General features: G+C 36.2%; 2 protein-coding genes, 1 non-coding gene and 3 pseudogenes across 3 annotated transcripts; 1 reads left to right on the top strand and 5 right to left on the bottom strand.

The window, feature by feature from the left end:
• Window positions 1-5,315: 5,315 nt before the first annotated feature.
• LOC122424958 lies at window positions 5,316-6,238 on the bottom strand (annotated as a pseudogene).
• A 14,212-nt stretch (window positions 6,239-20,450) lies between these two features.
• LOC122424921 (olfactory receptor 4A47-like) lies at window positions 20,451-21,380 on the bottom strand. Its single transcript, XM_043443179.1, has one exon. The coding sequence runs from the start codon at window positions 21,378-21,380 to the stop codon at window positions 20,451-20,453; it is 930 nt and encodes a 309-aa protein (XP_043299114.1).
• A 4,294-nt stretch (window positions 21,381-25,674) lies between these two features.
• LOC122424405 lies at window positions 25,675-26,636 on the bottom strand (annotated as a pseudogene).
• Window positions 26,637-35,003: 8,367 nt separating this feature from the next.
• Window positions 35,004-35,110, bottom strand: LOC122425256. The gene has a single exon (XR_006264791.1). It is a non-coding gene; the product is annotated as a U6 spliceosomal RNA (small nuclear RNA).
• A 1,899-nt stretch (window positions 35,111-37,009) lies between these two features.
• Window positions 37,010-37,731, bottom strand: LOC122424404 (annotated as a pseudogene).
• Window positions 37,732-49,022: 11,291 nt separating this feature from the next.
• On the top strand, window positions 49,023-54,686 carry LOC122424403 (olfactory receptor 4C13-like). Its single transcript, XM_043442145.1, has 2 exons — window positions 49,023-49,920; window positions 54,646-54,686. Exons 1-2 carry the CDS (start codon window positions 49,023-49,025, stop codon window positions 54,684-54,686), a joined length of 939 nt encoding a protein of 312 aa, XP_043298080.1.
• The last annotated feature ends 4,578 nt before the right edge of the window (window positions 54,687-59,264 follow it).

The raw sequence follows: 59,264 nt of genomic DNA, 5'->3' as shown, positions 1-59,264 counted from the left end.
TCAATTGTCTTAAAGTCATAGGTAGGGGATGATTTAATATAGGTTTAATTCTCTCAGGGCCTATGGCCCTAGTCTCTCCTGATATGATTAGTCCCAGATATCTAACAGATTTTTGACAAAGCTGAGCATTTTCTCTTGATGCCTTGTAACCGCAGCCTGCCAGAAAGTTTAAGAAATCTCCTGAGGCTTGTGAACAAGCTTCCTCTGTCTCAGCACAGAGCAATATATCATCTACATATTGTAACACTACCGCTTCAGAGCTATTAAAGTTTTGTAGATCCCGTAACAAACTTTGCCCAAATAAGTGAGGACTGTCATGAAATCCCTGGGGCAAAACTGTCCAGGTTAACTGAGAAGCTGGCTGCACAGGGTCTTCAAAGACAAATAGAAATTGACTTTCCTCCACCAAAGGCACTGAATAGAAGGCATCTTTCAAGTCAATTACTGAGAAATATTTGGCTCATTAAGGAATTTCAGACAATAGAGTAAAAAGATTAGGCACCACGGGGTGTAAAGTAACTACAGCCTCATTTATTATTCATAAATCTTGAACTAGTCTCCATTTACCATTTGATTTCTTTATACCCCAAATAGGAGTGTTGCATGGACTATTACAGGGAACTAATAGTCCCTGCTCCTTTAAATTTTTGATGATGGGTTTTAACCCTTCCTTAAGCTCAGGTTTCAGTGGATACTGCTTATGTGGGAATCAGTGCGGGTCTTTGAGCTTGACAACCACAGGAATAGCATTTTGTGCTCGACCTACAGGTTTCCCATCAGCCCATACTCTAGGATTCACATTTTGTTCAACTAAAGGGAGAGAAAGGGAAGGCTCCATATTCATGAAAACAGAAGCATGGACCTTGGTCAGTATATCCCTCCCTGAAACGGGTGAGGGTGATTCTGGCACGATCAGAAACTCGTGTGAAAATAGCACAGAATCCCAGTTGCAAGAGAAAGAATAACTGAAATAATACCTCTTGGCTCATCTAGACAGTCCCATTATGGAAGCGGATGGGGAAGAAAGTGGGCTAGAGGCTTCTGTAATCACAGAGCAAGTTGCCTCAGTATCTAAAAGGAAATTGACGGATTGCCCTCCCACCGTTATCAATACCTAGGGTTCCTCAGGTGTAATTAGGACGGGAGCTTGTGTGGGGACCCCCAGGCACCTTAAGTCCTGATTGTCTTGAGAGTCAGACCCCTGAGACCTACGCCTCTGGGGGCAGTCTCTCCTCCAGTGTGGTCCTCTGCAGACCAGACGTGGAGCCGGGGGCGGCTTTGATGCCTGAGGGCAATTCCACTTGAGGTGCCCCTCAGTAATAGCAAGCCCATCCCTTTTCACGTGGATCCCTCTGGGTATTTTTCTCAGGCTGTTTAAGAATGGTTTTCATAGCCATTGCAAAGGCTTCCGCCTGTTCCTTTGTCTTTCTCTGCCTTTCTTTCTTTTCCTCATATTCCCTACCATAATAGACTGTCTGAGCCAGTTGTAACAGATTATCTAAAGACTGATTTGGTCCATAAGCCTGTTTTGATAACTTACGGTGAATATCTGGAGCTGACTGAGTGAGAAATTTATCTTTTAAGATCACTTTTCTATCTTCACTTTCAGGATCAATCTCAGTGAATCTGCGAAGGGCTTCTCTCAGTCTGTCTAGGAATTTACCAGGGGCTTCCTTCTCCTCCTGTTCTATGTCTGCCAGTTTGCCATAATCTAAAGGCTTAGAACGCACCTGCCTGAGTCCTTCAAGAATACATCTGACAAAATGACTCTGATCCCATCTTCCTTCGTCTAATTGGAAAACAGTATTGTACTTAAGAGACCCTCCAACTGGCCACCGTTCGCCATCCCTCAGTGGGTACCGTGTCCATGCAGTATCACAGAGGATGGCCAGGTGTGTCTTCTTTAAGCCCTGGGGATCAAACCTATCCCAGTTTTTCAGGATACAGTTCAAAGGAATGAGGTTGGAATTGTTAGCTCCCATCTGTAAGAGAGAAAAAAAGTGACCAGCACCAATTTTTTTTTCTACCGGAGGCGTCCCTCCCTTCTCTAGATGGGGATGTAGACAGACTTTAAACCAAAAGCTTTTCCTTCCTGGTTGGACCTATTCTGACCCTTACCGACACTGGCGTCACACTCATCCCTTCTGGTTCTACCACTAGATGGGGTGGGGATGCACCAGGGGTAGACTTCATGGCATCCCTGACTGACGTCCAGCTCTTCACCATTAAAACCTTGCTTGCCTCTGATGCCATCTGGAGTGCAATCAGAGTAACCTTCCGGAATGCCTCCCAAGCTAAGACCGCTGGGGGAAACATTCGTTACCTGAGTCCCCGTGCACGACCCTGAGTTTATTCCTAACCACAATAAGACCTGTACGAACTTAAAACTGATATGCTCCTTCCAAGTGTCACCACACCAGTGTAAGAGCCTCCTCTGGCCCACTAAGAGCCAGTGTTACCAAAGGGGGGGGGGGGTGGGGAACCATAGCAGTTGCAATTTGAGTAACCTTTAACCTCAGAGATGCTCTTGGAGTTAGAGCTCCATCTAGCTTCCGAACTTTTGATTCCTAGTGAGGCTAGGCACTTCCTGACTACCAATCCAAGTCTGGGACCTAGGCCACAGGACACAGTAGCAACATAGATCACAAGCCCCTTGAAAGCCTATGATCCGATAGATTAGGTTAGTACTTCTAATTCCCAAAGAGTTATGAAACGGTCAAAGAGACTGAAAAATTTGATCAAGAAAGGAGAGCTCGGTCCACACGCTTTGCCCATTTCTGGTCGGTTCCCGAAGGAGACATTGGTTGCCTTTTGGCATTGGCAGGTTGGTATAAACCCCCGACAGGTTTCTGCCATAAGCCATATGAGGTCACCGTGGAACCGCAGAGCAGGGCCCCTCACTTACTTCGCACAGGGCATTTCATTCATTCACACAAGCACACCGTAGAGTTAGTAAAGTACAGCGGAAAACATGTTCACTAGGAGAACAAAGAACTAGAGCTCCAAGCATCCTTACCTTGTCCTGAAGGATCCCAGGTGAGCCCCCAAGATGAAAGGTTGTTGCTGAACAATAAGACGTGGGATTCTTGGCTTCCGGAGGAGACAAATTCAATCGGGGCCAGAGACGAGGCTGGATCGCTCAGAGCTTTTGTGTAATAAAGTTTTATTAAAGTATAAAGGAGATAGAGAAAGCTTCTGACGTAGGTATCAGAAGGGGGCAGAAAGAGTACCCCCCTGGTAGTCTTCAGCTGGATGTTAAATAGTCACTGCTACTGCTGCTAAGTCACTTCAGTCATGTCCGACTCTGTGCGACCCCATCCCTGGGATTCTCCAGGCAAGAACACTGGAGTGGGTTGCCCTTTCCTCCTCCAATGCATAAAAGTGAAAAGTGAAAGTGAAGTCGCTCAGTCATGTCTGACTTTTCGCAACCCCATGGACTGCAGCCCACCAGGCTCCTCCGTCCATGGGATTTTCCAGGCAAGAGTACTGGAGTGGGGTGCCATTGCCTTCTCCGTATATAGTCACTAGCAGTCTGTTAATGAAAAGAAAGGAATGTCTTAAAACTCAGAATGGTGCCAGGCCCCTCATCCATAAATTGCATTTTGTGATAATCCTGGCACCAGAGGACTCACCCCAGGCCATAAAACGATTGACTTGAATCTTGTAGAAGGGCAGATTACCATTCAAATAGTTTCGTTTACATAGATTAGGGGAACAATATCTGAGTATAACATACTGGTTTGTCAAGTAGGTTCTGAGCCATTTGGTGGAACTTGAAGACAGAGTCTGGGGTACATTAACATAGCTTAAGACAAACATTTCCATAAGAAAAAATGTATTGGTTAACTCAAGGTTTGAGAATAGTTAGCTTCAGGTGAAACCAGGTGTCACGGCAACACAGCATTTTAAGAGAAACCTCCTTTTAAATTTGTATAGAGAAGGAAAAAATACCGGGAGTTTGTTTCCTCCTGCCGCTTAAGAGAGATAAAATTGTCTGGCACTTGCAGGCTATTTCCTCCATTTGGAGACCCCTGGCCTTCCTGCCTGTTACCCTCTCAACAGGGACTATTCTACAGCACAGGGAACTATTATAGAGTACAGGGACCTCTACCCAATATTCTGTGATAACCTATATGAGAAAAAATCTAAAAGATAATGACTATATATAACTCAATCACTTTACTGTGCACCTGAAACTATCACTATATTGCAAATCAACTATATGCCAATAAAACGAAAATTTCAAAGTACACAAATGAAACAATTTCTTAATCAGACTTTCATATACTACAAATGCTTATCAAGCACTGGTTGTTCAGAATGTGATCAAAAAAATTTTCCACTGACAGTGGTATCAATTTTGGTCATGAGTTGCATTTTGGCAATAACCATAAATATCAGCCTTTTAAATACACATACCAATTGACTCAACTGTTCCACTTTGAGGAACTCAAACTTAGAAAATTTCAAAAAGATTTCACTGCATAATTATTTCTCATAGATAAAGACCAAGGAAAACATGAACAGGATTTAATATATCAGTGTCAGTGTATCTTCAAACCACAGTTAAGCAGAATGAGGAAAGAGAATGAGTTAAGTCTATATAAACAGATATGTAAAGACCTTCAGGAGGCTCAGGAGTAAAATTCAAAATTCATAAATGGAAACACAGTTACAAACAGTTATTTCTGCAAAGATTATTGTTTGAGTGACTCCATCTGGAGGAAATGGGAGGGGCTCTGGTTTGGGGTGGATTTGGAAGCTTTATTCTGCAGTACTGAATTTTGCTTAAATATATTTTATATGTACTAATATCTAGCATATATTCAATAATTTATTTAAAATTAAATATTACCCTAAAATGTCATATGTAATGCAAATAACATTGAACAAAAAGGATAATCTGTGTAGCATTAAATATTTTAACTATTATAATAAAAAAGATACAATAAAAGAATATCACTAAAATAAAACTAAGAATGGGATTGTATTGAAAGTAAATCAGAAATTAAATAAAAATTAGTAAAAAAAAAAAATAGTGCAACTGTAAAAATTTCATTGAATAATATTATCTTTGATTCCCTACTGCATTTCAGCTTTCTAGATGCAATAATAAAACAGACATTAAAAGGTTATATTTTAGCATATAAACTATTATTAATACACAGACAAGTAGTTATGTTTTTAGTTATAATTATCATAAATCATTTATAGAAATGGAAAGTTCACATCAGATTTATGAAAACTTTAACATTCCAAGGAGACTGGCCCTAACACTGCATTACGTTCTTCACTATGAATAATGCAATTATTTGCTACTTGATAAGACTTATTTTTCTCCAGAGTTTCTTCATAGCACTGGTCAACTCAGAGTTTCTTAGACTGTAAATTAATGGATTCAACATGGGGCTTCTGACTGTATAAAACACGCTCAATGATTTGTCAATGGGGAAGGTCTTAGCAGGTCTTGCATACATGAAAATGCAGGGAAAAAAGAAACAGACAACCACAGTGATGTGGGAACCACAGGTCTGGAGGGCTTTCCGCTTCCCTTCCTGACTCAGGTTCTTCAGAGAGTGCAGGATGACTCCATAGGAGATGAGTAAGAGCAGAAAAAAAATAATGCACATCAGTCCTCCATTAGCCAACACTAAGACACTGATGACATAGGTGTCAGTACAGACGAGTTTCAATAATGGGTGCATGTCACACATGAAGTGATCAATGACATTGGGGCCCAAAATGGGAGCCCATAAACAGTGCTAAGTTGAATAATTGAGTGCAGAAAACCTCCAAAACAGGACACAATCAGCAGCACAACACACACTCTCTGCCTCATGATCACCAAATAGTGCAGGGGCTTGCAGATGGCCACGTAGCGGTCATAGGCCATCACCAGCAGAATAGATATCTCGGATCCACCAAAAAAATGTTCTGTAAATAGCTGGGTCATGCAAGATTCAAAGGATATGGTATTTTTTCCAAGGAGCAAGTCTGAAATCAATCTAGGGGTAATAGAAGAGGAATAAATTAGATCTATAAATGATAAGCAGGCAAGAAAAAAGTACATTGGTGAGTTCAGGGTCTTACTGACAGTTATAGTCAGGACAATGAGCAGATTGCCCACCATAGTAAAAATGTAGAAGAAGAGGAACAGAACAAAAAGGACTTTCTGCTCCTTTGGATTCTGTGTGAGGCCCAGCAAGACAAAGTAAGTTACATTGTTCCTTGGCTCCATTTAGTCTGTACAGGAGCTGACTTCACATATTAGCAGTTCACCTATGAAACAAAAGGAAAACTTATAATGTACTAGGATCTCAACCTTTTATAATCTATTCAATTAAAAGAGTATTGTGGAGTATTTGCATGCAATGTGTCATAAATATTCAGATTACCAAGTTGAATGAGGTATAGTTCCCTACTCTCCATGGTATGATACATAATGAGGATTCAGACAATTTCATGCCCATGTAATAAGAGCCATCTTAAAGGTATTCACACAAAGCCAAGCTTCAGTGTAAAAACATATCAATCAAGTCAGAATCAAGAAAGAAGTTTCAGAGGAGAGAAAGCTTTAGCTGAGTTTTAAAAGAAAAGTGAAAGCCCAAGAGAAGATGAGAAGAAAATTCCTTAAAAGTGTGCATCATTTATGACCTCACAAAGGTGCAATACTTGATATCAATCAAGCTAATTTCCATAGTCAGTATAAGTGGATCAAACTATGACTTGAAGGTCACTGTCCTGAACTGTCTCAAATTACATTGAGAATCCTTAGGACCTTAACCTGAATATTCCTCCTTTTCCTGCACAATAAATGCTGAAGCACTTTAATTTTGTGTCAAGACCCTATCTCTCTACTTATTTTTTAACCCTTATAGGCAACATACAACTATATCTATATTTATATCTACATATCTATATCTATAACTAGATATCAATTTAATACAAATAAAAATAAATTTTAAGGTTTCCACAATATAAAAGGAGTTCCCTGTCTCATTAAATGGTACCCACCTTCCATGTAATTGCTCAGGCAAAATGCTTTAGAATTTTCTTCACTGCTTTATTGCTCTAATTTTATTTATTGGCACACTTGACAAATTCTGCTGTCTCTACTTTCAAAATATAACAAGCTTTATTTCCTTCCTGGCCAACTTCAGTATCTTCCTGCTGTGTCTTTCCACTTTTATTCCTTCCAGGAACAACTTGCTGTCCTCAAGTGGCTTGTATGATTGTGTTTGAATCTTGTTCTGATTATCTTACTTCACTTCTTAAAACTTCTGTAGTGAATTCCAATCATACACTCACAGTTTAATATGTCACACTTAAATTCTTCAGTAAGTACTATAATCCTCATTTCATAGTTGAGAAAACTAAAGCTTAAAGCATCTAATTAATTATCCAAGATCACATATTTTTCAATGGCAAAACCAGAACTAAATCTAAGCTTGACTTATTTCAAAGGAATTTAATTTCTTACATAACAAAAGTCAGACAGTTGTGAAGCCTGGCCCCCACTCTTCACTGTTGGTCTTACCTTGTGGAGTCTTGGTCACAATCTGAAGGAAGACTTCTTAAGTTACTCATAAAAACTTCAAATTCTTTATTCATTTAGTATGACAAAAAAGGCAAAAAGATGCAGTATTCCTCCAGGATATATTTTATTTCATTCAGCTGTCTGTCCACTTTCTTCATGAAGTTTTTTGGTTATTCAGAAGATTGTCTTAATTGCAGTATAGATTATTTAAAAGAAATTTCATGGGACACACACATAGACACATGCATATGCACAAAAACAAATATTTACCATGTTAGGACAATTGACTAAAATTATAAAAAAATTCTATGTTGTGAAGGAAGATAATATCCATCTTTTCCCAAGAAAATGTGTATCTAGTAATTTCTTTTCCTACCAACTTCAAAATATAAAAATACCATTTAGTTGTTTAGTCCCTCTCATTATATCATGGTGTAGAACAGACTAGTCAACTTGAGATTTTGACAGACATTCTTGCATTGTTTTTCTTTTTTTAATGCAATGTTTTCAGCCTAAGAAAGGACCACCTGACAATTTTATATCAGTTCTTAAAATAATGTCACTTCTTTTCCCCAAAAGGGGCAAAGATCACTGGGCATTTTGCCCCTTCTAATGACATTTATCATTGAGTTTTGGAACTGGACTGTGTCCAAGACTGATTCTTTCTTAATTAAATTCACTGGGATTTTCCAGAAAGTTTCAAAAGTACATCTGTATGTGAAGATGCTATTGGGTCAAATCACATAATTAGGGTCTGAAAGTGTAACATGGAGAAAAAAAAATTGTTTTAGAACTGTCATGATGTTATTATGAGCCAAAAATAATCAGCTCAGTCATTTTGTTCCAGTTAGACTAACTAGGCACACATTTCCCAGCCTGCAACAGCAATTTTTCTTTCCTTTTATTTAATACTAAATTTATTCTCCCTTGAACTTAGGTTAAGTACACAATAATTTTCTCACCAAAATTTAGATGTAATACTTAATTATTTATCTGATTTTTTTTTTTAAGTTACCTATTTAAAGCCAGGAACTATACTCTGAGTGAGAACACAGCAATTAATAAAGCAAGGGGAAAATCATGTAAAAATTCCTTCCTGCATGGGTCTCATGTTCTTACGAGTCAAACAATAAAGGAGAAAATTTAATAAAGCAAGAATTGCCTTATTCACTGCTTATAAGAAAGCAAATATGGTACTATGGCAGAAATAAAAGGAAAAAAATATACTGAAAGTTTGCTGCTTCGAGCCTAGTGTTATGCCAGGATTCATGACCTCTGCAGGAGAGAATTTCGATCCGGGGTCAGACACCAGGCTTGATTACTTGGAGCTTTTGTGTAGCAAAGTTTTATTAAAATATAATAGAGATAGGGGAAGCTTCTGACATAGACATCAGAAGGGGGCAGAAAGAGTGCCCCCTTGCTGGTTTATAGCAACGTGTTTTATATCTGATAGAAAGCATTCATCAGATTAAGAGAGACACCCCAAGGCTGAGGGGGTTTCACCAGGCCCCTCTCCCACAATATGCACTTTTGAGATAGGATGGCATGAGGTATGTCATACCCCGGCCATGAAACAATTGACAGGAATACTGGTTTGATGAGTCATTATCAGCCAAAGGTTTGAGAAAAGAAAAAAGTTAGTATTAGGCAGACCCATTTTGAAGAAAGGCAAATTCCAAAGGAAATATGTAGTTTCATTAACATAAGAAAAACTCATTGGTTAACTCAAGGCAGAAACAGGTGTCTTTAATTTTGTGTAGAGAAGGAAAAAAAAAAAAAAGCCTACCACTTGTAGTTTATTTCCTCCTGCCCCTTGGGGACCTCTGGCCTTCCCGCCTGTGACCCTCTCAATACTATGATAATGTAATTAGAGTAAATATTTTCTAAAAGGTGATGTTTAAGCTGAGATTCAAACACTAGAAAGTGACTACCATTGGAATCACCGTTACAGACAGTGAAATTTAATTAATTATAAAATTATTTCACTTCAGAGATGATATGATCTATATGTAGAAAACTCAAAAAAAAAATTTCAAAGGAAATTTTTTACAGTAATTTGTTTTTGTTTTCTTTAAGTGATGAGTGGTTACACTTTTATGTTGTTCCTGATTTTTAACAAGAAAGATTTCAGTCTTCCAGTGCTGAGACTAATGTGAGCTATGGAGCTGTTCTATACAGCCTTTATTATGTTGAGGTACACTCTATCTATATCCCGTTTCTTGAGAACGTTTTTTATTGTGAATGAATGTTGAATTTCTATACTATCAATGAACAATCCAAAGATCAAATCAAGAAAACAATTCCATTTACAACAATGTCAAGGAGTAAACTACCTCAGAACAAACAAAGTAGGAAAAGGTTTGTATGCTAAAAACTACAAAATGTTGCTGAAAGATATTACAGAAGACACAAATAAATGGAAAACATTTATTTTCTGGACTGGTGATCTGGACTATTTAATATTATTAAGATGTCAATGCTATCTAAAGTGATCTACAGATTCAATTCAATCCCTAATAAATCCCCAATATTTTTTGTACAAATAGAAATCTTCATCTTAAAGTTCATATGAAATCTCAAGGGAATCTAAATCAGCAGAACAATCTTGAGAAAAGAACAGATTGGTGGATTTCCTATTCCTGGTTCTATAACGTGCAACAAAACACTGGTAATCACAGCAGTGTGGCTTTGGCATAAAGACAGACATACAGGAGACAGTAGTCAACATGCAGGACAGGAAAACCCTGAGATCACTTTCTTCCATGGGAATACAAAATTATAACTATTTACCGAGCACTTTTCAAGTGGCAGAGTGGAAAAGAATCCACCTGTCAAAGCAGGAAACACAGATGCAGGTTCTATCCCTGAGTCAAGAAGAACCCTAGAGTAGGAAATGGCAACCTGCTCCAGTATTCTTACCTGGAAAATACCATGGACAGAGGAGCCTGGGGGGCTATCATCCATGGGGTCACAAAGAGTCAGCTATGACTGAGCACACACTCATAATAATAATACAGAACAATTACTAAAGAGACTGAAGTAAAGACTAGCAGGATAATCCCCTACAGCAAAAGATGTGATATAAAGAAGGAACCACAGCAAACAAGTAGCAAGAGTGAAGACACAATATAGTCAAGACCATGTCCCCGAGTGGTGAACCACACAGGATGGTCATAACAGTTGCAGAGTTTCTCCTCCAGAAATCAGGAATCTGAGCCTCACTTCAAGCTCTACAGCCAAGAGTCCTGAACCAGGAAGAGGGACCCTCAAAATATCCTGGCTTTGAGGACCAGTGGGGCTTACTTTGGGGAGAGCTGGAAGATACCTGTAAGAAGCAGAAACTCCAACCCAAAAGAGCACACATGCTTTTAAATTACACAGGCTCTGGCACCCAGAGGATAAACAGTATTTTGAAAAGAGCTCAGGTAGACTAAGGTGACAGTGATGATGATAAAAAGTAATCTAGGTTTGGTGAACAGAGGCCTGAATTGAAACACCAGAATTTGGTTCAGGAAAATCATGGCCCCTTATCTAATTACCAGGCTTCCCTGGTGACTCAGATGGTAAAGAATCTGCCTGCACTGTGGGAGACCTGGGTTTGATCCCTAGTTGGGAAGGTCCCCTGGAGGAGGGCATGGTAATCCACTCAAATGGAGTGGAGAATCCCATGGACAGAGGAGTCTAGAGGGCTACAGTCCATGGGGTCACAAAGAGTTGGACTGACTGAGCGACTAAGCACATCTAATTACCAGGTGTAAAGACTTTTTGGACCCCTCAGGTGGTGCAGTGGTAAAGAATCCATCTGCCAATGCAGGAGACAAAAGAGATGATGACTTGATCCCTGAGACAGATAGATTATCTGGAGTAGGAAATGGCAACTTGTTCCAGTATTCTTGCCTGGAAATCTCATGGGCAGAGGAGCCACAGTCCATGGGGCTGCAAAGAGCCAGACATGACTGAGCATAAACACACTTCCCCCCCACCCCCAAATCCAGAGATTTTTGAATGAATGAATCTCCTTGTATTATGGAATAAGATGCTCGCAATATGACCACACATAGGTGATATAAGTCTTCATTCCAAGCTTTCTATGAAGGATCTGAAAAAGAAATATTTAATTCACCGTACTACACACTTCCAAATTATGAATAAGGGGAGTTCACACCTGGATACTGCAGTGAACATGATTGGGATCTAGGATTAACCACCTATTCTATTATGTAGGAATATGAAACTAGATTCAGGATGAAAGTTCTCTGCATGTTACTTCTCGAAGTCCTTCCCTGCCACAAGTTTATAAAGATAATTATCTTTAAGCATTTTAAAGTTGTTTATTTAACATTTACATATATAACCCACAGAGACTATACTCTTCAAAGTATAGAGTGAAATGAAAATACATTTTCCTATCATAAGGATGAATAGGGACTTCCCTGGCAGTGTGGTGGTTAAGACTCTGTGCTTCCAATGCAAGGGTGCAGGTTCAAAACCTGGGTGAGGAACTAAAACCCCATGTGCCTTGTGGCACAGCCAATAAAAAAGTAAATAAATAAATCATTATTGTTTTAAAAAAATAAATTTTCCCAGTACATATAGTGAATAACCATTCTGTCTCCCATACCCTAAAACACCATTACTACCAGATACAATAATCTGCATATTTACCATTTTATTTCTTAGTTTTCTCTTTTGTTCAGTCAGTGTACATATCCATGAGCCAATACCATAGGGTCTAAATTACTACAGTGTTTCAGATACAATTGTGATATCTGAAAAAAATAAAAACTATTTGAAACACCAACATTCACTTTATTATATTAGATTATTTCAGTGGGTCAAGAATTTGATCCATTCAGCTGAATACTTCTGGCTCCACCTCTCTCAAGATGGAAGTTAGAAATTATCAGACTAAGGTCATCTGAAAAGTTTATTCACTCCATCTAGTACCGAGGCTTGGAAACCTTGAAATCGGGACTGAAATAGCTGGTACTCCTTGATATCATAAGGGTCAGTCCCAATCTGATAGAACCGGCATCCTTATAAGAAGTGGAGGAGACAAAGAGCTTTCTCTTGAACAACTGCACAGAAGCAAGGCCATGCAAGGACAGAGTAAGAAGGTGCCCCACGCAAGGTAGGAAGAGAGGATTCACCAGAAACCAACCTAGCAATCACCTGGATCTTGGATATCAGCCTGCAGAACTATGGGAAAATAAATGTCTGCTGTCTAAGCTCCGCAGTCTGTAGTATTTTGTGATAGCAACCCATGCAGACTAAGGTGACAATGATAATGATAAATAATAATAATCTAGGTCTGGTGAACAGAGGCCTGAACTGAACCACCAAAATTCAACTCAGGAAAATCTTGTTCCCTCATCCAATTACCAGATGTAAATATTTTTCAAATCTGGAGATTTTTGAACGCACATATTCTTGAATAAGGCGTATGCAATATGACCACAAACGGGTGTCATAAATCTTTGTTTTAACCTTTCTCTGATGGATCTGATACCATTAAGCTTGTGGGTATGAATTCTCAATTCTCTGAAGATGCAAATGCTTTTTCAATCAAATTTTACTCAAAATACTAACTCAATGTAGTTTTTACCAGACTAGCTTATTGAAATTTAATTTTAAAATACAAATATGCAAAAATATACATAGTTCTGATAAAAAGTTAGCCATGAAGGAATGCTAGACTTTTCAGATAGTAAAATATATCCTAAATCAAATGTACACAATTAAATTGTGTGTTAAATGGCCCAGGAATAAAGACATCAAAGGAAGCTAGTGGAGGAATGAATTTGATGCAAACACATGCCATATTTTGGAATACAAAGTTAGGATATCAAAACCATGGGGAAAAATAATTATGCATCCATAATAATCACAATCTAGAAAAATAATTAAAATGTAATCCCTACTTATCTTTTTATATCAAAGGAAAATGTAAACATAAAATCTAAAACAACAGAAAGAATTAAAAATTAAATATTGAAAACTGAAGAATATTTTGGTAACAATGAGATAGAAAAATTCAAGACAAAGTGGCAAAAAAATTGCTAGAATCAATTATGTAAATGTAAAATTATTTATACAGCCCCAGAAATATTCTGCACAGTATTAAAAAAATTAAAAAAGAAATCACAAACAGGAAAAATAATAACCAAACACAGGACTACAAATCATTTAAACATGGGTGATACTCAAATTCAATTATGTTTATTGAATATCAATAAAAGCATACAAATAAAACAGTTTCTTTCATCAGATTTTCATATAAATAAATGTTTATCAAGCACTAGTGGTTCAGCATGTTGTCAAATGTGTTTTCCAAAGTGAGGGGAGTAGTAAGTTTGTTCAAGGTCATAATGGCATTTTTGCATATCTATGAATATCAACATTTTCAATATATATACCCATTAAGTCAACAATTTCACTTCTAGAAACTCATGCTTAGAAAATTTTAAAAAGACTTCATTGCAGAATTATTTATTGTAGAAAAATATGAGAAAAAACTTGAAGAAAACTGGATACCTAAATTTTAGAGACTTTTAAAGAAGCTGAGCAGTATGAGGAAATTATAATGAGTTACATCTGTGAAGACTGTATGGACAGATCTTCAGAAAACTGAGTTGCAAAATGCAAAATGTATAAACAGAGACATACAGGAAAACACACATGAAAATATGCTTCTTTTGCAACAATTATTATTTGAGGAATCTTAGAAACCATATGGAGAAGGCAATGGCACCCCACTCCAGTACTGTTGCCTGGAAAATCCCATGGACGAAGGAGCCTGGTGGGCTACAGTCCACCGGGTCATGAAGAGTCAGACACCACTGAGCGACTTCACTTTCACTTTTCACTTTCATGCACTGGAGAAGGAAATGGCAGACCACCCCAGTATTCTTACCTGGAGAATCCCAGGGACGGGAGCCTGGTGGGCTGCCATCTATGGGGTCACACAGAGTTGGACATGACTGACATGACTTAGCAGCAGCAGCAGCAGAAACAGCATAGTGACTGCATCTGGAAAAACTGGGCAACTCTGATATTGGGCGAACAGGAGGTATATTTTACATGATTCTATTTTGTAGGGATTCTATTTTTTAACATTTATTATTATACATCATACTTTTCAATTTTCTATACAAAGGAAATATTATGGTAAATTTTCATATATAACAAAAGAGAAAGAAGAGGATAGAATATAGTATTAAATATTTTAATTAGTACAATAAAAAGTGACTATAAAAGATAAGAATCTGGTTACAAAAAATGAGAAGCAATAAAGTAATGCATATTAGTTAATTATTTTTGTAATACTGACAAACACATTACATATTACTTATTGACTCTATTTTAAATAAATTTCACCTTTCCAGTTTCAGTGATAAACTAGACATTAATGTTTACATTCAAGAAGGGAAACTATCATTAATAACAAACATAAATTTTATTCTTTAATAAAACTTATGATAAATTATTCTGAGAAAAGGAAAGTTTACATCAGAGCAATAGATTTTTGAACTAGTGTTAAACTACTTTCTCTCTAATGCATAATGCACTTGTTTGCAACCTGATCTCACTTTTTCTGTCCAGAGCTTCTTTATAGCATTCATGATCTCAGAACTTCTTAGACTGTAGATTAATGCGTTCAACATGGGACTTATGACTGTATAAAACATGCTCAATGATTTGTCAATGGGGAAGGTCTTAGCAGGTCTTGCATACATGAAAATATAGGAAACAAAGAAATAGACAACCACAGTGATGTGGGAACCACAGGTCTGGAGGGCTTTCGCCTCCCTTCCTGACTCAGGTTCTTCAGAGAGTGCAGGATGACTCCACAGGAGACGAGTAAGAGCAGAAACACAATAGTGCAGGTCAGTCCGCCATTTGCCACAACTGAGATACCAGTGACAAAGGCGTCAGTACAGATGAGTCTCAATAAGGGGAAGATGTCACACATAACGTGATCAGTGATATTGAGACCACAAAAAGGTAGCCCATAAACAGGGCTAACTTGAATAATTGAGTGCAGAAAACCTCCAACACAGGATACCAGCAGCAGTATAACACATATCCTTTTCCTCATAATCACCAAATAATGCAATGGTCACATCACCAGCAGAAGAGATATCTCAGATCCACCAAAAAAGTGCTCTGTAAACAGTTGGGTTATACAGGATTCAAAGGATATGATATTTCCCCCCAAAAAACAAGTCTGAAATCAATCTGCAGGAAGCAGAAGAGAACTAAACTAGATTTAAAAATCATAAACTAGCAAGAAAAAGTACATTGGTGAGTTCAATGTCTTACTGACAGCTACAGTCACAACGATAGGCAGGTTTCCCACTACAGTCAAAATGCGGAAGAATAAGAAAATAACAAAAAGGAGTTTCTGCTTCTTTGGGTTATGTGTAAGGCCCAAGAGGATGAAATAAGTTACATTGTTCCTAGGTTCCATTTAGTATGTATAGGTGCTGTCTTCACATGTTAGAAGCAGTGTACCTACAAAACTTTAGGAAAACTTTTAAATGAATTATAATTTTCATCCTTTGTTATAAATTCAATTAAAAGAATGTGTGTGGAGAATTTTTTTTATGACCATTGTGTTTTTGACATTGTAAGTGCCAAGTTAAATAGAGTTACTTGCCCTCATGAATAGGACTAGGGAACAGATAATTCCCGATCCATGTATTAAATTATAAGAATAATCACAGAAGTTAAGAGCTACAGTACAGGGATATATCCATTAAAATGGAATCAGAGAAGAATTTCCAGAAGAATTATTTTAGCTGATTTTTTTTTTAACTTGAAAGCAATCTTGAGAAAGAAGATTGGAAATGGAGGAATAAACCTGACTGACTTCAGACTATACTACAAAGCTGCAGTCATCAAGACAGTATGGTACTGACACAAAGAGAGAAACAGATCAATGGAACAAAATAGGAAGCCCAGAGATAAATCCACACACCTATGGACACCTTATTTTTGACAAAGGAGGCAAGAATATACAATGGAGAAAGGACAATCACTTTAACAAGTGGTGCTGGGAAAACAGGTCAACCACTTGTAAAAGAATGAAACTAGAACACTTTCTAACACCATACACAAAAATAAACTCAAAATGGATTAAAGATCTAAATGTAAGACCAGGAACTATAAAACTCCTAGAGGAAAACATAGGAAAAACACTCTCTGATGTAAACCACGGCAGGGTCCTCTATGACCCACCTCCCAGAGCTATGGAAATAAAAGCAAAAATAAACAAATGGGACCTAATTAAACTTAAAAGCTTTTGCACAATGAAGGGAACTATAAGCAAGGTGAAAAGACAGCCTTCAGAGACACAGATATAAAGAACAGATTTTGGACTCTGTGAGAGAAGATGAGGGTGGGATGATTTGAGAGAATAGCATTGAAACATGTATATTATCATATGTGAAACAGATTGCCAGTCTAAGATTTGATGCATGAGACAGGGCACTCAGGGCTGGCGCACTGGGATGACCCTGAGGGATGGGATGGCACGGGATGTGGGAGGGGGGTTCAGGATGGGGAACACATGTACACCCATGGCTTATTCATGCCAATGTATGGCAAAAACCACTACAATATTGTAAAGTAATTAGCTATCGATTAAAATAAATTAATTAATTAAAATGAAAATAAAAATTGTATTTTATCTTTTCCATTTTAAAGACAAACTCACTTTTTTTGTTGTTGTTATGATTATTTCCCAAAGTCAATTTTCCATCCCAGAACTTACTCAGCATTTTCACATCTAAATTTCTGAGCATGAAGTTTAAGAAGTTTAACAAAGGCCTTATCATGATATAAAATGTACCCAAGTCTTGGGTACAAATACACAAATAAGCAGGGCACAAATCTAAGATGACCACAGTGATGTGAGAGACACAGGTGGAGAGGACTTTGCATCTTCCTCCAAGCTATGTCTCTAGGGAGGATGAGATGACCACATAGGAGACCAACAAGTGAAAATATTTTAATGGGTAAATGAACCAATGATTGGCAGCAACAGCGACCAAGGATGTGAATTCCATGCAGACAAGTTTCAATAAAGTGTTCAAGGCACACAAGAATGGTCTATGACATTGAACCACACACAGGCAGCCACACTATGGGTGGGAAGATCTCAGCAGCAAAAGATGCTCAGCAAAGAAGTGAGTCCCGGACTTCCTGAAAGAGATGATTGTTTTCTTACAGCAAGTGTCAGTTGGTATTTCAGGGGTCACAGATGAAGAACAACAGATGTCCACAAGGGACAGAAATACAGCAGGAACTGTAATTCCTGCTTTACCCAAATTTACAAAAGGTGACTTTTAACTGAAGACATCTTTTCATACCTGGGTCACAGTTTTATACTGTAGAGATATCAACTCCCCTAAAATGAACCTTCTTAAAGTGAATCTTATTGAAAATAATAATTGAATACTATTTTGTGACTAAACTATTTTAAATTTAACTTCATTTTAAAGTATACTATTTATCTTATTTATATTCAATTTATTATTTTTTGTAATAATCTGGAACAGAAATATACAAGCCTAGGCATATCTCAGAAAAAGAATAGTAATGAGGGTCTGTCTCTTTACTTATCAAAATGTGTTATATACCATAGCAATTATATTATGTGCCAATCTGCACATGAATAAAGAGATCAATGAAAAAGAATAGTCTTGAATTGGATCCAAATACATTGGACTTCAGCATACAATAGTCAGGATTTCAGATCAATGACAAAAAGATATTTACATGACCATTTAAAAAAAAAAACCCTAAAATTTAGAGAAACAACTAAAAATTCAATCCATATTTGTCTCCTATAGCAAAATTAATTCAAGACAAATCAAAAGTTTCCATATGATACTGAGAGAGTCATTCCCTAGGCTGGTGATAAGAAGTCTAGGGGTCCCCATGGAGAGAGGGGTCTGGAATTCTCAAGGAGGAAGAGAGGACAAACCTTTTTTCCCCTCTACATTCCTTAGGATTATATAACAATAATGTATCCTGCTTGAGGACAGTCTCTGGAAAAAACCCTCTGGCTAATTCTGTTATCTCAAAATGTAAATTATGGGAGTAGGTCTGGTGAGGTCTTTACAACCTCCAGACATTCTTTTGATTCACTGTAATAACTAATTTGAGAGTATATAATTCCATTGCTAAGACTAGCAAGGGGGTACTCTTTCTATCTCCTTCTGATGTCTATTACAGGAGCTTTCTCTACCACTTTTATATAAATTCTATTGCACAAAAGCTCTGAGCGATCAAGCCTCATCTCTGGCCCCAGATTGAATTCTTCTCCTCCGGAGGCCAAGAATCCTGGCATCTTTTTCGTGGGTTCAGCAACAACCTTTCAATACCAAAAATGTTTTAAAAATTAAATACTAAAAAAAATTGAAGAATTGTCACAAGTGAAATGAGAAAATTCTTCATAAGGAATATATTTAAAAAATTGAATATAAAGTACAAAAATATTATGTGCAAAAAACACTCTACATATTATAAAAAGTTAAGAACATATAACCAGAAAATAGTAATTCTATATACAATATAAAAGAGATCTTTTATTTAATATATAATCTCAGAAATATCAAAAATTGAATGAAATAAAGACATATATATATAATACAGAAAAAAATAAAAGCAAATCAAGTTAAACATATGGAATGATGCCCAGATAAATTATATGGGCATCATATATTATATGCCCAGATAAATTATATCAAAAGGGTAGCAAAGTATAAAAATAACTTTAATCAGTTGTCATAAATATTTATCAGGTACTGGTCTTGAAAATGTGGGCAAAAGAATTCTCACTGACAGTGGACAAGACTGCAGTTGTCATACAACCTTAAGAACAATAATTTGTCAATAATTATCCATATCAACATTTTAAATGCATATGTTAACTGATAATTGATTCAAATATCAAATCAACAATTCTACGCCTAGGAAATCATATCTGCACATTTTCAAAGACATATATTTATTTGAAAATTGTCATAAAAAAGTTTAAAACCACGTGAAAAGGAATGAGCATATGAATTTTAATATGAATTAATAAGAAGTATTGTGAAACGTGAAAAGTTAAGGGATATGTTTGAGCTGGCATTGAAATATCTTTAAGATGTAACATAGTAAAAGCAAGTGTGATATATATAGAAAAAGCAAATATATATATTGGCAAATACACTGGCATTTGCAAAGATTTTTACTAGATTAAAATTAAGAATAAAAATTAGATTCTACCTCTTAGAATGAAGATTGAAAAATATTGAGAGAAAAGGGGGAAATTTGTTTGACACTTCACTCCATATTATTTGGTTTTATTTATGTTGTTATTATTATCTATTTTACTTCAATTTTCTTGTGAACACTAATAGAATTAAAGTAAAAAATTTGTGTATAATGCAACTGAAATATACTAACAGAGATACCTATATAGAACTAAATATTTTAAATTGTAAAAATTAAAAGTAAAGTACACTTAAATTACAAGAATCTAAATAAAAATTACCCTGTCTCTGAAAAAGAGTGAAAAAGACAAATGTGCAAATTGATTAAAAATCAGTGTCACTATATAGTACTTTTCTCATTCATCATTATTTATTATTAACTCCTTACCATACAGGCATTATACATTTCTAGGTACAGTGATAAAGATAATGATGTACCTTACATTCTAGAATAGAGGAAACTGTTATTAATAGCACAGCTGCATAATTGCAATCTTTAATCGAAATTACCATAAAGTCTTTGAAGAAAGAGAATTTTTTCATTTTAAGGAAAAAAATTAAAATTGTAATCAAATTTTAAAATGACTCTGCATTCTAAGGAAATGGAACCTGATGTCAAATGACTCCCTTCATGTTGGGTGATGCACTTATTTAATATGAGATATGATGTTTCCTCTCGAGAGCTTCTTCATAGCATTAGTCAGCTCAGAATTTCGTAGACTGTAGATTAATGGGTTTAGCATGGGGGTTATAATTGTATAAAACACACTCAATAATTTGTCATTGGGGAATGTTTTAGCAGGCCTTGCATACATGAAAATACAGGGAACAAAAAAGCAGACAACAACAGTGATGTGGGAACCACAGGTCTGGAGGGCTTTCCGCTTCCCTTCCTGACTCAGGTTCTTCAGAGAGTGCAGGATGACTCCATAGGAGATGAGTAAGAGCAGAAACACAATAGTGCAGATCAGTCCTCCATTGGCCACAACTAAGATGCCAATGACATAGGTGTCAGAACAGACGAGTTCCAATAAAGGGTACATGTCACACATGTAGTGATCAGTGACATTGGGGCCACAGAATGGGAGCCCATAAACAGTGCTAAGTTGAATTACTGAGTGCAGAAAACCACCAACAAATGACAACAGCAGCAACACAACACACACCCTCTGCCTCATGATCACCAAATAATGCAAGGGCTTACAGATGGCCACATAGCGGTCATAGGCCATCACCAGCAGAAGGAAGACCCCTGATCCAGCAAAAAGGTGTTCTGCAAACAGCTGAGTCATGCAAGATTCAAAGGATAAGTGTTTTTCCCCGAATAACAACTCTGAAATCAATTTGGGGGTGATAGAAGTGGAGTAAGTGACATCCATACATGATAAGCTAGCAAGAAAAAAGTACATTGGTGAGTTCAGGGTCTTACTGACAGCTATAGTCACTATAATAAGAAGGTTGCCCACCAGAGTCAAAAGGTAGATGAACAGGAACAAAACAAAAAGGACTTTCTGCTCCTTTGGATTCTGTGTGAGACCCAGAAGGACAAAGTAGGTTACATTATTTCTTGATCCCATCTAATCTGGACAGGCGCTGACTTCACATATTAAAGCAGTTTACTTAAAAAAAACAAGGAGGATAACACTTAAAGGGGAAAAATGCTCAAACGTATAAGAATATATTTTTATTTATCCATTCTTTGGAAGACCATCAATAGAGCATCCAGTTGTGTCTAATGTGTCATAGACATTTTGATTACCAAATTGAATAAGGCATAGTTGCAGTTTTTGTTTGTTTAACTTCAGTGATATGATACAGAACAAAAAACCAAACAATTCCTGACACATGTATGAAGTTCCATTAAATCCACACAGTGCTGAAGAGTCAGGATATAGGAGTATATCAAGTGGACATCACAGAAGACATTCAAGAGGAAGCAATGGTTTAGCTGAGTGTAAAAAATAAATGAAAGTATAAAGAAATAAAAAGAGAAAGCCATGAAAAGGTGCAGCATTTATAAAGACACAAAGTATAATGCATGAAACACACTCAAGGTAATACACATAATCAGTGTGGGTAGATGAATGTGTGAAGAGAAGATCCTTGTCCTGAATTGTCTGAAACCTCACTGACACTTCGGTCTTTACGTGGTTATTTCCCGTTTTGGACCAGTCAGTTAGACTGCAGCAGTCTAATTTTGTATCTCCAGTCCTTTCCTTTTCCCTAAATTTCAAATGTTTATTTGCAACATCTCTAATTTTGAAATCCAACTGAATAGCAATTTACTATTTTTAAAACATAACTTCTAAAATTTCCACAATAAACATGAGCATTTTCTAAATAAAATTTAAAGAGACATTCCTTATTCATCTCATTAAAAACTATAATTTTCATGTTATTGTTCAGAAACAAAATTTCAGTGCTCTCTACTCATTTGTCACTCTCATAAAACTTAAATAAATCCTACTGACTCTAGTTTCAGAATATATCACAAATTTGCTCATTCCCTACTTCTTAATTTTTTCCTGGTCCACCATAACCACCGCCTGCTAAGTCTCTCCACATTTACACTGGCCTCAAAAGCTGTCCAAACTGTCTTTTTTAGCCTTCTTCTGATAACATCACTCCACTTCTCCAAATTCCTGCAGTATATTCCAATCACTCACTCAGTTTTTAATGTAACACATTTAATATTTACGATAGCAAGAACTGCAATCCTTATTTCATAAGTGAAGAAATAAAGGTTCAGAATATCTAATTCATTTTCTCAAGTACACATTTTTAAGTCACATACCTAGAATTGAATTTGTTTGATTGATTTCAAAGTAATTTATTTTCTTATATAATAAAGAGGGTCTCACAACTGTGAGCTTGGTTCCCACTATTTAATGTTAGTCTTACCTACTGGAGGTTTGCTCATAACCTGAAGAATAACTTGAAGTTACTCATAAACACTTGGAATTATTTTTCATCCAGTTTGACAACAGAGGACAAAAGGCCACCTTATTACTTGAGCATATAATTTATTTGACTGTCCGTCCACTTACTTCATGGAGTCTTCTGATTATTCAGGTCATTTTTAAGTTCAGTGTAGATTACTTGAAAGCAATTCCATGGTGTACACACAGAAAAACAAGTTTATTGCATTAGGAAATTATCAAAATTACCAGTAAATACTACAAACACATAGAAGAAATCAACTAGTTATTTGGCAGGGAAAATTTTCACAAGTAACTTCTTTCCTACTAACTTCAAAAATTAAAATAGCATTTGACAGTTCAATTCTTTTCACTCTGTCATTTTAACATGGCCAGACTAACTGACTGAGATTTTGAAAGACATTCCCACGATTCTTTTTAAGTCATGCTATAAGTCTAAGAAAGGACCTCCTGAAATTTTTATGCCATTTACTAAGCAAATAGCATCTTCTTCCTATTAGGGTTGAAAATCACAGGCTATTTCATCCCTTCCAGTTGCAGTTATCACTGAGTCTTGGAAGGTGTTCAAGGCTGATTCTTGTTTAATTAATTCACTGGGATTTTACACAAAGGTATAAAAGAACATCTTTAGGGCCTTTCCTGATGGCTCAGTGGTGAAGAATTCGCTTGCCAATGCATAAGATGCAGGTTTGATCCCTGGGTTGGGAAGATCCCCTAGAGAAGGAAATAGCAACCCATTCTATTATCCCTGCCTTTGAAATCTCATGGATAGAGGAGCCTGGCAGGCTACAGTCCATGGGGTGGCAAAAGAATTGGACATGGCCTAGGAACTAAACAACAACGAAAAATATGTGAAGATATTACTAGAGTAAATCACATAGTTAATATCAGTAAGGTATAACATACAAAAAAAGTAGCTTTAGAAACGTTATGAGGTTGCTGCCAATGAGGATAAAATATAGACTCACTCATTTTGATCTAGTGGACTTATTAATATATTCTCCCCTGACATGGAAAGAATATCTTTCCTTTTATTCAATACTATATTTAATCACCTTAAAACTTGGTTAAATAAATAAAAATTATACTAAAAATAAATTTAATGTTTTTAAAGTTTTACATGCAACAACTAATAATTTATCCAATTATTAATTGCTTTTAAGAGTTAGGGCACATTTCTTATTCCAGCAACTGTGCTATAAGCTAGGACTCAGCACTTAACAAAATCAGAGGGAAAATCATGTAAAAAAATTTTTTTTTCCTGCATGGATATTATAATAAGTCAGACAATAAAGAAGGAGACATTTAATAAAGTAGTTATAGTCTTATTTGGGCTTATAATGTAAGAAATAGAATAAAGTGAAAGAAAAGAAAAGGGAAAATTCTACTGTGGATAATGTAATCAGAGAAGACCCTTCTTAAAATGTTATATTTAAGCTGTGATTGAAAGGTAAGAAGTGACTGTCATTAGAAGCACTGTTCCAGAAAGTAATGCTAAATGAAAAGTAATAAACCTATATTAATAAAAAGTAATAAACCCAGATTAATAAAAATTAATAAACCTATATTAAATAAAAACCTATAAACCTATAAAATTATAAACATATATTAATAAAAATAACAAACCTATATTTTTAAAAAGTAATAAACCTACATTTAGAAAATTATAAACTTTTCACAGGAATTTTTATGGTAGTACTATGTTATAAAAGGACTTGTGAGAGTGTGCCCTATTGTCTTATTCTAGATTTTAATGAGGAAGATTTCAACCTTTCTATGTTGAGGATGATGTTAGCTATAAATCTGTTTTATATGGAACTTCTTATGCCAAGGTACATTCCTTCTACTTCCAATTTGTTGAGAGTTTCTAACGAAATGATGTTGAATTTCTTTATGTCATTAACAACTCAAGGAAAAATTAAGAAAATAATTCCACACACAAAAGCATCAAAAAAGAATAAAATATTTAAATAAACTTAACCAAAGAGACAAGTCCTATAAACCGAAAACTACAAAAGGTTACTGAGAGATATTATGGAACACACACAAATATGAAAAGACATTTATGATCTGGGACATTTAAAAATATTAAGCTGTCACTACTTACTATCTCAAGTGATCTACAGATCAAAATAGCAAAACTGATTTTGCAGAAACAGAAAAATCCATGTTAAAATTCATATTAAATCTCAAGACCTCCAAATTGCCAAAACAATCTTGAAAAGAAGAAATCTGGGGGTCTCATACTTCCAGACTCTAAAACACATTATACAAAGTAATGGTAGTCATAGCACCAGTATTTGAATAAAGATGGGCAGCGGACTAATAGAATAAAATAGAAAGCCTAGAAATAAACCTTGGTATGTGTCTTTAGATAATTTTCAACAAGGGTGCCAAGAGTATTTAGTGGGGAAATTTCTATCATTTTGTATGATTTGCATTTTTACTATTTATTATTATCTATTTCACTTCAATTGTTTACAAAAATTAAGATTACATGAAAAGTTTTGTGTATAATGCAACTGAAATTTTATAAAGAACACAGAGTATATAGCATTAAATACTTTAAATAGCATAATAAAAAGAATAACTTAAAAGACAAGAATCTAACTAAAAATAAATACTGTCTGGAAAAAATTTAAAAAGAAATGCATAAATTGATTAAAAATTAATGTAACTATATAAACTTTTCTTCACTAATCTGTTACATGATATTGGCTCCTTCAATATAAGCCTTCCATCTTGTTAGGTACAGTGATAAGCAAAATATTACAGATCTTACATTCTACCATGGAGAAGAACTATCCATGTTATTAACAGCACAGTTGCATAGTTATATCATATTTTTTTATATTATAATTACAAATAAAGAAAAAGAAATCAACATCAGATTTGAGAAAGCTACTGAATTCCAAGGAAGTGGTCTGTGATGTCAAATGACCCCCTTCATGGTGAATGATGCATTTTTTCTACCATAAACTACCTTGTTCCTTCTCCAAAACTTATTCATGGCATTTGTCATCTCTGAGTTTCTCAGAGTGTAGATTGATGGGTTCAGCATGGGCGTTATGACTGTATAAAACACACTTAATGATTTGTCAATAGGGAAGGTCTTAGCAGGTCTCCCATACATGAAAATGCAGGGAACAAAAAAGCAGACAGCAACAGTGATGTGGGAACCACAGGTCTGGAAGGCTTTCCGCCTCCCTTCCTGACTCAGGTTCTTCAGAGAGTGCAGAATGACTCCACAGGAGATGAGTAAGAGCAGAAACATAATAATGCAGATCAGTCCTCCACTTGCTGCTACTAAGAGGCCAACGACATAGTGTCAGTACAGACCAATTTCAATACAGGGTACATGTCACAGAAACAATGATCAATGATATTGGGGCCACAGAATGGAAGCCTAAAAATAGTACTAAATTGAATTACTGAGTGCAGAAAACCTCCAACCCAGGACACCACCAGCAGCACAGCACACAGCCTCTGCCTCATGATCACCAAATAATGCAGGGGCTTACAGATGGCCACACAGCGGTCATAGGCCATCACCAGCAGAAGGAAGACCTCCAACCCACCAAAAAAATGCTCTGTAAAGAGCTGAGTTATACAGGATTGGAAGGATATGGTATTTTTCCCTATGAACAAGCTTGAAATCAGTTTGGGAGAAATAGATGAGGAATAAATGACATCCATAAATGATAAGCTGGCAAGAAAGAAGTACATCGGTGAATTCAGGGTCTTACTAAATGTTACAGTCACCACAATAAGCATGTTGCCCAACATGGTCAAAATGTAGAAGAACAAGAACATAACAAAAAGGACTTTCTGCTCCTTTGGATTCTGTGTGAGGCCCAGGAGGACAAAGTGAGTCACATTGCTTCTTGGCTCCATTTCCTTGGTTCCATCTCTTCCTTAAAAGTGCTGACTTCAGACATGAGGAACAGTTTACCTATAAATCAAATCAAAAAGTTAAAAACACCTTCACATAGATTATAAGCTTAACATATTTTGTTCACTCAATGTGTTAAACCTGACGTTAGGATCACAAAGTCAGATAAGAATGTTTCACTAGGAAGCAACCTAGATGCCCATCAGCAGACGAATGGATAAGGAAGCTGTGGTACGTATACACCATGGAATATTACTCAGCCATTAAAAATAATTCATTTGAATCAGTTCTAATGAGATGGATGAAACTGGAGCCCATTATACAGAGTGAAGTAAGCCAGAAAGATAAAGATCATTACAGCATACTAACACATATATATGGAATTTAGAAAGATGGTAATGATAACCCTATATGCAAAACAGAAAAAGAGACACAGATGTACAGAACAGACTTTTGGACTCTGTGGGAGAAGGCGAGGGTGGGATGTTTCGAGAGAACAGCATGTATATTATCTATGGTGAAACAGACCACCGGCCCAGGTGGGATGCATGAGACACGTGCTTGGGCCTGGTGCACTGGGAGGACCCAGGGGAATCGGGTGGGGGGTTAGGTGGGAGGGGGGATCAGGATGGGGAATACATGTAACTCCATGGCTGATTCATGTCAGTGTATGACAAAACCCACTGCAATGTTGCGAACTAATTAGCCTCCAACTAATAAAAATAATTGAAAAAAAAAAAAAAAAAAGAATGTTTCACTATTCTCAGTGATTAGATGTATAATGAGGGGTCAGACCATAACAACCAATTTTATAAGTGTCACTATAAATATATTCATATGGATAAGAGTTCACATTTCCAGAATATCTAAATCAACTTTGGATCTGGGAAGGTTTCTCAAAGAAAACAATACTTCAGCTGAGTTTTATAGGAAAAGTGAGATAATAAGAGTGGATAAATAGGGAATTCCGTGAAAAGATGAACCAGGTATAAAATTACAAAAGTGAAATATTTAAGTAAAGAATCACTTAAGGTAACTAACACATTCAAAGTGGGGAGAACAAATTTAGGAATAAATATGTGTATGCAACTATCTAGTTGAAATATCCAAACAGATATCAATTTGATATTTATTAAAATAAAATTTAATCATATTTATTAAATTTATTAAATCCATTTTCAATATTCCACAATTAACCTATTCCTTCCTAAATGTTCTCCATCTCATTGTGTTGTAGAGAATAGTTTAATAAAAGGAAATATTAACATTGTAAGGATGTCTATCATTTTTTATGCCAAACTACATGTCAGACGTTATCTCTGTGCTTGGACTCCTCAGACGGCTCAGTGGTAAGGACTCTCCCTCCAAGCAGGAGACAGGGGTTCAACTCCTGGGTTGGGAAGATCCCTTGGAGAAGGAAAGGGCAACCCACCCCAATATTCTTGCCTGGGAAATCCAATGGACAGAGGAGCCTGGTGGGCTACAGTCCATGGGGTGGCAAAGCTTTGGATATGACTTAGGGATAAACAAATCTCCATGCTTACACTCATATTTTATATTTCCATATGTATATGTATAAGTGCATATACTCTGTGCATTTATAAAATCACATTTAATGTACAAAATTTAGTCTTCACAGTAATACTGTTGACTTCATTGTTTTAAAGAAACAGGCTTATGATATTTAATTTTTGCAAAATCATACATTTTTCATTGAGAAAAATTGAATTTTAAACTAGTTCACTTCAAAAATCTTGTGATTCCAGAAAAAAGGTTTTCAACCTTTCAATTCTTATAAGTCCAAGTTTGCAATTCCCTACATAGTAAATTAATTTACACAACTGAAAAATCTGGCATCTACTATTAACTGTTATAAATTTACCTTTTGGATTCCTGTTCACAGTTAGCAAGGAGCTTTTTCAACTATCTCATAAAGACATAGAAATGTCTTCAATCCAGTGTGACCACCAAGGACAAAAATTTGCATTATTCCTAAAAATATATTTGATTTCACGTGATTATGTCAGCCCATTTTCTTTACAAAATAGTCTAAATATTTCAGAAAATTATTATTACTCACATTGTAGAAATGTTTTAAAAGAATTCCCCCAAAATTCCATATTGCTGCTGCTGCTAAGTCGCTTCAGTCGTGTCCGACTCTGTGCAACCGCATAGACGTCAGCCCACCAGGCTCCCCCGTCCCTGCGATTCTCCAGGCAAGAACACTGGAGTGGGTTGCCATTTCCTTTTCCAATGCACGAAAGTGAAAAGTGAAAGTCAAGTCGCTCAGTGGTGTCCGACTTTTAGCGACCCCATGAACTGAAGCCTTCCAGGCTCCTCCAACCGTGGGATTTCCCAGGCAAAAGAGTATTGGAGTCGCGTGCCATTGCCTTCTCCGAAATTTCATATTACAAACAGGAAAAATACTTTTTGCAGCTTAAGGTAATTAAAACTGCAGTCAAATCTATGTCATAAAAGTCAACAACTACTTTGAAAAGGAAATTGCTCTAGTAACTAAACAGTTTTCCAGTAACTTCAGTAAAGAAATTATACTACGCAGCTTTTTTTCCCTACCTCTTTCTATTGTGTTAGTATAGCAAAAGAAATGTACTGAGATTTTGAGAGCTCGTTATTGAAATAGTTATTGCAATAACTATTTAACTATAAAAAACTATAAAAAAACTATAAAAACTATATAACTAATAAAAAGGTATAATAGTTCTAAAGAGGATAACATCATCTCTCTGACAGAGGCAAAGATCATGGGTCTTATATTTTCTAATCAGATATATCAAGTCATGAATTTGGAGTGTATCCAAGACTGACTCTTGCTTAATTATATTCCCTGTGATTTTCCACCAAATCTTAACAGAGCATTTCTATGTAGAGATACTGTTAGACCAATGACATAATTGGGGTCAGGAAGATGTAACAAGGAGAAAAACATAGCTTCAGAACCGTTATGTAACTTTTGCCACTAGAGAATAAAATAATAGCCCTATCATTTTGTTGCAAGACAAATGAATTTATCACTTATTTCCCCACTTATCCATAGGAAGATTTTATTACTTTTTATCTAATACTTAATGTTTTCTGCCTGTGAGTGTGGGGCTGGGTATAATAAAATTGTATCTCCAGTTTAGATGCAATAACATTATTTATCCAATCTATTTTTTTTTAAGTTTTATTGAAGGCCTGCTTTGTGGCATGCTCTATACTGTGGGCCAGAGAATAAAGCATAAGTAAAGTGAAAAAAAAATGAGGATAAAAGTGCAGCTGCATTCACCTTGTATCTAATATGGCCAGTCATTTAAAAATTGAACAACTTCCCAGGTGCTGCTAGCGGTAAAGAACCCACCTGCCAATGCAGGATTATTAAGAGACCTGGATTCAATCCCTGAGTAGGGAAGATCCCCTGGAGAAGGAAATGGCAACCCACTCCAGTATTCTTGCCTGGAGAATCTGATGGCTAGAGGAGCCTGACGGGCTACGTCCATAGGGTCACAAGCAGTCAGACACAACTGAAGTGACTTTGCACACACACAATAAAGTAATGATTATCTGTGATCCATGCAAATAAAACAAAACACAGAGAACTGTGATGGAAAATAAGAAGGAGAGTATATAGTGAACAATAATAAAAGGTCTTTATAAAGGGTAACAATATTTTAGCTGAGATCCAACAGATGAAAAGCAACTACAATGAGAACAGTGTTACATGTCCTAAGCTCCAATGTTGGAAATAAGCTAGAGAGTTGAAGGCACTGAAATATCATCGTGCCTGAAGTGAAATAGGAAAAGGAGAGGGCAGAACAAAGTGAGGTTGAAGAGGTAGACAAGACAAGAACCCTGAAGAGCAGCACAGATCTTGGTTAGGAATTTGGATTTTGCTTAATGTTTCTTTAAAATTAGAGTGAGCTTCTCTAGTAGCTCAGACAGTAAAGAATCTGCCTGCAATGTGAAAGACCTGGGTTCAATCCCTGGGTCAGGAAAACTCCCTAGAGAAGAGACTGGCTACCCACTCTAGTATTATTGCCTGGAGAATTCCATGGACAGATAAGTCTGCTGGGCTCCAGTCCCTGGGACTCAAAAAGTCAGACATGACTGAGTGACTAAGCATTCACTTACATGCAAAGTAAGACAAGCAATTTTTTTAGTGAAGGAAAGGATCCACCTCATAAATATCTGAAAAATTAAGGTGGCAGAGCCTTTTGAGAAGTGCTACCAAATCCTATGCTACAGTATGATAATGCCAGGATATAAATATAGAGAACTATTCTATCCATTTGTGCTTCTGAAGCGAAAATGAAAATGTTAGTCACTCAGTGGTGTCTGACTCTTTGTAACCCCATGGACTGGAGCCCACTTGTCTTTGGGATTCTCCAGACAAGAATACTGGGTAGCCATTCCCTTCTCCAGGGGATATTGCCCACCCACAAATCAAACCTGCTTCTCTTGTATCTCCTGCATTGGCAGGCGGGTTCTTTACCACTAGTGCCACCTAGGAAGCCCAAACACATGGACATGAGTTTGAGCAAGCTCCAGGAAATGGTGAAGGAGAGGGAAGCCTCCTGTGTTGCAGTCCATGGGGGTTGCAAAGAGTCAGACACAAGTGAACAACTGAACAACAACAACAAAGCAGAAATTCAGTAGGAAAAAAACAAAAAACAAAAAACAAAAACAGGGATGATATGAATAACTCTATAGAAGTCAATTTTTTTTTTCTCTCTAGATTCTTTGTGGTCCTCTGTTTCTGCTTTTCTTTCTGCCTTTAATGCAGAGACACAAACATTTGAATTTTTCTAGGAATGAGCAACTGTCTATGAGATAATGAAGCCCATTTTATGAGACTACATCCTCAACTATAGTGAACACTGGAAGTATGTGATTACCTAAAATTCTCTTCAGTGAAACATGCATAAGTTGTTAGTTTCCAAAGTGTAAACTCAGTTTCCCTACCTAAAATCCAAAGAGCTACATTCCCCTGTCCTCCTGCAAACTGGATTAAAATATTTGATTTAGAATCTGGCAAACAGGAGTCTTTGTGCAAGGCTTTGAGTGAATTTCCATTACCTGAGACTAAGCAATTCTGAGAATCATATTGATTCTGAGGTCAAGAAAGTGGTGGCACCTTTGCAGTTTAGCCAGTGATAGCGTGGTTAGCATCAATAGATGGCATCTCCCTACACATCCCTGTCCAGTCCACATGTGCTTCTGCGAGTTGTTAATTTTCACTCAGATTAGAATCCATGGTCCAAGTCCTTCTAGAGATCTTTAAGCCATTTATTTGCATATACTAAATACTAACTTGTTTTGTTTTAGTTGTTAAGTCATGTCCGACTGTTTTGCAATTCCGTGGACTGTAACACACTGGCCTCCTCTGTCCATGAGATTTTCAAAGCAAGAATACTGGAGTGGGTTTCCATTTCCTTCTCCTTCCCAGGGGATCTTCCAGACTCAGGGACTGAAGCCATCTCTCCTGCATTGGCAGGCAGCTTCTTTACCACTGAGCCACCTGTGTTAATTGCTCAGTCTTGTCCCACTCTTTGAGACCCCGTGGACTGGAGCCCTCCAGGCTCCTCTGTCCATGGGATTCTCCAGGCAAGAATACTGGAGTGAGTTGTCATTCCCTTCTCCAGGGGATCTTCCCAAGGATTGGGTTCAGGTCTCCGCAATGCAGGCAGATTCATTACTGTCTGAGCCACGAGGGAAGCACTGAGCCACCTAGGAAGCCTATATATATATTTTTTTTAATTTTTTATTTTTTAAATATTTTAATTTTTTAAATTTTAATTAATTTTAACAAAATTAAATTTTTTAATTTTAAAAAATATATATTTTATTTTTTATCTTTATTTTTAATATTTATTATATATATAAACATATATATTTTATATGTTTATATATATATATATATATATATATATAAATCATGCACATATATATGCTGGTGCTGGAGAAGACTCTTGAGAGCCTCTTAGACTGTGAGGAGATCAAACCAGTCAATCCTAAAGGAAATCAACCTTGAACGTTCATTGGAAGGACTGATGCTAAAGCTGAAGCTCCAATACTTTGGCCACCTGATGCAAAGAGCCAATTCTTTGGCAAAGAGCTGACCCCTTGGAAAAGACCCTGATGCTGGGAAACCTTGAGGGCAGGAAGAGCAGGGATGACAGAGCATGAGATAATTGAATGGCATCACAGACTCAACGGACATGAGTTTGAGCAAACTCCGGGAGATAGTGAAGGACAGAGAATCCTGGCGTGCTACAGTCCATGGGGTCACAAAAGTCAGACACAACTTAGGGACCAAACAACAACAATAAAGTTAAGATTATAATAACTGTGAATTTTTATATAAATAATATAGCAAAAGAAAGATGGTAAACTTTATCTTTTGCAGGAAGATATAAAAAAAAAATAGATGAGAAGATGAGCCAGAATATGAAAAAGTTGTGGAAAGAGAAACTAGAAAATGAATACTCTAAGATTCCTATTTCCCCAAATGCTTTGGTTTGAAATTTCATGGGTAGTGAACAATGCATTTTAACAAGAAACCAAACTCGTTCTGACAGTGCGCCAGCATTTGACCAACAAATAGGTGATAAGTGCATCTAAAATGAGTATTTTGTAATGATGAGTTCCCATTATGGCCTCTCTTTAGATTTCTGAAGGCCAACATCAGTATTACTCTGACAAACAGTGTTCTCTTGGTCCTAAAAAACAGAAATTATCTTTAATACTTCATTGGTTTTTAAATATATAGTTTGTTTATTTTACTGTATAGTGCAGGGAATTCTGCTTAGTGTTATGTGGCAATCTGGATGGGAGGGGAGTTTGGGAGAGAATGGATACATGTATATGCATAGCTGAGTCCCTTTGCTGTCCAATGCTGTTAATCAGCTATACTACAATATAAAACAAAAAGTTTTAAATACATATTTATTTATTTGACTGCACCAGGTATTAGTTGTGTCATGTGGAGTCTTTAGTTGCATCTTGGGAACCCTTAGTTGCTGTATGTGGAATTCAGCTTCCTGACCAGGAATTGAACCTAGCACCCTGCATTGGGAGTGCAAGTCTTAGTCCCTGGACCATCAGGGAAATCCAACTCTTTATTCTACACCGTCAGAAATGCAAAGGTAAACAGTGTTGTGAAGAAGTTCTGAGTCAAAAGAAGACTTCAGAGGGGAAACTATGAAAACAGCACAAAATAACTTTATCCCTTATATGATAAACAGTTAAAATTATTTTCTGTTTTCATTACTTCCCCTCTGAAGTCATCTTTTGACTCAGAACTTCACAGCAATTTTTACCTCTATATTTCTGAGGATGTGGGATAAAGAATATAAGCTAAGAGTTAGCATAGTATAAAATATAGACATTGATAGAAAAGGTCATAATCTGAGGCAGATACACAAATATGCAAGGCACGAAGAATAAAATAACCAGAGAGATGCGAGAGATTCAGATGAAGAGGGTGTTGCACCTACCATTCAAGCTGTGAGATTTCAAAGTGTATAGGATCACAACATGGGAGTCCATCAAAAGGCATTACGTTTAACAGGCAGATAAACTCTTAGTTGGCAGCAATAAAAAGTATAAGTATTCCTGTAAATGACTTTCGACAAAATCATGCTACACATGAATTCTATGTCACTGGGGCCAAAAAAAAGCAGCCAGACTCTAAAGAGGATCCGCAGTGTTACATGAATAAATCTTCTAACCCGGGTGACTCCCATATATGGCCACACCTATATAAACATGATAGTGAGGTAGTACAGATGGACGCATAGTAGTCATAGGCCAGACCCGTCAGTAGAACGATCTCAGCCACATCAATTGATGGTCAGCAAACTTTTAAGTCATGAACTTCCTAAAAGAGATGGTTTTTCTTTCAGCAATAATGAAAGTTAACACTTAAGAGGTCAGGGAGTAAGAACAGCAGCTATCTATAAGGGATTTAAAAACATAAAATATGTAAAACACTAACAAAGAGGATAAAAAATACAATGAAAACACCTATCCTCTTCATGGACAGGAGTTCTCAAATCTCTAAAGATATAAACTTTTCATAAACTATTCTTTGTAAGTCAAAAATTGAAACATAATTTTTGTGACTGGGCCTTTATTATAAATTTAATTTGACAACATATATATGCAAGAACAGACATAATTCTGAAAAAGAAGAGTAATGAAGAAGCTCTGGGCTTATTGGATTTCAAAATGCTCTATAGATGAATTGCAATTATACCATGCATTAAATAGTACATGACTGAAGAAATCAGTGGAACAAAATAAAGTCCAAAATTGCATCCACATAGATGTGTAATTTTATTTTTATTTTTTATTTTTTTTCTTTCTTTTTTAAAAATATGGAACGCTTCACGAATTTGTGTGTCATCCTTGCGCAGGGGCCATGCTAATCTTCTCTGTATCATTCCAATTTTAGTATATGTGCTGCCAAAGCGAGCACAGATGTGTAATTTTAGAATACAGTAAAGTTAGGATTTCAAATCAGTGGTGAAAGATAATTATGCAGCTACCAAAAAAAAATTATTTAAAAAACAATAAAATACAACTCTTATTTAACTCCTTATGTATCAAAATAAATACCTGATGGAAAAAAATATTTCATACAAAATATAAAACCACAAAAGGGCTAAAATATTAATGTCTAAAAAATTTGGAATAGTATTATGTTTAGGGAGAAATGAGCAAAACTTTTAATGATGAAACAAAAAACACATAAAATATTCATAAATCTGACCAAGTAAATAACCAAAAAAAATCTACATAGCCAAGAAAGAATTCTGTATAGCAAAAGAAATTCAAAATCAAATAACAGGCCAGAAAATTAAGTACATAGATAATGGTTTTTTGAAAAGATTATTTCCTTAGTATGTAATTGCTTATAAAAGTAAGTATGAAGAAAATAAAAAAGAAAAAAATTTTTTAGAAAGTATGAAAAAGAAAATAATCAAAAATATTAATAGACAATTCAAAGCTATAAAACATAAACATGTGAAAAGATGCCTAAAGAAATTATATTTAAAGAATTTCAATTAAAGTACACAAATGAATTATAAATGCTTTAATGAACCATATTGTCATATCCCCCAAACCGATCACTGGTTGTTAAGAAAGTAAACAGGAGATATTCTCAGACTGTGGGCAGAAATGTAGGTATAAACTCATGAATCATTTTGAAAATAACTATGAATATCAACATTTTAAACACATATTCCCTGTGATTCCCAAAATCTCTACTTCTGGAAACTAACATTTCTAAGAATACATAATCAATAAGTTACATATTTATTGCAGAATTACACATCATAGGAAAAGATCTGGAATGAAATGAAAAGTACTGGATACACTAATTCAGGAATGTTATAAGGGAAAATCACATATTATAAGAATAACTGAGAATGAGTTAGATCTATACAGACTGTTATGGAAAGATCCTCACTGTGTTTAATAATAAAATGTAAATATTTACTTCAGACATTTGTACACAAAATCATAGATAAATATGCTTGTGTTTGTAAAAATTAAAACTTGAATAATCTTAAGAAACAGACTTGTGACTACTCTGGGGAAGAACACGAGGAAACACTGAAAAGGATGGATAGGAGGTTTGGTTTGGTTTTACAGGTCATTTTACTAAGCTTTCAAGGAACAAATCATTCCAACTATATATGAACACTTCCTATGAATATCAATTCAGTTTGTAACTTGCCTTTTTGCTTTCTTCCAGGTGTTTTTATTGAACAGAATCTCTTAATACATTCAAATTTATCATTCTCTCCTTCTTGCCTTGTTTTGAACTATTTTGAAAGAAGGTATTTTTCACTTGCACCATTTCATGTGGTTTCAAATTTTATCAATTATTATTATGCTTTCCTTTTACATTAAAAACTGTCACAGAAAATTTCACATGTAATGCAACTGAAATTGAATACAGAGGACAATGTATATAATTAAACATTTTCATTCATAAAATAAAATGACAAGAAAATGACAAAATGACTAAAAAATAAAACTAAGTCTCAGAAAATAACTTTAAAGATAAATGAATAAATTAAAATCATTGAAATTGTAAATAATTTATTTATTATATATTTTTATCAACTTACTCCTTATACATATTACACCTTACTAGGCAAAGTGACAACCAAAATGCAATATACAGAGCTGACATTTTACCAGAGAAGCATATTAGTAACCCAATTATACAGTTAATTGTTATAATTATAAAAATGCTTTAAATGAATGGGGTAGGTGAATCCATTTTAAGAGACTTTTGGTTTCTAAGGAGATGGGCACTAAAGTTATGTGAACCTCTTCATGGTGAATGTCAAACTTATTTGCTTCAAGATATGATGTTTCTTCTCCAGAGTTTCTTCATAGCATTTGTCATCTCTGAGTTTCTCAGAGTGTAGATTAATGGGTTCAGCATGGAGGTTATGACTGTGTAAAACACACTCAATGATTTGTCAATGGGGAAGGTCTTAACAGGTCTTGCATACATGAAAATACAGGGAACAAAGAAGCAGACAACCACAGTGGTGTGGGAACCACAGGTCTGGAGGGCTTTCCTCCTCCCTCCTGACTCAGGTTCTTCAGAGATGCAGGATGACTCCACAGGAGACGAGTAAGAGCAGAAACACAATCGTGCAGATCAGTCCTCCATTGGCCACGACTAAGATGCCAGTGACATGGGTGTCAGTACAGACGAGTTTCAGTAAAGGGAACATGTCACAGAGAAAGTGTTCAATGACATTGGGACCACAGAATGGGAGCCCATAAACAGGGCTAAGTTGAATAATTGAGTGCAGAAAACCTCCAACCCAGGACTCCACCAGCAGCGCCAACACACACCCTCTGACTCATGATCACCAAATAATGCAAGGGCTTACAGATGGCCACGTAGCGGGCACAGGCCATCACCAACAGAAGAAAGACTTCAGATCCACCAAAAAGGTGCTCTATATAGAACCGAGCCATACAAAATTTGAAATATATGGTATTTTCCCCAAAGAACAGATCGAAAATCAATGTTGGGGTAATGGCTGAAGAATAAACGACATCCATGAATGATAAGCTAGCAAGAAAAAAGTACATGGGTGAGTTTAGAGTCTTACTGACAGGACGGTCACAACAATGAGCAGGTCAAATGGTCAAAATGTAGAAGAGCAAGAACATAATAGAAAAGACTTTCTGCTCCTTTGGCTTCTGTGTGAGGCTCAAAAGGACAAAATAAGTCACACTGTTCCTTGACCCATCTATTCTTTTATAGGTACTGATTTCACATATTAGAAATAGTTTACCTATAAAACAAGGGAAAATATTTTAAACTATTATAAGCTAAATATGGCTTCCCATGTGGCTCAGTGCTAAAGAATCTGCCAGCCAATGCAGAGATGCAGGTTAAATTCCTCGGTCAGGAAGATCCCTGGAGAAGGAAACAATAACCCACTCCAGTATTCTTGCCTGGGAAATCCCATGCAGAGAAGCCCGGTGAGCTACAGACCATGGGATCACAAAAGAGTTGGACACAACTTAGCGACTAAGCAACAAGAACAAAGCTTGATATTGTCTTTGTTCATTCAGTCAAAAGTGTTTATGGACCTCCTCTATAGCACAGAGAACTCTGCTCGATATTACGTAACAACCTAAATGGGAAAAGAATTTGAAAAATAATAAATGCATGTATAAATATAAGTAAATCATATTGCTGTACACTTGAAACTAATACAACTAACTACACTCCAAAATAAAATAAAAGGTTTTTTAAAGATGCCTGTGGAGTAGCTTTGTATCAAACATCCTATCACAGAAATTAGGATTACCATGTTGAATACGATTGTTTCCATACTCTCAATGATTTAATACATGATGATTGGATTATATAATTTATAACCTACTTAATTGTAAATATATTCATGTTGTGCTAAGGAACACCTAAATAAAATTGATAGCAGGGAATTCTTCCCAGAGGAAGCAATGCTTTACCTGATTTTAAAGAAGTGGGAAAACAGAAGAGGATAGCAGGGAATAAAATGAAAAGATGCAATATGTTCAAAGTCACAAAACCATAATACTGAAGATTCACTTAAGATAATCTACATATTCAGTCAGTAAAACAAATTTGAATATAAAGACCAAAGGTTACTGTATTAGCTGTTCAGTTCAGTTCACCTCAGTTCAGTCGCTCAGTCATGTCCGACTCTTTGCGACCCCATGAATCGCAGCACGCCAGGCCTCCCTGTCCATCACAAACTCCCGGAGTGTACTCAGACTCATGTCCATCGAGTCAGTGATGCCATCCAGCCATCTCATCCTCTATCGTCCCCTTCTCCTCCTGCCCCCAATCCCTCCCAGCATCAGGGTCTTTTCCAATGAGTCAACTCTTTGCATGAGGTAGCCAAAGTATTGGTGTTTCAGCTTCACATCAGTCCTTCCAATGAACACCCAGGACTGATCTCCTTTAGGATGGATTGGTTGGATCTCCTTGCAGTCCAAGGGACTCTCAAGAGTCTTCTCCAACACCACAGTTCAAAAGCATCAATTCTTTGGTGCTCAGCTTTCTTCACAGTCTAACTCTCACATCCAAACATGACCACTGGAAAACCCATAGCCTTGACTAGACGGACCTTTGGTGACAAAATAATGTCTCTGCTTTTTAATATGTTATCTAGGTTGGTCAAAATTTTCCTTTCAAGGAGTAAGCGTCTTAATTTCATGGCAGCAGTCACCATCTGCAGTGATTTTGGAGCCCAGAAAAATTAAGTATGACACTGTTTCCACTGTTTCCCCATCTACTTTCCATGAAGTGATGGGACCAGATGCCATGATCTTAGTTTTCTGAATGTTGAGCTTTAAGCCAACTTTTTCACTCTCCTCTTTCACTTTCATCAGGAGGCTTTGTAGGTCTTCTTCACTTTCTGCCATAAGGGTAGTATCTGCATATCTGAGGTTATTGATATTTCTCCTGGCAATCTTGATTCCAGCTTGTGCTTCATCCAGCCCAGCGTTTTTCATGATGTACTCTGCGTATAAGTTAAATAAGCAGGGTGACAACATACAGCCTTGACATGCTCCTTTTCCTATTTGGAACCAGTCTGTTGTTCCATGTCCAGTTCTAACTGTTGCTTCCTGACCTGCATACAGGTTTCTCAAGAGGCAGGTCAGGTGGTGTGGTATTCCCATCTATTTCAGAATTTTCCACAGTATATATCCCCCTAAAATGAAAACACTAATTCAAAAAAGTATATGCATCCCAGTGTTCATTGCAACATTACTTACAGTAGCCAACATATGAAAGCAGCCTAAGGACCCATCAACAGATTAATGGATAAAGAAAATGTGAAATGCGCATACACACACACACACATGATGGAATACTACTGAGCCATTAAAAATAAAATTGTAACATTTGCAAAAGCATGGATGGATCCAGTGGATACCATGCTTAGTGAATTAAGCCAGACAGCAAAAGACTTATACTGTATGTTTTTATTCATCTGGAAAGCATGAAAAATCCTTAGGGAGAAATTAGAACCATAAAATACCTGTATTAGAAAGTCAACAGTATCTAGAAACAATTATCAAAGGTTTTGATTCAGAGAGGTAGAAAAATAAGAAGAAATTAAGCAGAAAGTAAGTTAAAAATAGGAAATAATAAAATTAAGAACAAAAATCGTTGAAACAGAAGATGGAAAAACAATAGAAAAATCAATGAAGCAAAAAACTGGTTTTTTGGATATCTTAAATAGAATTGACAAAGCATTAGCTAGAATAATAAGGAACAGAGGAGGTAGAGATGAAGGACAAGAAAGTATGATAGTGAAGAGACAAATTATTCATATGAAGATGAAATAAAATACAAGTATGACTTAAATGGGATTTCCCTGGTAGCTCAGCTGGTAAAGAATCTGCCTGCAATGCAGGAGACCCCAGTTCAATTCTTGGGTTGGGAAAATCTGCTGGAGAAGGGATAGGCTATCCACTTCAGTATTCTTGTCTGGAGAATTCCACGGACAGAGGATTATGGCAGGCTACAATCCATGGGGTTGCAAAGAGTCAGATACGACTGAGCATGTTCCATCTGATGTCACCATATTAAAAAATAAAAGGGCAATTCATGAGCAAGGACAAAATTATATATAAATATATATATATATATACACACACACACAATTATACATATACATATATATACATATACATATATATATACAATTATATGTGTAAAATTATATATATTAAATATGTTTTATATGCTTTTAAAACTCTGCTTTTAAATGTGCAAAATTATATATATATATACAATTATACATATATATACATATATATGTGTATATATATACATATATATGCAATATACAATATATATATATACAATTATATGTGTAAAATTATATATATTAAAAATGTATTATATGCTTTTAAAACTCTGCTTTTAAATGTGCAAAGGACATGAACAAACAGCAATATCACAAAAGACGATATGTAAATGGTCAATAAGAGCAGGAAAAACAGTGCTCAACAAAATTAGTAACTGGGAAGCAAGAAATTAAAATCACAATAAAGTACCAAAACATACTTTTTGGAATGACTGAAAGGAAAATAACAATTTCAAATGAAAAGGATGTGAAACAATTAGAACTCTTGTGTTTAGATATATGTTCTCATTTTTACTGCTAATAGTTCACACTTACAAACGCATAGGTACAGAGAAAGAAAAGTACTGTAAGATGGAGCCTTCTGTGTTTTGTGGCTACTTAAACAGCCCTCTGAGAAAAGTGAAAAACAGCTCTTGTACAAAAACTCATACAGATCAATTATAACAATAATACTAATAATATCCCAAGTTACCTTGAGCAAAAAGAATAGAACTGTAGACCATCGAATTCCTGATTTCCAAGTCAGGAATAAGTTACCCACATACATACAGTCAACTGAAATTTCAAAAGGGTGTCAAGGAAAAGGACAGTTTCTTCAGTAATGGCTGTGTACTCTGGAGAATCACATGCAGAAGAAAAAATCAGATCCTTATCTCACAGTATAAAAACAATAAAACTCAAAATGGATTAGACTTAAATATGAGACCTGAAAAAAACAAACAAAACTACTTGAAGAAAACACAGAGAAAAATCTTGACATTGGTCTTGGTAATGATTTTTTAAGCATGACTCCCAAAGCAAAAGTAGACAAGTGGAGTTGCATTAAAAACAAACAAACAAACAAACAACAACAACAACAAAAACCTACACAACTAAGGAACCAATCAAGAATGAAAAGGCAACAAATGAATTGAGAAAATATTTGCAGCCACATGTCTGATAAGGGGTTAATATCCCATACACATAAGGAACTTGCATAAATAAATAGTGGGAAAAAAATAACCTAATTTTTAAATGGGCAAAGGAAATTTCTCAAAACAATACAGCAATAGCCAAAAGATAAACGAAAAAGTGTTAAATGTCACTAGTTATCAGGAAAGTGCAAATCAAAACAGCAGTGAGATATCAGAGTTATATGGCAATTATCAAAAACACAAAAATAACAAGTGTTGGTAAAGATGAGGAAAAAAGGAAAGTCTTGTAAACTGACGAAGCAATTATAGAAAATAGAATGGAGATTTCTCAAAAAATTAAAACTAGAACTACTTTTGATTCATTGCTTTCACTTCTAGGTATATACCCAAAGGAATTAAAATCAATTATGCTGAAGAGATATCTGCATTCATGTTCATTCACAATAACTAAAATATGGAAATAACATATATGTCAGATATATGGATGAATCAGATGGGGAGTGTGTGTGTGTCTGTGTGTGTGTTTAGTCACTATCTCCTGTCAACTCTTTTGTGACTCATGGACTGTGGCCCGCTAGGCTCTTCTATTCGTAGGATTTCCCAGGCAAGAATACCGGAGTGAGTTGCCATTTCCTTCTCTAGGATATGTAGCACATATATATAATAGAATATTATACAGTTTTTTTCTTAAAAGGAAATTTCATTCGGAAGAACATGAAATGAACCTGGGGAACATTATGGTAAGTACAATAGGCTATATAGACAAGAAAACCGCTACAGGATATTGCCAAAGCCTTTGACTGTGTGGATCACAATAAAGTGTGGAAAATTCTGAAAGAAATGGCAATACCAGACCACCTGACCTGCGTTTTGAGAAACCTGTATGCAGGTCAGGAAGCAACAGTTAGAACTAGACATGGAACAACAGACTGGTTCCAAATAGGAAAAGGAGTACTTCAAGGCTGTATATTGTTACCCTGCTTATTTAACTTATATGCAGAGTACATCGTGAGAAACGCTGGGCTGGATGAAGCACAAGCTGGAATCAGGACTGCCGGGAGAAATATCAATAACCTCAGATATACAGATGACACCACCCTTATGGCAGAAAGTGAAGAAGAACTAAAGAAACTCTTGATGAAAGTGAAAGAGGAGAGTGAAAAAGTTGACTTAAAGCTCAACATTCAGAAAACTAAGATCATGGCATCTGGTCCCATCACGTCATGGCAAATAGATGGGGAAACAGTGGAAACAGTAGCTGACTTTATATTTTGGGCTCCAAAATCACTGCAGATGGTGATTGCAGCCATGAAATTAAAAGATGCTTACTCCTTGGAAGGAAAGTTATGACCAACCTAGACAGCATATTAAAAAGCAGAGACATTACTTTGTCACCAAAGGTCCGTCTAGTCAAGGTTATGGTTTTGCTAGTAGTCATGTATGGATGTAAGAGTTGGACTATAAAGAAAGCTGAGTGCCAAAGAATTGATGCTTTTGAACTGTAGTGATAGAGAAGGCTTTAGAGAGTCCCTTGGACTGCAAGGAGATCCAACCAGTTCATCCTACAGGAGATCGGTCCTGGGTGTTCACTGGAAGGACTGATGTTGAAGCTGAAGCTGCAATACTTTGGCCACCTGATGCGGAGAGCTCACTTTTTTTTTTTTTTGTATTCCTGTTTTTTTTTTTTTTTTTCATTTATTTTTATTAGTTGGAGGCTAATTACTTTACAGTATTGTAGTGGTTTTTGTCATACTTTGACATGAATCCGCTGACTCGTTTGAAAAGACCCTGATGCTGGGAAAGTTTGAGGGCAGGAGGAGAGGGGATGACAGAGGATGAGGTGGTTGGGTGGTATCACCTACTCAATGGACATGGGTTTGGGTAGACTCTGGGAATTGTTGTTGGACAGGGAGGCCTGGCGTGCTGCAGTTCATGGGGTTGCAAAGAGTCAGACATGACTGAGTCGCTGAACTGACTGATTATTTATATGTGTGTGTGCATGCTAAGTCACTTCAGTTGTGTCCAATTCTTTGCAATCTTACGGAATGTAGTCTGCCAGGCTCCTCTGTCCATGGGATTCTCCAAGCACGGATCCTGGAGTGGGTTGCCCTGACCTCCTTCAAACATCTTCCCTACCCAGGGATCAAGCCCCTGTCTCTCACATCTACCTGCATTGGCAGGTGGCTTCTTTATTATTAGCACCACGTGGGAAGTTCCATTACTCACATGTGGAATCTAAAATAGTCAAACCTAAAGAAGCAAAGAGTAGAATGCCAGGGAGGGAGAAATGAGCAGAGACTGATAAAGGGGAACCAAGTTTCAGTTATGTAAGGATAAATAATTTCTGGAAGTATGCTATACAGCAATGTGATCATTGTTAACAATATTGCATTGTACACTCAGAATTTGCTACGAGGGTGGATCATGTTATCACCAGAAAAAATGGTAACAACATGATTGATAAACATGTGAATAGTTTGATTGTGGCAATTATTTCACAATGCATACTTATATCTAAATGCCTTTATACACCTTAAAAGCAAATTTTTATTTATCTGTGATACAATAATAAATCTGGAGGAGGAGGTGGAAGAGAGAAAGAAAAATAGCTTTTAGATTCAAGAACTTTCAAAAGGCTGTCATTAATTGTAGGTCCTCAGTGATCTAGCTCTCAAGCAATCAATAATGGTTTCCAATAAAGTTTTAATAATTGATAAGAAAATACAAACTCTCCTATGACAGCAGTCAATGGGGATTCCACAACACAAGTCACACACAGGAACTGTGCCCTTTGCTATTGACAAGACATTCAGTTTTCTTAGCAATCCAGGTGCTGATAGAAAAGAGGGAATCTCACGGATTTAGGTTCCAGGTGAAGGAAGACTGAGCTTCTCCAGGGGCTCAGCTCGTAAAGAACCTGTGTGCCAATGCAGGAGACACAAGAGACATTGGTTTGATCCCTGGGTCAGGAAGACCCCCTGGAGGAGGAAATGGCAACCCACTTATGTAATCTCGTCTGGAAAATTGCATAGACAGAGGAGCCTGGCAGGCTCCATGGGGTCACAAACAGTCGAACACAACTGAACTCCCATGCACACATATGAAGGGAAAACTATTCTCCACTTCATAGTGAGTGTTTCTCCACACTGCCTCTCCAGAATACTTGCTTCTGGACAAAGTCTTTTCATCAAAGGAGATAATTTAGTCCTATGAGAAAGCAGCAGCTATAAGACAAGGTTTCTGACCTTATTGAAGCCTCTTTGGATATCTATGAATATACAAGAGCAAGGTGGAAGTGATTTGTGTTGCTGTTCAACTCTCTAGAACAAGATTCATTATGGGCAGAATGAATGTGCATTTGAATATGCGTCCTCCACACTGTCTGATTCTTGTGCTACAGAACAGCAGACCTTTATTCAAAATCAGTTCCCCATAGTATTTCCAATGAACCCATTCTAAATTCAAAATCAGAAAGCAAGTTTTCTGTGAAGAATATTTGAGGCTTTAGAAGCTAGATAGAAAGATTTAGACTTACAAGAACACTTTTTTCTTTTAAAACAGGTTTCATGAGATAAAATTGACATACTAAGAACTTGTACATGTTCAATGCACACAAGTTCTTAACAACTGTTCATTTCAGAGTTAGCAAGCTCTTAAGTGTTACACCTTTTATACTGAAAGCTACTTGTTATAAGAAGTTAGTTTGAATATGGAACTGCTTCTGAACACATTCCAACATCACTAAAGTCATGTGACGAGCTAAGGTAAGGTTTTCAAAAGTGGTGATGCTTATTTTAGTTTGCTGCTTAATATGTATAACCCATTATTTTTCAATACTTTTCAATATAGTAAAAGACTTTTATCTGCATTTAAAATTTTCAAAAGATATTCATAAATATTAACTTAATTTGACACTTGAACATTTTGAGACTCGAAGAGGTTAAGCAATTTGAGGAACCCAGCTCTGTGACGCCAGGGACCATGCTTGGCCACGAAACATCTTTTTTAGTAATCAGGACTAATAATGAGGATGAAAACAAAATTTAATTATACTTCACACAAATAAAAGAGGAAATTACACATATCAGTAGCATAAATCACAAGTTGTTTCATCAAGTACAAATATGGAGACCCTTCCTGGGGAAACCTGCTATGGATAATATCAGCCTCTGCTGTTTCCTTGAGAGTAAAACTAGCAGAAGTTCTTCTGGAGCTTGAAGCATGGTTAAACATTTCTCTGTATTACTGCTCCAACTGTTAATTCTTCCTATCCCTCAGGTGTATACACAGTGACAAAAGTAACTAAAAGTTCTTTTTGTGTCCACAGCAGGTGAGTGTGTTCATATACATAATCACTCAACTATTGATCTACGGAGTGGATGTTATTATTCTAACTTTATAGCTGAGAAAACAAGAATGTAAGTTGCCAAAGAAATGCACTTCAGATGAAAGAAGCTGCAACTGGAAGAACCAGGATTCAAATTGGGTCTTTCCGATTCTCAAACCAAGCCATTTAACCAGTGGCATAGACTTTCTCAACATTTTGCAGAGAAATCTGGGGCCCCATTCTTTGGAGTGGTATCAGTGAAGGGAAAGTTAGGTCTGAGGAAGAAGTCAAGATGAAAGGGTCATTCAGTAAATTCAGTACCGCAGGTAACTTACTACTTGAGAGTTCAAAGATATCAATGTGTGTGTTTCTGTGTGTTTGTGTGTGACAGAGAGAGAATGGATAAGATTTCTCAATATAAACTTGCCTCTCAAGTATTAATAAAGTAGTCAAAAGTATAATAATCATGGTCACTTCAAAAGGAGGTTATTAGTTAACCATTGTTTGCTATAACATGACAATATAGAGCATGTATTAAGAATTTGGAGCAAAAAATAAAGATCTGTAATCTGAACTAATCTTACCTCTGTCTAAAATTTTAGCTGTTTGACCTTGAACAGAATCCTTAATTTCTCTATGCTTCTATTTCCTAATGTGTAAAATAGGCATAAAAATGATGGTAGTAACCATCTTGTAGGTTTGTACCAAGGATTAAAACTAAATGTCTGCATAACACTTAATGTACACTAATTGTGCCATTTTAGTTAATATTAGCACTTTTATTAAACTATTCACATTAGTCTATGAGATTGTTTCCTCATCTGCAAAATGGATGATACAATACCAACCATACAAGTTGTTATCACTTGGAAAAGAAAGTATGTGCTTGTATACTATGAACATTGGAATAAATCATTGGAATGTACATGTACCTATTACAAAGTAATTAGGTTTAGTTAACATGCACTATGAATACTAACTAGTTCTTGCACCCATTCTTTGGGCTTTCTTGGTGAGTCAGTGGTAAAAATCCGCCTGCCAATGCAGGAGACATGGGTTTGATCCCTAGGTCAGGAAGAGCCCCATGGAGAAAGAAATAGAAACCTGCTCCAGTATTCTTGCCTGAAAAATCCCATGAACAGAAGAGTGTGGAGCAGCTACAGTCCATTGGGGTCACAAAAGAGTCAGACATGACTTAGCGACTAAACAGCGACAACAACCTGTTGGGAAGATGGCAACCTGTGGGCATGGCAACCTACTCCAGTGTTCTTGCCTGGAGAATCCCATGGAGGAAGGAGCCTGGTGGGCTAGAGGCCATGGTGTCACTGAAAAGATGGACATGACTGAAGCAACCTAGCACATGCATGTTGTAGTGTTATATTCCTGTTTCAACTATTGTAACTACTTTGCTACTGTGGTTTCTATCTCGGAGACATCTTCCATCCATTTACTGAAACCCTGCTAACTTCATCCTAGACACACAAAATCTTTACTAGAACAACATCTAAGATTCCACCTTCATCAGATTTATTTCATCCTTCCAACTACCTTCCATGGCCCCCATTTCTTAGTAAAAGGACAATTCCTAAGCTTTACATCCATCCTCTACCTCTTTTCACACTTAGTCACCATTATCTGGGAAATGCACTACTTGAAGTTAGAAGTCAGACTCTGAACCATTTCAAATGATTAAGGTCTCCCACCCATAGGTTTACAAAAGGTCCTCACATCTATATTATTAAAATAATTTTTTCCTGGAGGTAATTAGATTAATCTTAGGAACTCAGAATCTTTTCTTCATTAAAAAAACAAACAAAAAAAAAAAAACAAGAAACAATTCATATTCAGTAAAGTCTGGGTATTCTTCACTTGTTAAAGTGAAGAAGTTTAGTAAGTTTAAGAATGCATAAATTAAAACTATGTTTTCTTTTGATAGCTTTGGATAGTAAATGATGAATTTGTGATCTCCTGGAGAAGGAAATGGAAACCCACTCTGCTACTCTTGCCTAGAAAATCCCATGGATGGAGGAACCTGGTGCAGGCTACAGTCCATGGGGTTGCAAAGAGTCGGACACGACTGAGCAACTTCTCTTTCTTTGTTTCAAGAAGAGGATTTAGGCTTCAGGATCAGGGACAAGTCTTGATCACTCAGAGCCTTTGTGTGGCAGAAGTTTCATTATGGTGAAAAAGGGCAGAGAAAGCTTTTGACATAGACATCAGAAGGGAGACTGAGACTGCCTCTTATCAAGTCTTATCAAGGCCTTATATACTTTTTACCACACCCATTCCCACAATATACACCTTAAATTCACAAGATTAGAACTCACAATAGAAAGGCCTTACCAGACCCACTCCCACAACATAGATAACAAGATTAGTTAAGTTCATGTTAAGAAGGAGAAACATCCTTGAGCAAGATATATTGTTGTTATATAATCAGTAGTATAGAGCTTAAGAAAAAGCATACCCTTTAGCAAGATGAGTTGTTTCCTTGTGTAATCATTAGCTCTGGGCTTAAAGAAAGTTAATTTTAAAGATTATTGTCAAAAAAACTCAGTTTAAGAAAAAAAAAAATCATGTGACTAAGACAAAGCAATGTAGAAAAACATGTTTGTCCCTTTCTCCTCCTCGAGGGTCCTGGACCCTTTCTCTTTGAGGGCCCCAGACTCCTTATCAACCTACCTAAGAATTAATTCTCTCACTTTTAGGTTGTGAATAAACCATTTCATGAAACACATGGAGAACAGGAACAACGTAACAGAGTTTGTTCTACAGGGGCTCACAGAGAATCCAAAGATGCAGAAAATTATATTTGCCATGTTCTTTGTCATCTACATCACCACTGTGGTAGGAAATGTGCTTATTATGGTCACCATCACTACAAGCCCATCTTTGAGGTCCCCCATGTACTTTTTCCTGACTTTTCTCTCCTTTATTGATGCCTGTTACTCCTCTGTATGTGCCCCTAAGATGATTGTAGATTCACTCCATGAGAAGAAAACCATCTTATTTAATGGATGTATGACCCAAATCTTTGGGGAACACTTCTTTGGAGGTGCTGAAGTCATTCTTCTTACTGTGATGGCCTATGACCGCTATGTGGCCATCTGCAAGCCCTTGCACTACACAACCATCATGACCTGGCAGGTGTGTTGGTTGCTAGTGGGAGTGGCATGGGTGGGAGGCTTTCTTCATGGATTTGTACAGATCCTCTTCATCTTCCGCTTACCTTTCTGTGGCCCTAATGTCATAGATCACTTTATGTGTGACCTGAACCCTTTGCTCCATCTTGCTTGCACTGATACCCATACTCTCGGGCTCTTCATTGCTGCCAACAGTGGCTTCATCTGTCTGTTAAACTTCCTTCTCCTGCTGGTCTCCTATGTGGTCATCTTGCATTCCTTAAGGGCCTACAGCTTGGAAGCAAGACGACAAGCCCTCTCCACCTGCATCTCCCACATCACAGTGGTCATTTTATACTTTGTGCCCTGCATATTTGTGTACCTGAGACCTGCAGCTACCTTACCTATTGATAAAGCAGTTGCTATATTTTATACTATGATAACTTCCATGTTAAATCCTTTAATCTATACCTTGAGAAATGCCCAGATGGAAAATGCCATTAGAAATTTGTGTAGTAGAAAATCTTTTTTCAGGGAGCAAATAAATGTGCTTTAGAGTCAAACACTGATCAACTAATACATAGGTCAAAGGACATTTTGGATTATCTTAACAAGAAATGTGTAAAGAATAAAGAAGTAAATTACCCACAACAAATTATGTATTCTGCACTTAGGTGAACAGAAAGAAGAACCCACCCCCCCAAAAAAGAAAAGAAAAACATATCCCAGAACCACTCTTTCTATATTTAGAAAATTCTACAAAATTGGGGTTTAGTTTTACTAGCAGAACCATGTATGTGGATTCACAGATTTTTTCATCTAATAAAATGAAAGAAATACTAAATAGATTAGTATTAACCATTAATCTCTATAACAACCAAAAAGACTGGTAATAGCTGCTATTATCCCAGTTTTACAAGTGGTGAAATTGTAAGAAAATGGATGGTATCAAAGCATATATATTGAAAAGACATTAATCAGAATCATACCCATTTCCCTGACCATAACCCTAACTGCCTTGATACACTGTCAAGAAAAGATAGAAAAGGAAGATAAAAATTAATTCCTTTTCATTGAGACAAGGACTATGTTGGAAAGATCATAAATAGTAGTTTGCTACTGTAACTAAAAACCCAACTATTCATTGATAACTCTTCATTTTATGCATCATAGTTGATGGTGATCTGTAACCTGTAACATCATGGTATGTAACTATCTTATTGTTATAAAACCCAACACAATATGCAGAGAAATTATTCTCCAATTAAAATGGATATGTTTAATTAAAAATTGTCCATTGAACATTTGTAATAGTTGAATAGAAATTGTATGACATTTTGAAATTTCCTTATAGGATTCATAGCACTTAGTATTGTTCATGTCACCATCTTAGGCTGAAAAACCGTCTGAAAGAGTGATGACTCAAATAGAAGAAACTCTTGATGTCAGATAGGAATTTCTATCTATTAAACATATTCCATAAAGAACTTTACTGGTAAATAATAATAGTTACTTCAAGGTAGCACAATTTATGTTTAATGATAAATACTGAATTAATAAATAAAAGTTTAAATAAAAATAAAATTTCAACAAAATATAGAAGAAAAAAGGCACTGTAGTTGAGAGGATTTTTTCCTGCCTTTACTTAATTCAGATCCTGAGAATTCTAGTTAAACTGTTTAAGGAAATCACAATTTCTTTGTACTGTTTCTTTTGAGAGACAGAAAGAAAGGAAAACTGAAATTATCAGCAATATGAGCAAATAGTTTACCTTGATGTTTTTCCTGTCTCAGAAAGGCTTCATTATCTTATATATATGAGCTATTCATATTATATTTCTGTTAATCTTTACCTTTTGGCAACATTTCACTATTAAAAACTGTTTTTGTTTTTATTTTGTGCCTACATCTACATACAAAATAATTTAATAATATTTCCATTATTCCTCTGTCCTTCATTCATTTATCAGTAAATATTTTTTATCTCAAGTAGTGAATTGGACACATGGATAGTTGTTGGGTCTTCAGTGATTAAGAAAAACAGATTTGGTCCTGCCTTCTCAGAGTGTAGGATCCATAAAATTGTACTCTAGAGCTCTCATGACTACAGGCTGAATCCAGAATTGAGTTTAGACTACACCCTTTCTTCTCCTACCATAGTCACTTCACTCTACCCCTTCTCCTTATAAATCACTTCTGTAAAAATCCTATCCCAGGATCTGCATCTAGGGAACCCCATCTAACATGGAGAGATAGAGTTCAGGAAATATTTGCAAATTATAGACAAAAGAACTTAATAGAAAGTTGGTGAATGAAATTGTGAAATAGACTTTTGAAAGCAATTACATGACCAGATAGGGGACAATTCATAGTATGGCTGAGACAAAGTGCTCCAGAAGTCTGACATGCTCTAAATCAGCAACAAATATATGTCACTTTCTCCCATAACCAAGACTTATACTTAATGATAAAGGCTGAAAGCTTACCTCATAAAATCAGAATATGCTCCTTTTCATCACTTCTGTTTAATATTTTCTTGAAGACTAATGTCAGAAAAATTAGACTAGAAATAAAAGCCATACAAATTGGAAAGGAAGAAGTAAAACTATACTAACAAATGACATAATCTTATGCAGAAAAAAAATCTAAGGAATCCACACACACATGAAGAAGTTCTTAGAATTAATACAAAATCAGTTATATTTCAATATACTAGGAATTAATAGTCTAAAAACAAAATTGAGAAAATAAGTATGTTGACAATACCATCAAAAACCATAAAATACTTTGGAATAAATTTACCAAAATGGTGGATGAATTCTACACTAAAAACTTAAAAAAAAAAAAAAGTCACTAAAATGAATTAAAGAAGACATAGGGTGGCTCAGTGGGTAAAGAATCCTCTTGCAATGCATGAGACACAGGAGATACAGATTCGATACCTGGGTCAGGAAAATTCCCTGGAGGATGAAATGGCAACCCACTCCAGTATTTTTGCCTGGAGAATCCTTTGGACAGAGGAGCCTGGTGTGCTACAGTCTATGGAGTTGCATAGAGTCAGACATGACTGAAGTGACTGAGCACAGGTAAATATAAATGTAACCATATTCATAGACTTGTAAACTTAATATAATTAAGATAACAATATCCCCCAGAGTGCATATATAATACAATCTTTATAAAAATCCATTTTACGCAGAAATGGAAACACTAACACTAAAATTTGTGTGAAATTGTAGAGAAGTTTCATATGGAATTGCAAGAAATCCCAAATAATCCAAAGGTAAAAACAGCAACAACAAATAAGAAATCTGAAAAGTGAAGAATAAAGTTGGAGGATTCATACTTTCAATCTCAAAACTTAATGCAAAGATATAGTTCTTATGAGAACTATAAAGACTTGTAAAAATGTGTGCCCCTAAGTGAGGTTAATGAAGAAATAAAATATAATGCATGTATCTTCACATATGAAAATTTATTTTCATTTAAAAATGTTAGAAGAAAAATATGATATAATTGTTATATAATATAATGTTTATATTTAGAGTACCAGTGTTTGTGACTTTTATCTGTGTAAATCCAAACTGTTCATAAAAATCATAAACATGAGTCACATTATCTCTGACTGTTGATGGCAATGATTAGCAATATGACACAGTACAAAAACTCCATCCATCCAGGATGGATGACAAAAATGTCATCCAGGATGACACATCCATCCTGATGGAAACAGGATGATCTGAGGAACATGCATGCTTAGATGCAAAGGGAGATGAGATATATCTGATAAAATAACAGCTTTTTATACTTTTAATGAGAATTAAAATTACCCTGTGATATAAGAAAGAGAATTGCAAGGAAAATATGTTTAACAAAAGCAATGAAGTATAATGTCATTGCTATTATTATTGTTGTTCAGCCACTAAGTTGTGTCCAACTCTTTGCCATCCCGTGGACTGTAGCACACCAGTCTCCTCTGTCCTCCTCTACCTCCTGTAGCTTGCTCAAATTCGTGCCCACTGAGTCAGCTGAGTAGAGACACCATTTATTAAGCCTGCCTAACTAATCTCTGTGACCATCTTATCATGCTCAGTGGGAATCTACATGAAGGTTTATAACCAATAAATCAGTTTCACTGACCTTGTTCCTGTACAAACTGGACATTTTTATTAATTTCCTTACAATTACAGAATGAGTAGGAAAAAACCACAGAGTTGTGCCCTGTAAATTCTCCAAGTTCTACTTTTTTCCCACTGCTCTGAAGTGTCTTGGTGGCTTGGTGTCTGTTATCCATCTTGTTGACTTATTTATGATTTTGCCTTTCTGCCATGTTGAAATTTCATTGACCTTTGGATATCATTTCCAGTTTTGTCCCTGGATGCTAGCTACTTTAAATATTTCCAGGGCTTCGCCTTCTCTAGATATTCCTGCCCCCATCCTAGTGCCAAACTCTGACTCTATAAACTCTTTTGACAATGGAGAGAAAACTAGACCCCGTATTTACAATTGGAAGAGTGCTAGACTTCTTCCCAGGTAGCATTACTGATAAAGAACCCACCTGCCAATGCAGGAGATGTAAGAGACGTGGGTTTGATCCCTGTGTCAGGAAGATCCACTAGAGAAGGAAATGGCAATCCTCTTCATTATTCTTGTCTGGAAAATTTGATGGACAGAAGAGCCTTGTGGGCCCATAGGGTCGCAAAGAGTTGGACACGACTGAAGCAACTTACCACACGTTGTTCTTACAATAATCTTTAAATGTTGTTGAGTTTTTGCTATGTGTTATCACTATACTAAAGTTTTACATGCACTATTCCATTTAACAACACCTTCACAACAATCCTGTGAGTTTGTTACACTATTATCTATAGTCTAAAGAAAAGTAAATGTGGTTAGAAGGTAAACAATCTGTCCAAGTCAAAATGATTAAAAAATAAAATAAAGTCTGTATTAAAAACCAGGATGTCTGACTCTAGCTCTTTGGAATTTAGCTCTCCAGTGTAGATCCAGTTTACTTCTGGGAATCAGCAATGTCAGAGTTTGGACAAAGCTACCACCTGTGACCATATGTAATCCATAGCAGTTATTTGGCTAAACCGTGAAATGTACAGTTAGATGTTAATGAGTTCAAGATCTATTTAACAATTTCAGAATTTTTGTGCCCTAAAATTCTCCAAGTACCAATGAATAGTTAGGGAGTTTTGGATGGACATGTACACATTGCTAGATTTAAAATAGATAACCAACAAAGACCTACTGTAGGGCACATGAAACTCTGATCAATGTTATGTGGCACCCAGGAGAGGAAGGGAGTTTGGGGGAGAATAGATACACATATTATGTGTATGGCTGAGTCATTGTTAATTGGCTATACCCCAATATAAAATTAAAATTTTTTTTTCCAGGACTTGCATTTTATCAACTCATATTCTCTTTAAAGATGAGGCAGCTGAGGTCCAGAGAGGAAACACAGCTGATTAGTAGCAGACAAGAATCCAAGTTTTCTAATGCCCAACACAGTGATTTTTTTTTTCCCACCACCACACCTTACCTTCCTTAAGATGACTTAAGTCCAGTGTATACAAGCGCAAAAAAAAAAAAAAAAAAAAAAAAAAAAAAAAAACCACCTTAAGGTGACAAAGAAAATTAACTTTCATCTTTTATCTTCAGCAATATGCATCTTGACTCTCTAAGATAAAGGTCTAAGTCTGAGGTCAGGGATGCAGAAATTCAGTCATTTTGCAGAGACCACATCCATTCCAGCAGAAATAAGATCTTACCTGCTTAGAAGATCCAAGAATGTTTAAATATAATCAGAAGAAAAAGTTCCCCAGAGCTTGGGATTTAATGTATATCCCCAACTACAGCAAAGGGTACATTCTTTATAGCATTCTTGTAGATGCCATATATTAACACATTTTCCACTTGGAATTCAATATTTGAGCTGAAGATTTCCTTCAAAGAACAGAATCTAAATGCTGACCTTCCCTTTAGTCCCAGGCTGACTTAAAAATTGACTTCAGAATCCACAAATTGTAATCCTATTCTGGATAAATTACGGATAAATCCATATACATGGAGGAGAACAAATATTTCTCCAAAAGATCCCAGGGTATCTAAAAGTAATCCATAAAATATTAGGAAGTAAACCTTTAAAGATTTTCATTGTAAAAAATCCCTTGGAAGAAAACAGAATTGTAAAAACTCGAGAAGAAAAACAAAACAAAACAAAAAAATAGCAATTCTAGTTCACTTACTGCAGTTGCCCCTGTAGTTAAGGAGAATGCCCAAGGCATTTAGTAATAAGAAACAACCATTACTTGTAATGTCAAATCATGCATATTTCTCAAGTCCCCACTGCCTGGATAATTCTACAGGAAGCAGAGATGTAAAGATGACACAAATTTATTTAAAAGGATTCAGCATCCTCCAATGTCTTGGAAAATCAAGTTAAAATAAAAGAAAATGGTATGTTGAATTTAAAACCCAAAGTGTTAGGTATTAAGAGGAATCTTCTGATCTTCAGAACCTAGTCTATGGCTAATAGAACAAGAGACACATATATTTCTGTTACCTAATAAGCTTTTTTTAGTCTCCTCTTAAAATGAGGAAACATCTTCTCCATGAATCTTAGTGTTTAGAGAGGATACTGAGAACATCAAAGAACCAATCTTTCTATCTAAGGCTTTATCCTCCCTAGAATTAATTACCTATGTTTTTTAACATTTTGCCAGAAGCAGATATTTGGGAGAATTCATCCATGAACAACACATTATCACCTGATTGGTTCTTTTCCTGCACTTCAACAGCCTGCATTCTTGGCCTGGAAAATTATGTGATAAAGCTGAGGCATTAAGAGCTCTAAATGATGGAACCATGGGGTTTCATCTAGGTGGAATATCCCTAAGAAAATATACTCACTGACTGAGGTCACCAGAGGAGGTTGAGATACATATAGGTTCATGATTATTATATCTTGAGTAACTGACTATTTAATCATTATAAAATGTCTTTCTTGGTCTATAGCAACAATTTATGGCCTAAAGTTTATTTTGTCCTGTATTTGAACTGTCTATTCTTTCACCTCTCTATTTTTTACTGTTTCCATAATATTTATTTCTTGACATTTTCACTTTCCACTATCTGTGTCTTTGAATTATGGACCTTGTAGATAAAATATATATGAATCATGTTTTTTGTCCATTCTGCCAATCTCTGCCTATTAGTTCAACTGCACGGAGAGCCAACCAGTCCATCCTAAAGGAGATCAGTCCTGGGTGTTCATTGGAAGGACTGATGCTGAAGCTGAAACACCAGTACTTTGGCCACCTGATGGGAAGAGTTGACTCACTGGAAAAGACCCTGATGCTGGGAGGGATTGGGGGCAGGAGGAGAAGGGGATGACAGAGGATGAGATGGCTGGATGGCATCACTGACTCGATGGACATGAGTTTGAGTAAACTTTGGGAGTTGGTGATGGACAGGGAGGCCTGGCATGCTGCATTCATGGGGTCACAAAGAGTCAGACACGACTGAGCGACTGAACTGAACTGAAACCATTTATATTTTATATAAATATTGGTAAGATAGGATTTACATCTTACAGCCACTCCTGCTAGTCCTTTCCCCTTTCCATTTCATCTTTTCCCCTGTGCAGGTCTATAACTATGGAAACCTTTTATTCAGGGCTCCCTCAACAATGAGACGACTCCCGCAGCTGGGCTAATCCACCTGACTCTTGACTTTGCATTGTTTCATGAGGGATAATGGAACAGGGGGAAGCTGATACTTACTCTACTTTTAACCTGTCACTTATACTATGTCAGCAATGATTAAGGCTGCTGCTTTCATTTGTGGCTTATTAATTTATTCATTCCTCTGTCATCTGACAACTCAGTTCTCTCTTTTGCTCAGCTGAATCTTTGAGTCTATATATAAAATTATGATATCTGTGAATAACAACAGTCTTATATTTTATTTTCCCATCTTGATACCTTTCATTTTATTTTCCTATTGCATTGTATTGGATATGCTTCCCAGATCATGCTAGAGAACCCACCCTCCAATGCAGGAAGCATAAGAGACACAGGTTTGATCCCTGGGTCAAGAAGATCACCTGGAGGAGGGCATGGCAAGCCACTCCAGTATTCCTGCCTGGAGAATCCCATGGAAAGAGGAGCATGGTGGGCTACAGTTCATAGTGTCGCAAAGAGTAGGGCACGACTGAAGTGACTTAGCACATTATATTGGATAAGATCTCCAATGTTATATTAAATATAATATGATATATCCAGTGCTATACTAAATTTCTGAGACTTTTCAGAAAACCATGCCCCAGAAATCCATAGATTCTATCCCTTGACTCCTGGTCAAGCCATTAAATTAAAATCACTCATAATTATTTATCTCCTGCATATATCATTTACAGAGCATAAAAGAGCAGATTGACATCTGTCAAACTGCTAATGCCTTGTATCATCAAATGAGGTGTGGGCATTTTTAAAAGAAGCATTTCAGTTAACCAAATATTTCACCACAAACTTGTTCATAAGGATGCACGAGTTTGATAATTGTTTTATCTCTTCTGACCACTAAAATTTAAACTTAATGAAAGGTATCAGTATATTGATTATATAACAATTCATAAATTGTTAACTAACTCTAGTTCCTCCTCTAACAAATCAGCTTTCATCGGATGAACATCATGGGGAGATTTTAATTCGATTTCCTAATATGTTTGATCATCAATATCAGTATTATCACAGATTTCATTAAAAATCAAATTAATCCTACTAGTTGTACCTGTATTAACCCCCCAAAAAGGTACATTATGATTTATTTATTGGCTCCCTCTTTAGCAACAATTATTTCTTTCTATTATTTGAATTAATTTTCACTTAGATCCCCCCATTTGATATAATCCAGGGTTCCCTTTATCTTCCAGTTATCTAAGGCCCATTTTGCAGACTCTATTACAAATCCATTGGATAATTAATAAGAATCAGTACAGTACATCTGATGCCACTACCATTATAATCCACTTCTTGTTCCACAAGGAACACCACTCTTCATTCTACTCATTGAGTGGATTTACATTTTCCTCTTCAGTGAATTAGTTTCTATGCTGCTACTTACCAGATTGTAAATAATAGTGATTTTAGGCATCCTCCAATAACTGATCATAGGGAGGGACTCCCTCAGCCATGAGGTTTAGACAGTCTTCAGGAGGATCTAACAGAGGGCTTGAAGGCAAAGCAGCCATTGTTCATACATGCAATGATTACCACATTCACATATTCTTAAATTTGATTTCCTATTTGATAAAATAACTCTTCTGTCCATTTCCCTACATACTAGAATGATTATCTGACATAATTTGGGGTGTTTTGGATCTCAATAATGTATGTCCTTTAGTAATCAAAAGCAGTTTCAGGTAAAGTTCAATTACCAGCTAGCAAATCATCTTTCAATGTGTTCTTTTTAAGTGTTTCAGGCAACTTCTTAGTCCAAAATCCCACTGATTAACAATAATTGGCAGTTCCAGCATCCCCTTGCAAAAAAGCATTAGTCAGAAAAGAAAAAAAAATTGCTGTTATGACTCTTTTTAGGAACAGAGAAGCATCACTCAGAAGTGCACCCACATGTGGAGAAAAGGGAATGCTCCTACACAGTTAGTGGCAATGTAAATTGGTGCAGCTGCTATGGAAAACAGGATGGAGGTTCCTCAAAAAACAAACAAAACTAGAGTTGCCATATGACCCAGCAATTCCACTTCTGAGCATATACTCAGATAAAACTAGTTTGAAAAGATACAGACACTCCTACATTCATAGCAACACTATTTACAATAGCCAATA

Source organism: Cervus canadensis, chromosome 22, assembly GCF_019320065.1.
Source record: "Cervus canadensis isolate Bull #8, Minnesota chromosome 22, ASM1932006v1, whole genome shotgun sequence".
NCBI lineage: Eukaryota > Metazoa > Chordata > Mammalia > Artiodactyla > Cervidae > Cervus > Cervus canadensis.
This window is presented reverse-complemented; position numbering and strand designations above follow the sequence as displayed.

Coding starts and splice junctions, on each gene's coding strand:
- LOC122424921 (XM_043443179.1), bottom strand. CDS start 21,380: ATGGGATCAAGAAATAATGTAACCTACTTTGTCCTTCTGGGTCTCACA.
- LOC122424403 (XM_043442145.1), top strand. CDS start 49,023: ATGGAGAACAGGAACAACGTAACAGAGTTTGTTCTACAGGGGCTCACA. Junction 49,921..54,645: donor AAATGCCATTAGAAATTTGT/GTAGTAGAAAAT, acceptor GATTTAAAATAG/ATAACCAACAAAGACCTACT.